Source organism: Schistocerca nitens, chromosome 9 (assembly GCF_023898315.1).
Source record: "Schistocerca nitens isolate TAMUIC-IGC-003100 chromosome 9, iqSchNite1.1, whole genome shotgun sequence".
Classification (NCBI taxonomy): domain Eukaryota; kingdom Metazoa; phylum Arthropoda; class Insecta; order Orthoptera; family Acrididae; genus Schistocerca; species Schistocerca nitens.
In genome coordinates, this window is record NC_064622.1 from 272,506,007 (window position 1) to 272,578,095 (window position 72,089).

The window sequence follows — 72,089 nt, forward strand, 5'->3', positions numbered from 1 at the left end:
CAGAGTGCTGTTTAACACGCGTTTGTTAATGTTTCGCATGTGGGAAATTTTCTTCTATTCTTACCAGAAGGTACCGTCAGTTACAGCACCTTAGGAAACATAGTTCTGTTTCTGCTACTGTTTCTGCCATTGTTTCCAGTGACGAGTATGCAGCCGGCCGGGGTGGCCGAGCCGTTCTAGGTGCTACAGTTTGGAACCGCGCGACCGCTAAGGTCGCAGTTTCGAATCCTGCCTCGGGCATGGATGTGTGTGATGTCCTTAGGTTAGTTAGGTTTAAGTAGTTCTAAGTTCTAGGGAACTGATGACCTCAGCAGTTAAGTCCCATAGTGCTCAGAGCCATTTGTACCAATTTTTTTGAGGAGTATGCAAATGTTGAGTGTGAACTATCACTTTGCACCCGTGTTAAATGTTCAGAGATCTACATATCTATCCCACATGTTAATTCACATAATCTTTACAAGTTAACTGAGGTATACATGCTCTGCTGAAGCAGTCTGAGATTTTGTTGGGTGTCTTATTTTTCCTGTAGTGTAGTGTTTGCCATATGTATTCCCTGCTTTCTAGTAATGTTTCCTATTCTGTAGATTATTTTATTGTCATACATGGATTTCGATCACCAGTTTTAAACCTTCTTTGTTGCTTCAGTGTGCGTCGTGTGTTCGATAACACTGGAGTAACAAAGTAAGTTTAAAGCAGATAATCGAAATCCGTGTGAAGGTAAACAGAACACTGGCGAGAAAAAATATTTTGCTCAGTTTTGAGTATTCATAGGTGCGTTTTGCATTTTATTACAACCGGCTACGATCATTATAACTAATTCCATGGTAAAAATTACATGGGCAAGTAAAACAAGAAACCAAGAAGCAACAAAAAAAAATAAACGAAGGGCTGTGTCCTTGAAAGAAAGAAAATTTAGAATGTCTCCTAATGGCTCTGGAAATGGTTCACCTGGCAAACGGACGGCGAAGGGCAGGGGAAAAAATTTAATGTTAGACAGAGTTGACATCGCGCAACATTTTATGGAAGATGTTGGGTATGTTAGACAGATATAGATGAAAGATTTATCACAAAATTGGAAAAGGTGGTAAACGTCATCCAAACCTGATGTTACATAGGGAAGTCTCTAGTGCTGGAATACTGTATTAGTCTGTCTACACACACACACACACACACACACACACACACACACACACACACACACGACAGTGGCTCTCAAAGAAAAGTAAAGCAAATTATATTACAGCAAGGAAAGTACAGAAATTTATTTTTGTATATAGCGATGGATTCATTCGGTTACAGTTACATAGACAACAAGGGGTGGATGTATTTGGAAAACATGCAGTTTTATTTGCATGTAGCATTACACAACTAGAGTAATCAGTAGGAATAAGTTAGCACTGTGCTAAAAACATTGCGCTTCCGTATAGTGCATAAAGTTGCCACTAAAAAGTAGCTTAATTAATTAGATGCCAGTAAGTAATTAATTCTATTTGAAAACATAAGTATTTACTACCTTGAATGATTTTCTGTGTTTCGAACATGGCGCTATGATGGTAGTGGAAAGTGCTAAATTTGATTAAATTACGCTACTAATGACAACGGTGAGGCAAGTTTAATCCATGACCACAGGTTTTTTGGAGCAACAATAAACTTCCACATAATAAGTAAATTAGTTAATGCGGCATTTTCTATGTTTGGGGTCGACAGCAATTAAAGCCTCGGTCCCCATTCAATAATGCCACAAATCCAAGTTCTGGATTTCGTCAACGTCATGTGACGAATTTTAACGGCTTTAGTAAGTTTTGGATTTTTAGTCCAAGTTTAACTTGTGCCGTCAGGTTTCCCTATGCGCCATGTAAATACTGATGATTCAACACATGTATTCGTAGAACTACTCATAAAATAATTTCACAGCAACAATAGGCATCGGATATGTTGTCGCACTGTTGCCAACCCATTCAGAAGGCATTCATAGAAATTAACTTATTGTAAGTCTGAGCTACAACGTCAGTTCTCTATGCACTGCCTTTTGATGTCTGTCTGTTTATATACAACCCTACCCTCATCGGTTTTAAACGAAGTAAAAATTTCTATTCACTAATAGACTTGAGCTGTTTGAAGGTTAGTGCTATTTTTATTTATAATTAGTGTTAGCTTAAAAATTTTTCTTTTCATATTAAACTTGTTTGAATGTATATTAATGTGGTAGCAAAAATATTTGAGTCTACTGTTATTTCGCCGATCCTTTCTGCCACCTTAATTGCGAAGGAGATCGTGAACTACTGAGAGTTGATGTGTAAAGTCTAATCTTAAAGGAATTTTCGTAATGATTCCAAAACTGGTCCCATGTTTTGCGAGTCTGTAATATTTCCAAAGTAATGGCGAATTTGAACTTATGATTTATATTTTAGTAACATTAATTCACTGATGTGATACGGTTCCAGTGGTATGTGTGAAACATGATACTTCCTGCTCCATCTTCGAATTAATAAACGCTACTTTTCAAAACAGTCTTTTAACTGAATTCTGGAATTGCGTCGCTTCTTCCTTTGTTAATTCGTGATAAAGTTTTAGAATTAGCCAATGAGTAGGTCCCGCATGAAACTTGTTATTCTGTTATGGTCTTTAGTTGTTGTAGATCACTTCGTCGCAGCAAAATATGGAGTAACGAATGAAACAGGTTTGAATATTCGAAATCTTAATCAGGAATCCTAAAACATAGTTTCAGAAGGGTTGGTAGTGTATCTATAGAATCAGCAAGCAATCCGCAATGTTTTGCTGTTGAAATAAATGCGTCTTACGTATATGAAGAAAGTTCACGCGATATAAATTTACGTTAGGGTCAAAGAGTTTGTTGCTAGATGTCGCGATCGACTTTGCTTCTACACTACTGACCATTAAAATTGCTACACCAAGAAGAAATGCAGATGATAAACGGGTATTCATTGGACAAATATATTGACGTTTGATTGCATTTTCACGCAATTTGAGTGCGTAGATCTTGAGAACTCAGTACCCAGAACAACCACCTCTGGCCGTAATAACGGCCTTGATACGCCCGGGCATTGAGTCAAACAGAGCTTGGATGGCGTGTACAGGAACAGCTGCCCATGCAGCTTCAACACGATACCACAGCTCATCAAGAGTAGTGACTGGCGTATTGTGATCTTACAGATCCTCAGTTTTCTTCTCCGTTTTTCTGGATATTATTCTTGTCAACAGCTTGGATACTTCAGCTTTTGAGCTGACTGTGCGACAGTTCCCGCATTTGTCGGTTCTTGCAGTCTTCTGAATTGTGTAGATGATGTTTTTTCTGAACGTGTGATGGTATATGACCAGTCAAATGCGATCTACACACCAACATGAGTAGTAGTTTCGTTGACGTTTGCTCTATCGATTTTAGAACTTTCGATAGGATGTTTTCTATACCTTCTTTATTTGGCCTTAAGTCTTCCAAAGCTCTTTTTATCCTGATTCTAATACGGGATCCCCTTTCTCTTCTCTATCATCTCTTGTTTCTTCTTCTGTGACGTCATCAGACAATTCGTCCCCATCATACAAGCTTTCAGTGCACTCTTTCCCCCTGTCTGCTCTCTCCCCTGCATTTAACAGTGAAATTCTCGTTGCTCTTAATGTTACCGCCCGCGCTTTTAATTTCACCAAGAGTTATTTAGAATTTTCCAAATGCTGAGTCAGTCTTTCGACAGTCATTTCGTTCTCGGTTTCCTTACATTTGACGTGCACCCATTTTGCCTTTGCCGGCCGCGGTGGTGTTGCGGTTCTAGGCGCTCAGTCCGGAACCGCGCGCCTGCTACGGTCGCAGGTTCGAATCCTGCTTCGGGCACGGATGTATGTGATGTCCTTAGGTTGGTTAGGTTTAACTAGTTCTAAGTTCTAGGGGACTAATGACCTCAGAAGTTGAGTCCCATAGTGCTCAGAGCCAGCCATTTTGCCTTTGCTTTCCTGCATTTCCTATTTATTTCATTCCTACGTGACTTGAATTTCTGTATTCCTGAATTTTCCTGAACATTTTTTTACTTCTTTTGTCGATCAACTCTATGGCGTTTGTTACCCTGGTCTCTTCTCAATTATCCTGCTTATAGGTATGCTTGTCTTTTCAATTCCTGTGATTGCCCTTCTTAGAGATGCCCAACCCTCTTCAGCTGAACGAAGTACTGAGCTATTCGCTATCGTAGTATCAGAGAACGTCAAGCGCATCTCTTCTTTCCTTAGTGTTTGCGTACCAAAGTTCTTTACGCAGTGGTTCTTCCTGACTAGACTCTTGTACTTCATTCTACTCTTCATCAGTATTGAATTGTGGTTTCAGTCTGTATATTGTCCTGGGTACGCGTTACAATCCAATATCTGATTTTGGAATCTCTGTCTGACTATTGTGTAACCCAGCTGGATGATTTCCATGTCTTCCGTCTTTTCCAAATATACCTCCACCTCTTGTGAGTCTTGAACAGAATATTCGCTATAACCATCTGAAATTTATTGCAGAATACGTCTTTCTCGTCTCTCTTCCCTACTACCAAGCTCATGTTCTCCCGCCCCCTAACCATTTCTTCTATTCGTTCCCCTATAGCCGCATTCCAGACCCCCATGATAATTAAACTTTCATCTCCCTCTACATACTGAATTACCCATTCAACATCTTCAGCTTGCGATGTCGACATGTATACCTGAATTATTGTTCTTTGTGGTGTCTGGTTGCCGATTCTGATCAGGGAACCCTATCAGTGAACTGTGCACAGTAACTCACTCTCTGCTCTACTTTCCTATTCTAAATGAATCCTACATAATTTATGCCATTTTCTGCTGCTGTTGATATTACCCTATTTTCATCTGTCCAGATATCCTTGTCTTCTTTCCATTTCACATCATTGAACCCCACTATATCTACACTGAGCCTTAGGATTCCCCTTTTGAGATTTTCTAGCTTTCCTGCCTGGTTCAAACTTCAATTCCACGCCTCGAAGTGTAAAACGTTATGATTTCGTTGGTTAGTCAATCTTTTTCATCTCCCCCTCGGCAGGCCTCTCCCAGAGATACAAATAGGGGCTAGCTTGGAATCTTTTGCCTAAGGACAGATCATCATGATAGTTTTTCAGTTACAGACCACATGTCCTGTGGGTAAGCATTATGTTCATTATGCGTCTTTCATGCAGTGATTTTCATTGCCTTCTGCATCCTCATGAAGTTGATTCTACTGCCTTTTAGGGGCGGTTTCCCAGCCAAAGGGCAAGTGAGTGTATTGAATCTCTGACCACTCCTCTGCCCTGTTTGACAAAGCTATTAGCAGAACGAGGGTGACTTTTTAAGCCGGATGTCTTCGGCCGCCATTGCTGATGATTTTTATTCAAAATTTAAGCAGCAGCGAGTTTCGAACCTGGGGACCAGGATGTTTTCATTACTACACGAAGACGCTACAACTGACCTTCGGTGCAGCTGTAGCCACATTTAAACAGAGTTCCTGCGCAGGAAAGTGGAAATTTTATCAAATTCCTTGTGCAATTACTTACGAGTTAACGACGCCGACAGTCTCCAAACACAATAGTATCGTTTATGACTCATCTGATAACGCTACTGCACCTATTTGTTAAAGTGGTTCTGTATACTGAAAACATCAGAGCTCCTATTCCGCTTTCTTGTGCACACTTGTTGTTGCTTTCGTTTCTGTGGTACGTTCGCCAAGCAGCCCATCATCCTGGGATCTAGTGAAAAATTCATCTTTCCAGTCAGATACCTGAAAAGATTTCATACGATAGTATATTCGTTATTGTTTCGTCACTAGACATTACACGTCAATGGTGATTTGAAGTGATGCACGAACAGAGCGCCGCTGCTAGTGGAGCAACGCTACACCAGCGCCGTCTGGAGCCAGTGTGGGAAGCCGCTGTTTGCTACAGATAGGTTATCACAGAGAGAGGAACACCGGCCCCAGAAGGCAGAGCCGAATGATCGAGCAGGGACCAGTGATAGAAGCACTTTCGGTGTAGTTCGCACAGAATAACGTGGCCAACAGATCCCCAGTTGGTAGGGCAGTCGTGGGGAGAGTGGGAGTGTTGGGGATTGTGGGCGGGCCATCAGCACACTGTAGCGGAAATACCGAGCCCTTGACTGCCATTCTCAACTGAATCTTATGCAAGTGCAATCTCTCGATGGCCACACTTGCATGTATACCACGCAAGAAGATCCACTGTCACCTCTTGTCACCTTTGCTTTGGTTAGTATCTAAAAGGAATCTTGCTGAAAATGCAATAAAAGTAGCGACAGATTTTCGCCTGACTTGTTAACCAACTGTAACTTTCATAAAAGCATCAAAACTGGTGAATTTAGTGTAAAACGTATATTTCTCTTGTTTCCATGGTAGAATTTGCTTCTTTTTCCAAAACACAGCGGACTTCGTACAAAGTCATCTCACTAACATATTGTGCAAATAATTCTAAAGCAGTGATGTATTAGGCTTATTAAGTGAGGAACTGGGAGCAAGTAAGGTCAGTAGTTCACGTAATAGCACATTCTCAATACAAAATTAACACTGTAATGGCTTCACTTAAGTTGTTCCAAAACCCACTGCTTTTCTTATTTCACTAGCTATCGATGGGCCTAAAAAATTACATTCTTTCAATGAAAAAGTCTGTACTAAGAGGAAAGACACGACAGATAATGAAGCTACACGTAATGTGCACATGGAAAAAAATAGTCTCCCCTTTGAGAGCTATCATTGCCAAAATCTCGTTACGATATCTCAAACCGTTTGGTTGAGGAACGTTTCGATATTTCATTCTGGCTTTATTGCTGGTGCCTGTGATCACTTTTTCGAGATTGGTGACACATGGAGACCTTGTAAGTGGGCTGTTTAGGTTTTTATGTTGGTAACACCATGTAGGGCTCTGTATGAAAATCACTGACTGTGCTGTGTCGAGTCTGTGGCTGGTTGGCATTGTTGAAATATTCGCTATTGTTGTGTTGGGCAGTTGGATGTGAACAGTGCATACCGTTGCGCAGTTGGAGGTGAGCCGCCAGCAGTGGTGGATGTAGGGAGAGAGATGTTAAGAGCGGACGATCTGGACGTGTCCGCCAGGAAGAGTAAATTTGTAATACTGGATATCATGAACTGATATACACTCCTGGAAATTGAAATACGAACACCGTGAATTCATTGTCCCAGGAAGGGGAAACTTTATTGACACATTCCTGGGGTCAGATACATCACATGATCACACTGACAGAACCACAGGCACATAGACACAGGCAACAGAGCATGCACAATGTCGGCACTAGTACAGTGAATATCCACCTTTCGCAGCAATGCAGGCTGCTATTCTCCCATGGAAACGATCGTAGAGATGCTGGATGTAGTCCTGTGGAACGGCTTGCCATGCCATATCCACCTGGCGCCTCAGTTGGACCAGCGTTCGTGCTGGACGTGCAGACCGCGTGAGACGACGCTTCATCCAGTCCCAAAGATGCTCAATGGGGGACAGATCCGGAGATCTTGCTGGCCAGGGTAGTTGACTTACACCTTCTAGACCACGTTGGGTGGCACGGGATACATGCGGACGTGCATTGTCCTGTTGGAACAGCAAGTTCCCTTGCCGGTCTAGGAATGGTAGAACGATGGGTTCTATGACGGTTTGGATGTACCGTGCACTATTCAGTGTCCCCTCGACGATCACCAGTGGTGTACGACAAGTGTAGGAGATCGCTCCCCACACCATGATGCCGGGTGATGGCCCTGTGTGCCTCGGTCGTATGCAGTCCTGATTGTGGCGCTCACCTGCACGGCGCCAAACACGCATACGACCATCATTGGCACCAAGGCAGAAGCGACTCTCATCGCTGAAGACGACACGTCTCCATTCGTCCCTCCATTCACGCCTGTCGCGACACCACTGGAGGCGGGCTGCACGATGTTGGGGCGTGAGCGGAAGACGGCCTAACGGTGTGCGGGACCGTAGCCCAGCTTCATGGAGACGGTTGCGAATGGTCCTCGCCGATACCCCAGGAGCAACAGTGTCCCTAATTTGCTGGGAAGTGGCGGTGCGGTCCCCTACGGCACTGCGTAGGATCCTACGGTCTTGGCGTGCATCCGTGCGTCGCTGCGGTCCGGTCCCAGGTCGACTGGCACGTGCACCTTCCGCCGACCACTGGCGACAACATCGATGTACTGTGGAGACCTCACGCCCCACGTGTTGAGCAATTCGGCGGTACGTCCACCCGGCCTCCCGCATGCCCACTATACGCCCTCGCTCAAAGTCCGTCAACTGCACATACGGTTCACGTCCATGCTGTCGCGGCATGGTACCAGTGTTAAAGACTGCGATGGAGCTCGTATGCCACGGCAAACTGGCTGACACTGACGGCGGCGGTGCACAAATGCTGCGCAGCTAGCGCCATTCGACGGCCAACACCGCGGTTCCTGGTGTGTCCGCTGTGCCGTGCGTGTGATCATTGCTTGTACAGCCCTCTCGCAGTGTCCGGAGCAAGTATGGTGGGTCTGACACACCGGTGTCAATGTGTTCTTTTTTCCATTTCCAGGAGTGTATATACTATGACTTTTGAACACTATTAAGGTAAATACATTTTTTGTTCTCTAGCAAAATCTTTCATTTGCTAACTATGGCTATCAGTAGTTAGTGCCTTCATTAGTTAGAATCTTTTATTTAGCTGGCAGTAGTGGCGCTCGCTGTATTGCTAGTAGTTCGAGTAACGAAGATTTTTGTGAGGTAAGTGATTCATGAAAGGTATAGGTTATTGTTAGTCAGGGCCATTCTTTTTGAAAGTCAGATTACGTTGCGTTAAAAATAGTGTGTGTCAGAGTAATGTCTGAGTACGTTCAGTTTTGCTCAGCTGTTTGAAAATCAAATAACGTAGAGGTTTATCAGCACTGTAATTCATTAATTTTTCTAAGGGGACGTTGCAACCTCTAACAAAGTTCAAACAAAAATTTAATATGTCAGCCAAATTTCAAATGCAGCAACATATTATGTAATATGCACCAAACGCAATATCGTAGTGAAAGGCATTTTTGATTGCAAACTTTTCCCAATTTCTCGCAGTGTCTTTCTTACATGCTAATATCACAGTAACTATAACCATTAACGAAATAATAGACATGCCTCCATGGAGCTGACATATATAGCTACAAGCAACACAAAAATGATTTTTTTATGAAATAGTTTCTGTAAAATCTTTCGAGAAAGATTGCAGGGTGTGCGTCTCGATTCTGTCAGCACAGTGCGTCGCTAACTGGCCGAATGCGATCATAGTGTTGGGCTCCCCTTGCGGACAAACCAATGAACTCGCCTAGCGCTTCGAACGATCTTTGATCACTGCGTACCGCCCACGGTATCCGGTACCCTGTGTCCTTTGTGGACTCTATACAATGGCTGGTAGATGGCTGTGAAGAAGAACTTGTTTCTTGATGAAAACAAGTATTGAACATCCGGTACACTTCCTGCAGTATGCAGTGCAAGAACTGGGGTTAGACGTGCTCGTCTATCTTAGTGTGTGTGTGCGTGTGTGTGCGTGTGTGTGTGTGTGTGTGTGTGTGTGTGTGTGTGTGTCTAAGTACCTGTTTTGCATGCCGTTCTAGCTATTCTCTGGTGCATGTTGCAAGCTTGCATTTGGCATGGACTGGACAGTGTTGTATTTGCAGAAAGTAGAAGGCAGAACAATCACTCTGTATGAGATCGACTGTATTAATTTACACACTTTGCGCAGAAGCCTTCACCTGGATTGCGTATCTACATTGTGGTGATCAGTGAATTAAATTGCCTGTGTCCTATGGTTGTGTATGTATCTGAACAACCGACTGTGCGACATATGATCGGCTTAGTGGCAATTGCGATTAATCCACAAGGTATAATTCAACGGAACTGATACTGACCTTCCTGTTACTCTATTGACTAATTTTATTTGGTTCTCTATCACTTGAATTCACTGTAACAGTGTAAAATTGTTTTCTACTTTTGATATTTTAATTATTGCTGATGTAATGTAACCACCTTTATTGTGACAAAAATTCCTTTAAAGGTCAAATATTTGAAAGGTAAATTTATGACATAGGGGGACACATCACAAAGCCCACAGCAAAAATAAAATATTTTTCTGATAAACTCAGTGATATGATGAAAATTTATCTGTAGTGTCGTAAAAATCCTTTTCTACTCGGAATGTTGAGATTATTATAACGAGACGTCGCAGGTGAAAAACACTAAGCTTGGTGACGCCAGACAGTATAGTTATGGTTAATGCAGAATGTTAGCTTTGGATTAATATACTAATGACGATCGGTCTTCGTTATAATTATAAACTGCAGGCTTGAATGATATACTGATACGTTTCGAATTGGAAACAATAGTGGACTTATAATGCGACCACTTCCGACCAATTTATCAGGATAAAAAATAAATAAAAGATGTTTGATTAGTGGAGTACGGTACAAAATATACCTCTACTAAATAGAACATAATGCATTTTAAGTGTCTAATTACTATTTAATCATAAAATAGCGCTAAAAATATATACCGGATCTTCTTGCGTAGTAGCCCGAAGATAAAGAAGTAGTAGTTAGAGTTTTAGATCGTTTTCACATTTTTTTTGAGACATTAGAAAACTAAATTCCCGTAGATAGTAGAATATGCACAAGAAATAAAGTTTTTGGAGTGCAATTAAGTCTTCGTCGTTGAGTCATAATGACTTGCTACACTGACTATTACATATAGCGTGTACAAAAAAGCACTTTACAACTTTGACAATTCGTATGAACTTATTGATACGATTTACAGATGTAGCACTGGTGTAGTCTTGAAAGGAAATAGGTCAAGTTTTGATTGTTTTGTAAGACGTTCGGGAATTCCTAAACGTTCGCTTTCCACGTTAAGTGAATCGGCCGAGGTGCGCCAATTGCATGATAGCCACATTCACTGGATCTGACACCTCTTGACTTCTCCTTTTTTGGAATCATCAAGGGTACCGTGTTTGTTTCACCTCTACTGGGTTCTCTGGCACAGCTCAGAGCTAAAATCTACTTCACAAATGGCCAAGTCACGTCTGACGCGCTGCGGCGATTTTTGCGATAAATCGACTTCAGATGGAGTGTGTGCCACACTATCAGCGGAAGCCACTTTTAATCTGTTTAGGTATGTGATAAAAAAACTTGATGTATTTTGCTATAAAATGATAACGGATCCGTGGCTGTAGGTTCAATGAAAAAATCCATATGCCTTTTCAAATTTTACCCTATATATGTACAGTGGAATTCTCTTTCTGTTATGTTTGTTTGTAATAGTATAAATTTGCTACTTGATTTTAATATTTTTTTATCATTAGAGTTTTTTACGTTTTGCGGTTTCGCAATCACTCTGAATTTAAATTACAAGCTGTTGTCTGTTGCATTTTACTTCTACTGAAGAAGCGAACTGTTGTCAATAAATTCTAGTTGTTTTGACTGTCGAAGAGATTGATTCAAAATTGAAAATATTTTGAATGAAATTTTGTAAACTAAGTTTTTCTGTATTTTAAGAAATGTTCGAATGTATGTATGTATGATTTCTCACATCTCAATCCAATTCTACCACTCTTGCTACCACCATTAGGGTTTCGACGCAGAACAACAAATGATTTTATTCTTACACTCCAGGCAGAAAAGTAAATTGCATACAAATATCAACTGTAAATATAATTTCCCCAAAACATAATTCACAAGTTTGCGCCCCGACTCTGACGAAAAACCCCAAAGTAGAGAGAACATATTTTATACAAGTGTACCGCTGAATACGTGCCTGATCGAAAATATCGATCTTGTCTTTTATCTGCGGCGGTGCTACCGTCATAGCTGGCCCCCAACAAAAGACCGCAAAATGAACACGTGTGCCACAAAAAGTACGGTGTACTGAAACGGGCAGTTTGTGTCGACTGGGGAAAATAAGTAGAGGCCTAAATCAGACGTAGCTATACCGCAAAATTGCGGGAGGGCTTAATAGACCGCCCCTCCCAGCATAAAAAGTTCGCCTCATTTACCAGCAGCAGAACATAAAGCCACTATCTGGCGATGGCCGTTTTCACCGGGGCTCCATCACGCAACGCCGCACCCACACGTTACAGTAAGCACGGCGCAGGTCTGCCGCTTGCAACAGCGTTAACTGCACAAAGGCCGGCAGCTGGGACGTTAACAATAGGCGCCTGATGACGGGTCGTCTGGCGAACGATACGCCGGCACTTGCATGCGATATCACGCCGAAGAGTCCCCATTCTTTAGAGCGCCGTTATCATCATTCCCAGTTTACACGGTATTACCCTACTGTCAGGATCACAATACGTTAATTATTTCACCTTTTATAGCACTGCGTCAGCACCAAAAATTGGGTCTAACGGAAAATCTCCAACACCTGACAGTATCCTGAGTTACTACGTCGGTTACTTCATGTAGTTTGCTGAAAATGATCAGAACGATAATTTTTTCCCTCGGTAATTCTTTGTAAATCAACAATTTATTTCAGTACAGCTGCACAGCATCACGAGAAAGGGAAGCACTCTGAAGGAAAGGAGGAGCAAACGAAAGGGAACTTAACGGTTTGAGAGGGTAAGTGATATTATTAGGGTGATTACAAAATCGAGCCAAATTTACAAAGAGCACGGTGACCCCACTTAGCACTATGATGTTGCACCACCTCTGCCCCCGGATGCGCGCGTTGGTTCAATTGAGAAGTGTGTAATAGAGATGATGTATTACCTACTAAGACAAGATGACCCAGAACTGATGCAACTGGTCGTTGACATCCTCGAGGCTGGCTCTTGGCACTCTGAAGTACACCACTGGCCATTAAAATTGCTACACCAAGAAGAAATGCAGATAATAAACGGGTATTAATTGGACAAATATATTATACTAAAACTGACATGTGATTACATTTTCACGCAGTTTGGGTGCATACATCCTGAGAAATCAGTACCCAGAACAACCACCTATGGCCGTAATAACGGCCTTTATACGCCTGGACATTGAGTCAAACAGAGCTTGGATGGCGTGTACAGGTACAGCTGCCCATGCAGCTTCAACACGATACCACAGTTCATCAAGAGTAGTGAATGGCGTATTGTGACGAGCCAGTTGCTCGGCCACCAGGCCACCATTGACAAGACGTTTACAATTGGTGAGAGATCTGGAGAACGTGCTGGCCAGAGCAGCACTCTAACATTTTCTGTATCCAGAAAGGCCCGTACAGGACCTGCAACATGCGGTCGTGCATTATCCTGCTGAAATGTAAGGTTTCGCATGGATCGAATGAAGGGTAGAGACACGGGTCGTAACACATCTGAAATGTATCGTCCACTGTTCAAACTGCCGTCAATGCGAACAAGAGGTGACCGAGACGTGTAACCAATGGCACCCCATACCATCACGCCGGGTGATACGCCAGTATGGCAATGACGAATACACGCTTCCAATGTGCGTTCACTGCGATGTCGCCAAACACGTATGCGACCATCATGACGCTGTCAACAGAACCTGGATTCATCCGAAAAAATGACGTTTTGCCATTCGTGCACCCAGATTCGTCGTTGAGTACACCATCGCAGGCGCTCCTGTCTGTGATGCAGCGTCAAGGGTAACCGCAACCATGGTCTCCCAGCTGATAGTCTATGCTGCTGCAAACGTCGTCGAGATGTTCGTGCAGATGGTTGTTGTCTTGCAAACGTCCTCATCTGTTGACTCAGGGATCGAGAGGTGGCTGCACGATCCGTTACAGCCATGCGGATAAGATGCCTCTCATCTCGACTGCTAGTGATACCAGGCCGTTGAGTCCCAGCACAGTGTTCCGTATTACCCTCCTGAACCCACCGATTCCAAATTCTGCTAACAGTCATTGGATCTCGACCAACGCGAGCAGCAATGTCGCGATACGATAAACCGCAATCGCGATAGGCTACAATCCGACATTTATCAAAGTCGGAAACGTGATGGTTATCATTTCTCCCCCTGACACGAGGCATCACAACAACATTTCACCAGGCAACGCCGGTCGACTGCTGCTTGTGTATGAGAAATCGGTTGGAAACTTTCCTCATGTCAGCACGTTGTAGGTGTCACCGCCGGCGCCAACCTTGTGTGAATGCTCTGAAAAGGTAATCGTTTGCATATCACAGCATCTTCTTCCTGTCGTTTAAATTTCGCGTCTGTAGCACGTCATCTTCATGGTGTAGCAATTTTAATGGCCAGTAATGTAGTTGACATTTGAACTGGTCCCACACATATTCCATCGGGGCCAGGCTTGCGGTCTTGCTGGTCACAGCAGGACCTAAACATCATACAGACAGTTCATATAGACACGTCCCACGCGTGAACGAGCACTGCCCTCTTCAAAATAGGCACCACGATACTGTCACAGGATAGGTAACACGTGAGTAGAAGTGTAAGCAGGATGTCTGTGAGGTACCGTTCTGCCGTCAGAGACCCTTCAATCACTACCAGCCGCGACGTGAAGTCATACCCGATGACTACCTGCACAATGACGCCAGAAATCACAAAGCTGTGAGTCCCAAAAAATTAGAATAATGTGACATCTCCCCAGGTTGCAGCTATATTCGTCGACGGTGGTCATATGAGGCAGTGCAGAACGGCGATTCATCCCTCTGCACAGTGCGACGCCATTCAACAGCAACCCATGCTTCCCCATATCGATACCACTCCAAATGCAGTCGTTTCTAATGTACTGTTAACGGCAGTCCACGTCTGTACCCTCATCCGGCTGCTAGTAGTCTTTAGCTAATAGTGTAAGATGACAGCAAAACCTGCAGCGAGTTCATTACTTTTTCTGCAATATAAGGTGCAGATGTCAAGCGTCCACAATATGCTTGGTGTACAATACGGCGATCCTCCTTTGTGTTGGTCAGATACAGTAGACTGAAACCTTGGCGACGACTATGGCTACCCACACGTTCCCATGTAGTCGAACATTGGGCCAGTGGCACACCAGAATGCCAAAGAGATCTTGATATTGCACCATTCGATCAGTCAGCCAAATGGGGACACAGAATGAGGTTCCGTTCAAAAGCTGTCACGTGCTGATAACGCTGTCTCAGACGAGTACATGGCATCCCCGTGTCCTTCAGTGACCACTTAACATCTGACACTGTTCGCGTCCCATTGTACATATCCCCCTATATAGGCCTGGCAACAACACAAATACACTCTGGTGGCCGTTACACCGGTTACAGAAAATTGCAAATTTAAATCTCTCAACATACTCGCCGATGGTGGGTACGTGTACGGAGTTCCATCATCAGGACATATCTTCTGGATGCTTCACGTTTTTCGTCATGCAATGTATGATAATTGTCCACCTTCATAGCCGAGAGGTCACCGTAGACAGCTACCATACGGAGGACATGGGTTCGATTCCCAGTACTGCCTAGGATTTTTCTTTGGTGTGAGGACCGGTACGTAGTGCACTCTTCCTCGTGATGCAAATTGAGGAGCTACTTGGCCGAATAGTAATGGCTCCACAGTCTGGAAAGTCTGCAAAACAGCCAGAAAGGCGGTGTGCTTACCCGATGCCCCTTCCCCCCTCCCCCCACCGCATGCATCACTCGCATGGCACCACATGACAAGACCGCTGACCGCTGGTAACCATCCCTTGAGTCTTCAGTGCCTGGAGGTCGTTAGTTCATGATAATTTCTGCTGACCAAAATTGTAATAACGCCAAACGTTAATTACTTTATCACAGTATGCAACATATTTTATCTTTCAACGCATTGCTTGCTTATGCCTATGCTTTTTTTCCAATTCGCATCTTCTGCTCTAAGGAGCAGATTTGACTGGCCCACATACAGTCCACTGAAGCGTCGCGGTTCTGTCTGATCAATTGTCCCAGCAGGCTGAGAGTGGAGCAGAGTAAATTTTAAGAGGGAGTATGTGAGGGGGTACTTCCACACTTAAGGTTACAGCATTCGCCTGTTAGTCTGATGAACTAGGTGTTCTAGGAAAAGCAAATAAATATATCTATTTCTCAGAAAATTTCGATTGTGCTTTTTCCTATATATATTTTTTTTTTCTTTTAAGGGAAAGTTCTTTCACTGTGTACCCAAAGATATATCAAGTTATTTGCAACTACCTCGTGACGTATGAAGATGGTGAATGATGCTCTGATCTCTGATACTACATCCACTATGTCGACTCTTTCTTTTGGGGGTAACACCCATCTCACAAGACTTCGCGCAAACGTGGCGTCATTTTGAGGCACAAGCTGTATCTAAGACGGAAAGAGTTTTCTGTTGACTTTCATCAACGTATTGTTCACAGCATGTGAGGCGAATATGACGTTCAAAACAATGAAATTGGCCTCAGTTAGAGACAACTGGAGCCGGCCGCGGTGGTCTCGCGGTTCTAGGCGCGCAGTCCGGAACCGTGGGACTGCTACGGTCGCAGGTTCGAACCCTGCCTCGGGCATGGATGTGTGTGATCTCCTTAGGTTAGTTAGGTTTAAGTAGTTCTAAGTTCTAGGGGACTGATAACCACAGCAGTTGAGTCCCATAGTGCTCAGAGCCATTTGAACCATTTTTAGAGACAACTGGAGTTAATGCATTTTCTTTACTGGATGCCTTAGCCCAGGCGTTACGTTGTTTATAAATTTGTCAAGTTCCGCATTCATGTGGAATGGGCTGTGGATAAGGGAGGGATTAAAATGTTTGCAAAAATTAATTCCGGAACTTAATGAAAATGTCGTACTTCATATTCTTAATTAGCATCGAATGTGAGACGACTTGCTGAAGCCACTCAACGTATATACTGAACATTGTGCTTCCCTCCTATGCTCTGGGCCCAGGTTCGATTCCTGGCCGGGTTGGAGATTTTCTCCGCTCGTGGACTGAGTGTTGTGTTGTCCGAATCATCATTTCATCCTCATCATCGGTCGCTAATCACGTAATGTGGCGCCGACTGAAAGAGGACTTGCACTTGGTGGCCGAACCCGAATGGGAACTCCCGGCCAACAATGCCATACGATCATTTCTTTCACCGAGCTCCAGTCATAACACCCGAGCTGGAACGATAAATACGCTGCCTGTTCAGCCGTTATCAGCGTTCCTTCGCCGCCGGTCAGTCTCTGCGTCAGTCATTGGTCGAATGTGCGATCAAGCAGCTGCAGTCTCATCTAGCAGCGTTATCAACCAGGCGGAGCCGTTGGTCCACCAGCATTCGGTTAGCCCTGTGCTTCTGAACTTGAAACTGGATTTGCTGCTGTGAGGTAACCCAATGGGTGCCGTCGCCTGACACTCCACCTAGTCTCTGACAGTCATTGGTTCGATATGGGTCGTCTGCACGCCACCGCCAGCAGCCTTGGGCCGCGTGCAATGTGCGCCAATCCAGCAAAAGCGTTGCAGCCAGCGGCTGCTACACTGCTCCAGAATTATCGCCTGGTCCTGTCTTTCTGAACCCTTGTGAAGATTCCCAGAATATCACGCATGTCTCCAGCTGCTTTTTGTATTGTGCGAGATGATGTGGTAGTGATTCCATGGGTGGTTCGTACACCAGCTTTTCCATTTATCGCCAGAAATGACTCAGCGAGGGTGGCCGAGCGATTCTAGGCGCTACAATCTGAAACCGCGTGACCACTACGGTCGCAGGTTCGAATCCTGCCTCGGGCATGGATGTGTGTGATGTCCTTAGGTTAGTTAGGTTTAAGTAGTTCTAAGTTCTAGGTGATTGATGACCTTAGAAGTTAAGTCCCATAGCCATTTGAACCCAGAAATGAAAATCCAGCAATTCCAGATTCAGTGAGCAAGGGGGCCATATTATTGGGCGTCCACGTCCTATCCATTTGTTGCCAAAGCTGTCATTCAAGTGCCCACCCACCCTATTTTCGAAGTGTGCTGGAGCGCCATCCTGCTGGAATCACGTTGCATGAGGTATGGGAAAGGTACCTCGTCCAACAACCCGGGTAAGACCTCTCGCAGAAATTAAAGTAATGGGGATCATCAACATGCACGAGGATGAGGTGCTGATCTGTGACATAGTCATAAATGAGACCTGCCCATACGTTGAAAGCGAAGCGACATTGGTGTCCCAGATGTGCAGCCCGTAAGGATTTTCTCCCACCCAAAACATGGCGATTAAGGTATTGAACATGCCTTTTCTGTTAGAAGTGCACTCGTCAGAAAACCAGATAAATCGTAAGACGATCTTGTCTCCTATGTTCGAACAACCATCAAAAAGAATTGACGAGGAGACTCATCCCGAGTTATCGCATGAGCCTTCTGGAGCCTGTAGGGATGGAGGTGCTCATTGGGCCGAAAGCGCCTTACTGCCATGGGGTTCACACCCTAGTGTGTTCTGCAAGTCGGCTGCTCGTAGAAGGCTGCTCTGCAAAACGCTGACGTGCGACTTCTACAAACTGTGGTGTACGACGTGTCCTATGGCTGCCGGTGTGGTGGCCATTGAAACCTAAGCTGCCCATTCCACGGAAAAGCCTCTCCAGTCTTACAAACACGGTGTGGGATGGGTGACGCCTGTCGGGGTAACGTTCTGCATAGCCAACAAGCGTCTCTTGCATTCCTTTGGTCTTCCCCATAGACGAGAAGCATTTCGGTGTACTCCGGGGTTGTATAAAAGACCGATATTGTTCATTCCCGTTTTGCAATGGCAACTCGAATGACTGAAAACTACGTACAGTATGAAACTACGGAACACAACACAGTATGGTATTCTACTCTATCTACATAAGACTGTGGAGTGCTGTGGTTTCGTTGCGAAGTGCCAACCTTGCCTTGGCACACCATTCTTTGGACGCCACAGTCTCGTTTACTAAGTTCCTAGCTTGTGTGGTACAACCTGCCTACATTTCAGGGACACTTGCACGCAAAATAAGCGTTTTCAAAGTCACTTTCATTAGCAAAATGTGCTCCCAAGATATCCATCAACCAACCACCACGTCTCGTAACGTAGTTTTTTTTATACACTTTAAATAGATACAGGGTGGTCCATTTATCGTGACCGGGCCAAATATCTCACGAAACAAGCGTAAAACGAAAAAACTACAAAGAACGAAACCTGTCTAGCTTGAAGGGAGAAACCAGATGGCCAGCTAGATGGCGCTGCCATAGGTCAAACGGATATCAACTGCGTTTTTTAAAAATAGGAACCCGCATTTTTATTGCATATTCGTGTAGTACGTAAAGAAATATGAATGTTTTAGTTGGACCACTGTTTTCGCTTTGTGATAGATAGCGTTGTAATAGTCACAAACATACGGTTCACAATTTTAGACGAACAGTTGGTAACAGGCAGATTTTGTTAAACTAAAATACAGAACGTAGGTACGTTTGAACATTTTATTTCTGTTGTTCAAATGTGATACATTTACCTTTGCGAACTTACATTTCTGAGAACGCATGCTGTTACAGCGCGATTACCTGTAAATACCACATTAATGCAATAAATGCTCAAAATGATGTCCGTCAACCTCAATGCATTTGGCAATACGTGTAACGACATTCCTCTCAACAGCGAGTAGTTCGCCTTCCGTAATGTTGGCACATGCATTGACAATGCGCTGACGCATGTTGTCAGGCGTTGTCGGTGGAGCCGAGCGGGATTAGCCGAGCGGTCTAGGGCGCTGCAGTCATGGACTGTATGGCTGGTCCCGGCGGAGGTTCGAGTCCTCCCTCGGGCATGGGTGTCTTTGTTTGTCCTTAGGATAATTTAGGTTAAGTAGTGTGTAAGCTTAGGGACTGATGACCTTAGCAGTTAAGTTCCATAATATTTCACACACTTTGAACATTTTTTTAGCACGCGAGCTATGTACCGGACATCCATCATGTTGGAAGTACATCGCCATTCTGTCATGCAGTGAGTAACATCGGTAGAACATTACGTAGGGAATCAGCACACATTGCACCATTTAGATTGCCATCGATAAAATGGGGGGCCAGTTATCCTTCGCCCATAATGCCGCACCATACAATAACCCGCCAAGGTCTCTGATGTTCCACTTGTCGCACCCATCGTGGATTTTCCGTTGCCCAATAGTGCATATCATGCCGGTTTACGTTACCGCTGTTGGTGAATGACGCTTCGTCGCTAAATAGAACGTGTGCAAAAAACCTGTCATCGTCCCGTAATTTCTCTTGCGCCCAGTGGCAGAACTGTACACGACGTTCAAAGTCGTCGCCATGCATTTCCTAGTACATAGAAATATGGTACGGGCGCAATCGATGTTGTTGTAGCATTCTCAACACCGACGTTTTTGAGATTCCCGATTCTCGCGCAATTTGTCTGCTACTGATGTGCGGATTAGCCGCGACAGCAGCTAAAACACCTACTTGGGCATCATCATTTGTTGCAGGTCGTGGTTGACGTTTCACATGTGGCTGAACACTTCCTGTTTCCTTAAATATCGTAACTATCCGGCGAACGGTCCGGACACTTGGATGATGTCGTCCAGGATACCGAGCAGCATACATAGCACACGGCCTTTGGGCATTTTGATCACAATAGATATACCTCAACGCGATATCGACCTTTTCCGCCATTGGTAAACGGTCCATTTTAACACGGGTAATGTATCACGAAGCAAATGCCGTTCGCACTGGCGGAATGTTACGTGATACCACGTATTTATACGTTTATCACTATTACAGTGCCATCTGTCACATAGTGAAAAAGTGGTCCAACTAAAACATTCATATTTCTTTACGTATTACACGAATACGTAATAAAAAATGGGGGTTCCTGTTTAAGAAAACGCAGTTGATATCCGTTTGACCTATGGCAGCGCCATCTGGTTTCCCCCTTCAAGCTAGACAAGTTTCGTACTTTGTAGTTTTTTCGTTTGATGCTTATTTCGTGAGATATTTGGCCCGGTCACTATCAATGGACCACCCTATATATTAAAGAAAATTCTGTCACAAAAGTCGTGAGGAAGTTTTATCTGTTCAATGAAGGAAATCTCTCTTGTTGACTTTCCAGTGACAATTACGCCTCGCTAAGTTTGCTGTCCTGTGTGTAGCGTGTGGGAAAGCGTCCAGATTACAATTGCAGCTGTTGCGAAAGTTATGTCGGGAAGAGGGTAAATTAGCCGACAGGTGGACCTCGGGACATGTCGACACGGGCTGACACTCGCCATTGCGTTCTAAAAAGAGTGAGAGCTATGTTTCCAGATACCTGTCAACACGATGGACGCACCCGGCGGGCAGCTCTGACCGCTCAGAGAGCTCGAGTTCTGTTTGGACAAATAGTCAGAGGTCAGGCAGACCGTCCCTGCCTACGGCGTATCGCCAGTACAAAGTCACAGTCAAATACCACGAGCTGCACAGACCTATAGTCTAACTCACATTAGTTGCTATTGGAAGTTTCGGCAAAACAGGGGAGAGAAGCGGAGTAGGTGGTGGAACTGGGGGTGAAATAATATTCTCGGAGGTTCTTGCTGGGCTGTGAAATTGTGCCTCACGCAACGGCAATAAATGTCACTTGTCCCTTGCTCAAGCAATTTAGGCTTCTACGCCTACTTTCAGGAGGAAAGTGGGGTTTGCGTCCTTCACTTCGTATGATGGTGAATTCAGTATTTACTGGCAAGGGGCAGACTATCTCTTCCCTCCTGCAGTTCATGGACGCACAAAAATCATAAATCCTCCCATTCCACAACTACGATGCAACAAACTTAGTGATACATTTTCCGTAAGAAAAAATCTAGGTTGCTAATGACACCAGAAGCTTCTGCCACCTAGACTGCGTTTCTTACGAAACACAAAAATCATACTTACAACAGAGCTACCCTAGTACCTTATTAGTCCAAATTCTCCTTCCTCCTCGCTCTGCCAATCTTCCCCTACCACTCGCTCTTTCTTTCTCCTTGTTCTTCCTCCCAAAGAATTGGTGCGGATCTCCACAAACATCCAGCTGCAGCCTCGATCGAGAGGGTCCAAGAGGACTAAGCAACTGGTCTTCCAACAATGAGACGCTGGTAGCCTTATAGCTTCTCCGTTCAAATGTGTCCATTGGTGGGGTTTCTCACTACTTGGTTCAGTGGTGGCAAGAGGCGGTCACATAGTGCCTAAAGCAGCTGCGCTGTACACTTGGTACCGGATAGTCGGAAAACATGGTATCCCTACGCGTTGGTTGTTGTTATGTTCTTCAGTCAGAAACTGGTTTGATGCAGCTCTCTATGCTACTCTATCCTGTTCAAGCTTGTTCATCTCCCAGTATCTACTGCAACCTACATCCTTCTGAATCTGTTTAGTGAATTCATCTCTTAGTCTCCCTCTACGATTTTTACCCTCCACGCTGCCCTCCAATGCTAAATTGGTGATCCCTTGATGCCTCAGAATACGTCCTACACGTAACGGCCACAAATTTCGCTATTTTTCTCACACTCAGAATTACTTAGCAGCTTTCCTGCTCACTTTTGCAATATGACTAAAGTGTGGGACTGCCTGATCTCGGCATAAACAATTTTGTATTACCTTCAAGTGGCGAATTAAAGTCTGGTGCTGTAAAGACAGCCATTTATAGGGTTTTGTTGCTTAGTCTGTAAAAACGGAACCCTTATAATATCACTTTTTTGTCTGTTTGTCTGTCTGTCCGAATGTTCAAACATTTGTCAGGAACGAGAAGACGTATGACGTTGGCATTTACACTCCTGGAAATGGAAAAAAGAACACATTGACACCGGTGTGTCAGACCCACCATACTTGCTCCGGACACTGCGAGAGGGCTGTACAAGCAATGATCACACGCACGGCACAGCGGACACACCAGGAACCGCGGTGTTGGCCGTCGAATGGCGCTAGCTGCGCAGCATTTGTGCACCGCCGCCGTCAGTGTCAGCGAGTTTGCCGTGGCATACGGAGCTCCATCGCAGTCTTTAACACTGGTAGCATGCCGCGACGGCGTGGACGTGAACCGTATGTGCAGTTGACGGACTTTGAGCGAGGGTGTATAGTGGGCATGCGGGAGGCCGGGTGGACGTACCGCCAAATTGCTCAACACGTGGGGCGTGAGGTCTCCACAGTACATCGATGTTGTCGCCAGTGGTCGGCGGAAGGTGCACGTGCCCGTCGACCTGGGACCGGACCGCAGCGACGCACGGATGCACGCCAAGACCGTAGGATCCTACGCAGTGCCGTAGGGGACCGCACCGCCACTTCCCAGCAAATTAGGGACACTGTTGCTCCTGGGGTATCGGCGAGTACCATTCGCAACCGTCTCCATGAAGCTGGGCTACGGTCCCGCACACCGTTAGGCCGTCTTCCGCTCACGCCCCAACATCGTGCAGCCCGCCTCCAGTGGTGTCGCGACAGGCGTGAATGGAGGGACGAATGGAGACGTGTCGTCTTCAGCGATGAGAGTCGCTTCTGCCTTGGTGCCAATGATGGTCGTATGCGTGTTTGGCGCCGTGCAGGTGAGCGCCACAATCAGGACTGCATACGACCGAGGCACACAGGGCCAACACCCGGCATCATGGTGTGGGGAGCGATCTCCTACACTGGCCGTACACCACTGGTGATCGTCGAGGGGACACTGAATAGTGCACGGTACATCCAAACCGTCATCGAACCCATCGTTCTACCATTCCTAGACCGGCAAGGGAACTTGCTGTTCCAACAGGACAATGCACGTCTGCATGTATCCCGTGCCACCCAACGTGCTCTAGAAGGTGTAAGTCAACTACCCTGGCCAGCAAGATCTCCGGATCTGTCTCCCATTGAGCATGTTTGGGACTGGATGAAGCGTCGTCTCACGCGGTCTGCACGTCCGGCACGAACGCTGGTCCAACTGAGGCGCCAGGTGGAAATGGCATGGCAAGCCGTTCCACAGGACTACATCCAGCATCTCTACGATCGTCTCCATGGGAGAATAGCAGCCTGCATTGCTGCGAAAGGTGGATATACACTGTGCTAGTGCCGACATTGTGCATGCTCTGTTGCCTGTGTCTATGTGCCTGTGGTTCTGTCAGTGTGATCATGTGATGTATCTGACCCCAGGAATGTGTCAATAAAGTTTCCCCTTCCTGGGACAATGAATTCACGGTGTTCTTATTTCAATTTCCGGGAGTGTATATCACATACTGGGGCCTATACTGCTTTGTTGGAGTAAAAATGTTAAGCCTCTGAGTCAATGGAATGAAAAGATAGTGCCATTTATAACAGATATTTTTTGATACTCTCAAACTCATCCTTTAAAATCTATTGAGTACTTCCCCTACACATAGAATCGTGAAATTTGGCCAGAAAGGAGGTTCCACAATCCATGTAGAGGATAAAAATCGGAAAACTGTTAATTTATAAGAGACACGAATAAAATTTCTTTTGCCATTTCAAACTTGAAACTAAAACATTCCAGAAAATCTTAGAATCCATGGGAGCGATAACTTTTCAGTATCAATGTCGATAACAGAAAAAAAATTGTCGAGATCCTGGATTCCCAGAATGGATGAGCTGTCTACATACGCAATTAACTTTGTACGGAGTCCTAAGTACACGAGTGCTACTCACAACTTGGCAATTTTTAACTATTGAATGGGCGACGTGTAAAATATCCGTTCAATTTCCATTATACTCCTAATCTCTGTGTTTACTTTCTGTTATTTTAAAGAGACGGGGCAGATGTAGTGTCTCGCATTCATCTTGAAAACGTAATGCGTCTGATGTTGTCTAGCGAAATAAATACTGGACGTCCAAATCACATGCCGCTCTGTGCATTTGAGTGGAATGATCTTCACTGGTTGGACTGACCCACAGTCAGATCGCTCTTCATGCGCTCATATCCATTTAGTAAAAGGTGTCGCGCAACAGATAACTAATAAGACAGGTATGGCCCTATGAAACATTAGATGTAACTATTGCACCTTGCAAAAGATAACAAACAGGGTAGTCATTTAACTAGGAATGAAACAATGGTCTACGTTAATCCATAGTTCCTACAAAGTTCCCTGCTGTGATGTGCATGAACAAGTATTTATTACACCATCTATTCGATCTTAATAAATGCATAGAATACGAAAGTTGACAATTATTGATATGAGGCACTGCTAACCGAACGCTTGAATGTCCCAACAGTGACTGGATAGTTTAGGTTGAGATAGAACCTTAATCTACGAATGGGTTATGGGGTGACAAATTCTCAGTGAACACACAACGACTGCCTGAAACCATCAGAGGAATGGGTAACTACCTCATGCAAATAACACCACTAGTGGAGTCATGAATGAGTCTTCAGGCACTCGAGACCAGCATTACGTTCGCAGAAGATAATCGATCCTTACAATGCGCGTACAAACGCTCGGTAATTCTCATATCCTGCTCTCCAAGCTGCAAATTTTGTCACCATACTATGCGCCCAATAGTGTGGATAATTGCGAGCACCGCAATTTGCTACAGACCGCACCACATCATCTACCGATTGCGAGAACAGCCCTTCTCTGCATCTGGAGACGTTATCGTCTCCTCCGTGCCCCCAGACAAAGTATACTGTCTCATGTCTGCAGCCAAAGTGTTGCATGGGGGCTTAATTAAAATAGAATGCAAATAATTTAAATTTTTTGATTCAGTAGCTGTCTGTTCGGTTACGAAGTCTCGTAACGGTTGGCCCTGACTAGTATTATTACGCTATCTGACTGCAAAGAACAACAACAAAGAATGAAATGGAAATTTTCATTAACACAATTAATTAATTAAGTCCCCAGCAACTATAAAACCTACGAAACCAAAGCACAAGTGTAACTGTTCTGTGTGTGGAAGTATGACTCAACGTACGCATCTGGCACGGTTCTTCTTCAACAACACAAGAAATTTTAAATATCATTTATACTGAATTAATTAAAGAAAATAGAAATACCATAATTACTCAAGAAAACCAGAATTACACTCTAATACAAGAACACAAGCCAGATGCTTTGTTGACTGAACCTGTAATGACGCATTATTCAGGACATTGAAATAATGAGAAAGAAAAGAAAAGTAGTTTGTTACCTTAATTTATATTGATGAAAAGCACTCTAGACATTACAATCTCTCCACACTGACTCGCTACTATCAAATCTCAACAAGAACTTTTCAGTATCACATCTCAGCAAGCACTGCCTACTAGCTCATCTCAACAAACACTCCTCACTACGACATCTCAACACTGACTACCACGAGTTCTCCCAAAGCACTGCCCACTACGAGTTCTCAATAATCACTGCCAGTGGAGGCGGCGGAACAATACTCTCTAGCGCGATCTCTGACGCTGTGGCTCAGTGTAGCCACCTTTCAGTGTACTCAACGAACATGCAGTTCTTTCTCCTTTCTACGAGTTGGTAGATGAAAACGGTTCTGCGAAATGCTGACCAATGATACTTTCGATAACAAGACACTATTCTCCCCTCATATCAAATGTTTTACAACGTAAACAATTCGTTTCGCTCCCATGTATACAGCTCTCAAACTTCCACACTTGAGCTAAGGTTGGTCCTTCCGCCAATATGCCAGCCCCCACGTCCGCACTCCCGGAGTCTGGCGACCTTCCACTCACTGCCATTTTTTAAAAGATTAATCTATGAGGAACCCTCTTAAAACATTTTAGGCACATGGATATTCATTCCACGTAAGTGGATGCCAGAACGTCAGACCGTCGCTTTACAAAGACAAAAGAATTTGTGGCCACAAACGAGATCCGTCGCTTCTCACGGAACACAGACGTCTCAGTCTGCTGCTGACTTCCTCCTGCACAGCATTCTCGGAAGGTCACTCGTTGGCACAAGATGAAGCTCCTTTGGAATAGAGGGTTATTCGGAAAGTAAGGAACGATCGGTCGCGAAATGGAAACCACAGTGAAAATCCGATGAAGTTTTGCACAGGTGTGTTGGGCAGTGTCTCTAGTATGCCCGTCGATCGCGTTACGTCGTTCTTTTTAGTTATGAGCACACAGGGAGCACATAAAGATACCTAGAACAATAGTGTCTCCCCCCAAGTACGAGGGTCTGGTGAGAAATTTCGCCTGAAGCTATGCGGCCAACATTAGATAACCGTCATGCGTATTCTTCTTCAAAGCAAATCTCGGCCGCATTATGCAGGGGCAATGAAGATTCTTCTGCATGTTTTCAATTGGAAATGTTTGATTACCCTCAATACAGCCCGTAAATGCCTCCCTCTGAGTTTCATCTTTGCTCACATGAACCGCTGGCCATGATCACAACATTTTGGCACAGACAACGAGCTGTAGGCCAGTGTAGCGAACTGGCGGAAAGCACTGGCGGCTGCCTTCTATAACGAGGGTATTGGAAAGTTGGTACAAATGGTTCAAATGGCTCTGAGCACTATGGGACTCAACATCTTAGGTCATAAGTCCCCTAGAACTTAGAACTACTTAAACCTAACTAACCTAAGGACATCACACACACCCATGCCCGAGGCAGGATTCGAACCTGCGACCGTAGCAGTCCCGCGGTTCCGGACTGCAGCGCCAGAACCGCTAGACCACAGCGGCCGGCAAAGTTGGTACAACGCTACGACAAACGTCTAAGTCGGATCGGCGACTATGGAGATTAGTAGCTGGAAGTTGTAGCCAACTGATGCAAATAAAACAAATTTGATTTTCACTGTGGTTTCCATTTTGCGACCTATCGTTCCTTACTTTCCGAATTGGCCATATGACGCTGCTTCTAAAAACTAAGATTGTAAACAAGGCAGGTGTTGGTCACAAAACGTTATACAACTTCTGTGTACGTAGGCCTGTGCTACAAAATTTTCTGTCATGTCTGAGTACGGGTAACAAAAGAAACTGTTGATAAAACCAGTAGTATTCCTGGTTTATTTTCTGTAGGTTCGTCTCTGCTATATAGATGAACGAGGCATTCACTTAGGAGGCTGGAATGTGGGTGGGGGAAAGGGGGGGGGGAGGATGCCAGTTATGGTTGGAAAAGTATTACATTTAAAAAAACTACTTTTTCTGTCCGTTTTCATTTTTACAAATTTTTCCCTCTGAGCACCGTCCTATGGAAACATTACTTTTTGATCCGGTTCGTTCGCACAGCAGTGCGTTTTCAATAGAGGATTAAAATACACTCATCAAAATAGCTTTGCATCATCTCGGTTCCGAGAGTTCCGGAACGTGTACAGAAAAGTGGAATAGAGACATGAAAACCACACAATGCATGTGGTACCACCATACAGCGAGACCTTTAGAGGTGGTGGTCTAGATTGCTGTACACACCGGTACCTCTGATACCCAATAGCACGTCCTCTTGCATTGATGCATGCCTGTATTCGTAGTGGCATACTGTCCACAAGTTCTTCAAGGCAGTGTTGGTACAGATTGTTCCAATCCTCAACGGCGATTCGGTGTAGATCCCTAAGAATGGTTGGTGGGTCTCACCGTCCACAAACAGACCTTTTCAATCCATCCGAAGCATGTTAGATAGGGTTCATGTCTGGAGAACATGCTCTAGTCGAGTGATGTCTTTATCTTGAAGGAAGTCATTCACAAGATGTGCACGATGGGGGCGCGAATTGTCGTCCTTGGATAGACCAATGCCTCGCCAATATGCTGCCGATATGGCTACACTATCGGTCGGATGGCATTCACGTATCGTACAGCCGTTACGGTGTCTTCCATGATCACCAGCGGCGTACGTCGGCCCCACATAATGCTACCCCCAAAACATCAGGGAACCTCCACCTTGCTGCTCTCGCTGGACAGTGCGTCGAAGGAGTTCAGCCTGACCGGGTTGCCTCCAAACACGTCTCCGACGATTGTCTGCTTGAAGGCATATGCGACACTCATTAGCGAAGAGAACGTGATGCCAATCCTGAGCAGTCCGTCCGACATGTTGTTGGACCCATCCGTACCGTGATGAATGATGTGGTTGCATAGATGGACCTCGCCATGGACGTCGGGAGTGAAGTTGCGCATAATGCAGCGTATTGCGCACAGTTTGAGTCGTAACATGACGTCCTGTGGCTGCACGAAAAGCATTATTCAACATGGTGGCTTTGCTGTCAGGGTTCCTGCGACCAATAATCCGTAGATAGCGGTCATCTACGGCAGTAGTAGCCCTTGGACGGCCTGAGCGAGGCATGTCATCTTTGTTCCTATGTGCCTGTATCTCCTCCATCTCCGAACAACATCGCTTTGGTTCAGTCCGGGACGCCTGGACACTTCCCTTGTTGAAAGCCCTTCCTGGCACGAAGTAACAATGCGAACGCGGTGTAATCGCGGTATTGACCGTCTGGGCATGGTTGAACTACAGACAACAAGAGCCGTTTACCTCCTTCCTGGTGGAATGACTGGAACTGATCGGCTGTGGGACACCCGTCTAACAGGCGCTGCTCATGCATGGTTGTTTACATCTTTGGATGGGTTTAATGACACCTCTAAACAGTCAAAGGGCCTGTGTCTGTGATACAATATCCACAGTCAACATCTACCTTCAGGAGTAGTGGGAACCGGGGTGATGCAAAACATTTTTTGATGTGTGTATATCTACATCTACATCAATAAGTTAAGAAACAATGTTTACGAAAGGTTACGTACACATATGAACGTCTTTTCTTTAGTTCGTGGTTGCTAAGAATTCTTTCAGCCTGTTTGTGATGAAGTCGTAATAACACCTCAAAATGTAAGCTAGTTCAACAATACAGTAGTGATCTTCCGGCTCTAGCACAATCGTTGCACACAGTGACACTGGATAAGCGTAATGTTTTGTCATACTGGGACAACGCATATTATGCAATGTGAGTCTTCAGTGATGAGTCCTGCTTCGAACACATCCCCGTTGACCAGCGAAGTCGTGTTTGGAGACACCTGGACCGCGGTGGGTCGCCCGCCGTACGGCGTAACATCCAGGACTGATGGTCTGGGGTGCCATTCCATTTCACAGTAGGACATCTTTAGTTGTCATCCGCAGCACCCTTACAGCAGCGCGATACTTCGACGATATTCTAAGCCCAGTTTTGTTGGCCTTCATGGGCATCCATCCTGGAATTACATTTCTGCAAGGTAATGCGTACCCGTAAAGGGCGAGAGTAAAAATTGCTTTTCATCATGCTTGTCTCACTCTACCTTGGCCAGCAAAGTCGCCGGATCCCTCCCCCCCCCCCCCCCCAATTTAAAACATCTGGAGCATTATGGGTAAGGCCTTCTAATCAACTCGGGATTTTGACGATCTAAAGCGCTAGATGGACAGAATTTGGCACGGTAGCCCTCAGGACATCAAACAACTTTATCAGTCAATGCCAAGCCGAACAACTGCTTGAATAAGGGCCAGAGGTGGACCAACGCGTTATTGACTTGCTAAATTTGCTAAGATCTTTCGAATAAATATCCCATCTTTTTCTGAGATAGTAATCTTTCGTCTCTCTGTGCATGTTGATCACATCTACCGAAGTCCGTTTCATTTGGATAATTCATTCGCTTTTGTCTTGGAGAGTATATGTAATAATATACTTCACGGCAAAGCTACAAAGTTACAAATTACCAAGGACAAGTAAATTTATTGCTATTTTGTAACACCAGTCCGCTACACTGGCAAGCCCAGAATCAATGGGCTCTATTGCTCTCTGCCTTACAAGCAGGGCGCGAAAAGTGATAGATTTCCTCAGGGAAATGTGGGTGCAGAGGGCAAGTAGCACGGTCGCTGCCTTCGAAAAACTTTTCTCTGCTAGCCAAGCCCAAGGAAGTTGGTAATAACTGCTAAGCTTATTTTTTATATAGTACTGAATTTTTTATTAAACACATTGTCTATTGATCATACAGTCCTATTAAAAGTGCATTATATCAGTGTAAATATGAATTTTAATTTTTTATTATGTCAGTCTATTTTATTTACGTCCGTTACAGAAAATCAATCAGTTTTGAATTCATACATTTTTTCAACAAGCTAGCGCCCCCATTTTAATATTACCACGCCGCCACCCCCGCCCGCCCCCGCCTCCCCTAGGGGGCCCCTCACCACGGGTTGATAGTCGCTGTATTACTCCGTTAGTGTAAATGTCAAATAATATGAAGGCAGGAAAATTAGAGTTCAAAGTCTCATCGACATTGACGTCATTAGAGGTGGAGCACAAGCTTGGAATATTTCAAGGATGGAAGAAGAAATCAGCCGTTCCTTTTCAAAGCAACCATTCTGGCATCTGCGTGGAGAAATCGCGGACAACCTCAATCTGGATGGCCGGACGCGGATTTGAACCGTCGGCCTTCAGAATGCGAGTCCAGTGTGCTAACCACGGCGCCACCTCGCTTGGTAAATAATACCATGTTTTTTGAAATGGGAATATCACACTTGAAATGGTCGAGGGACGACTATAGGAAGAAAGTGAATTTCTGGGAGTATCCCGAGGAGTGGAGTGCTTCTGTCGAGGAACCTGCATACAAAACTCCACTGTATCTTGTTATAGAGTTTTATTCCAGCTACTTTCGTGTACTAATCAAGCACATGTGATGGAAGACGTCAAAGTAATTCGCTGCTGTGATCGTAACAGGCTGATTAAGCCCATAATAAACTGGAGCAGATATTCAAGAAAGTGAAGTGGGAATAGTTGGAAGATAGCCGTTGTTCTCGGAAAAGACTGTTGTATAAATGTAATGAACTACTAAATGAGTCATTGGGCACTATGGGATGGCAGAACCTGAGAGGCCACTCAGCCGCGTACTTGGGAAGTTAGTCCACGCGTAGCACGAAAGTTGCATGATGAGTATACTGGCGGAGAAAACAACGGCAACGCCAAGAAGGACATAAACTAAAGCTGTTACGCTTCTTTCCATGTCTAAAGGATGATATCCATTCAAATTTCTCTCCAGCCGCAAAAGAGTGGCGCTGCAAACTAGGTTTGGTTTGTATATGCGCTGTAACGGTCGTGAATGTTTGAGATTGGACGTCGCGAGTTAATACGAGGGCTACTGAGAAAGTAGGGAACGTTTTGGCATTAAAAACAACTAAGTACAAGAAATACATTTTATTATAAACATCTGAAAGAGCGACTGACAAGCTACTTTTCCACTTAGTCACCAAATAAAAAAATGGTTCAAATGGCTCTGAGCACTATGGGACTTAACTTCTGAGGTCTTCAGTCCCCTAGAACTTAGAACTACTTAAACCTAACTAACCTAAGGACATCACACATATCCATGCCCGAAACAGGATTCGAACCTGCGACCGTAGCGGTCGCGCATTTCCAGACTATAGCGCCTAGAACCGCTCGGCCACTAAGGTCGGCCAGTCACCAAACACATTGAGGCACTTATCATAGCGCTGGACAAGCTTTGAACGACCTTCGTCGTAAAATTCTGCCGCCTGAGACTGCAGCCAGTGAGTCACACCCACCTGGAGTTCAGCGTCGTCATCAAAGCGCTGCGTTGCAAGCCAGTTCTTCATCTTGGGAATCAAGTGGAAGTCGATTGGTGCAAGATCGGGGCTGTAGGGCGGATGAGGGAAAATTTCCTTTTTAAATGAATTAAGGAGTTCTTTAGTGCGTTTTGCCGTGTGAGGTCGGGCATTGTCGTGCAAAAACAAAATTTTCGACGTCAGCTTTCCTCCGAGTTTGTTTTGAACTGCTCTTCTAAGGCTGTGCAAAGTTTGACAGTACCGGGCAGAATTTATGGTTGCTCCACGTCCGTGAAAATCAATAAGAAGCACACCTTGCCTATCCCAAAACTATGTCGCCATCAACTTCCTTTGCTGACAAGGTTTTCAAACATTTTCTTAGTTTTTGGGTGGACCTTGTGTGCCCCCACTCCATGGACTGTAATTTTGTCTCGCAACTTACGTGTTTCACCCAAGTCTCTTCACCGTTTACGATTCGATCCAGTAATGAATCACCATGTTTGTGGTAGGCCTCCAGAAATGTCAACGTTGCCCCCATTCGCTGTTCTTTATGGCGTTCTGTAAGCATTTTGGACACTCATCGTACACAAAACTTGTGGTAGCCTAGCTTTTGAGTAACAATTTCAAACAACAAAGTCCATGACACTTGTGGAAAAGAAAGCGAAAGCTCCGTTATTGTAAAGCGACGGTTTTCTCGAATCGTTTCATCGACTTTAGCGAGAAAATCGTCAGTCACAATGCTCAGTGGTGTCAAGCGAGATCTCATTGGATGGCAGGTTGGAGGTCTTTTGTATTTTCTGAGAAAGCCGGTTCTGGTTCGTTGCCAGTGTTCATTGTGTGCTCGTTAGGAGACCAGTTAAGATTTTGCAGCCAAACCCTGCATGCCTGACACAGTGGACCAACTCCTTGAGTTACAGTCTTGGGTGTGATTTTCTATTACAGCAGAAGCACTCTCTTAGCTATCCCATGTATCCTGACAGCAAATTTCTACATCAGTTTGCTGATTCGACCTATTACGCTACCATTCATGAACAGCATTCCAGGGGCCGTTATCAAACAGAATAACGCTCGCCCACTTACCACTGTTGTAATCCAACATGTTCTTCAGTGTGTTGAAATGTTGCCTTAGCCTTCTCTGAGCTGTGCACGGCTCGTGTTCATGCTCAGACAAGTGTCCCAACATTGCGCCTAGCTTGCTTACAAAACCCCCGTTTTGTGTTAGAGGTTTAGCTGTTGAGCAAGCGTCCCTGTCATGGGGTACCGGAACGTGGTCTGCTGCGAGACCTAAGTGCCCTGCTAATACAGCCAACGTCACGTCCCGCGGGTAGCAACTAAGCCTGGTGCCACCAGTAGTCTGCGGTTAGGGCACCGGCTGCGTGTGTGCCGTATCTGTCTGGGGTCTTGCCTCACTACTCTATCTCTGAGTCCTAAACCTTGCAAGCTGCTTAAGATTGTGTAGCTTTCGTCTTAGGCCGGGAGTGCTAAGTATGTGGGCCCGCTTCTGGCTATTTAATGTGGACACTCACGTTCTCGCGAATTCTTTCGCACCAATGCAGAGTTAATCAAATGCGCAGCAATTTCCTTTCATCTCGGACTCCTCTAGTTTACCAATTTGTGCTCGCAGAGGCGCTAAATCCCAAACTCGTGGAACACGGCGGATGTTATCCCCCTGTTGAAAAATGGCAGTAGAAGTGAATGTGGGAACTATGTAGGCATTAATCTGCTGAACATAGCCTAAAAGATCTACTAAAAATCTCGATCAATAGAATGACAGTTGTAGTTGAGGCACTTCTCCAAGAGGATCAAAGTGGAGTTAAAAAAGGACGCTCGTCCAGTAACAATATATTTACAATAGAACGACTCCTAAAAAAAGCATAGGGAATTTAAGGGGGGTAGGACGTCAAACGGGCTGACTTGGAGCAGCAGAAGCACCACAGGACATTTTAATTTCCATTGTCTATACTTTTACAAGTAAATTCATAAAACTTGGTTAGCATGACCAGGAAGGATTCAGGATTCACACTCGTAGCAGCGGAAGTTCAAAAACATAACAAAATAATTTCTTTACATGCGAAATTTCATCATTTTTTCAGTTACTATTGGCTGCATTTCTTGCTATAGCTACACTTTTCTTCATAAGTAAGAGAGACTGCTCGATGAATTTTGCACAGCATACAAACCATACTTACAGATGTCTGAAACTCTAGAATCTACATAATTTATGAAAAAATGAATGAGCTGTTACGTTTTAAACTTTATGTTTAGAAAAAAATCAAATTTTGTAGTTAATTATCTCAATTTTTACCACCGTTTTCAATAGATTTGGAAAATTCTAGAGTTTCATACACCTGTAAGTATGGTTTGTATGCTGTGCAAAATTCATCAAAGAATCTCTCTTACTTGTGAAGAAAAGTGTATCTATAGCAACAAATGCAGCCAACAGTAAGTGAAAAAATGATGAAATTTCATACAAAAAAATTATTTTGTTATGTTTTTGCACTTCCACTGGTATGAGTGTGAATCCTGAATCATTCTTGGTCATGCTGACAAAGTGTTATGAATTTATTTGTAAAAGTATAGACAGTAGAAAATAAAATGTGCTGTGGTGCCTCTCCTGCTCCAAGTCGGTACGTTTGACGTCCTACCCCCCTTAAGCTCGAAAGCCTCATAGCGTGTGGGTGGTTTTTGATTGAATTGATCCATAGATACTGTGAGACCAAAGAAAAAGGACCAACCATGAAGGATTCATGCGAATGGGGCGGAAATCGGTAGACATGATGATGATTTATTCTAGAGAAAGGGCCTCAGGATCTGAGCAAGTCAATGACGCGTTGGTCCATCTCTAACCCTTATGCAAGTAGTAATTCAGCTTGGCGCTGATTGACAGTTATTGCATATCGTCCTGCAAAAAGGCAAGCAGTAGAAACTCTCGCCGTGTGCGGGCGGACATTATCTTGCGGAAATATACGGCCATGGTGGCTTGCCAAGAGAGGCAACAAACCGAGCTGTAGACTATTGCCGACATACTGCTATGCTACAAGGCTGCCGCAGAGGACAACCAAAGTGGTCCTGCTATGAAAAGAAATGGCTCTGCGGATCATCACTCCTGGTTGTGGGGCAGCATGGCGGGTGACGGTTGTGTTGGTACCCCACCGCTGTCCGCCTCGAATACCATTGCCTAAAGGAGAACTGTCTTCAGTTATAAGTCCTGCTTCGAAATGAGCCTATCATCGCTAAAACTATCAATATTATTCCCTTTCGGGGAAAGTAGGACAAACATTTAATCTTGACATTTAAACTCTTGTCGGGTTTGACCCCAAAGGTAACAAAATAACTCCGACATATATATTGATAGTACTGCTTCACTTCTATATGAATGACGAAAATAGATTAGAGTTTTATTTTGTCTGACACCTAATGTCCAAATCCTTAAATTACTATAATAAATGAGAATTCCTTCGTTCTGGGACGTAGTAGTTACCTCACTAATACCTCCCAAGCCTCAACCTTCGATCTGATGGAAATACCAACCAGCGACTTGTACCATAATATTAGCTGTGGACGCTAGCCTTGCAGCATGGATTCCGTAAGGACGTCATTCACATATTGCATGCAACGTCAAAATTTGCAGGTAAAGACTGAGATGGTGCAGTGGTAACACGCTGGACTCCCGAGTACTGCCGTTAACATCTCCGTCCGGCAAAGTATATAAAGGTTTTGCGCGATGTCCCTGGCTACCATGACCCAAATGCCGATTCATTTCCCAATCCTATGCAATCTAGTCGTGTGTTCCGTCTCTAACGATCTCAACCTCAACAGCAGGTTAAACCGTAATCTTCCTTCACTCATAAAACATGCAGATTAGTACATTGTATTGTTTATATGTGTTATCCTTTACGTATTATAAAAAAGGTTTTACGTATGCATGTCCCACTTCTCCTCTTAAATCACTGGATCGATTTCAACCAAACTTAGTGTACGTATTCCTTATTGTCAGACAACGATCGTTGTGGGGTTAAAAGCGACTTGCCTATCATAGTTCACGTGATATGACGTCATAAATAATAAGCTACGTTAATAGTTGCTGACCGCGTAGAGTGGCCACGCGGTTTGAGGCGCCATGCCCCGGATTGCGCGGCTCCTCCCGCCGGAGGTTAGAGTCCTCCCTCGGGCATGGGGAACTCACAGACACACACAATAATTTCTCCATCATGCTTGATGTTTAAATTCATTATTTCTCTCTTACTAACTGTACTCACAACATATTTCGCTAACAGCATCCACATATGCTGTTGAAAGTACCTACACAAATATATCACTGTAGAATACATAGTTGAAAAGAGATGACACCATGCGTGAAGAACTGCCGCATCATGTATGAAGTTTTAACTGATCCTCTACTCCTAAAACTTTCCTACAGTGGAGTCAGCCAAAGGAAATCACTAGCAAAATGGTTCAAATGGCTCTGAGCACTATGCGACTCAACTTCTGAGGTCATCAGTCGCCTAGAACTTAGAACTAATTAAACCTAACTAACCTAAGGACATCACACACATCCATGCCCGAGGCAGGATTCGAACCTGCGACCGTAGCGGTCACGCGGTTCCAGACTGAAGCGCCTTTAACCGCACGGCCACACCGGCAGGCAAATCACTAGCACCTGGCAGGGCTTTTGACTGCTTTCAACTGTGAAACGCAGACTGCTGTAGGCGGAAACAGCCTCCTACGGAGCTGTGAAGAGGCGTTGCCATAGAGAAGTTTCAAAAATCGCGCGGTAGACGCGCGAAGCAGCTGCGCCCATCGTACAGAAACTACACTCCTGGAAATGGAAAAAAGAACACATTGACACCGGTGTGTCAGACCCTCCATACTAGCTCCGGACACTGCGAGAGGGCTGTACAAGCAATGATCACACGCACGGCACAGCGGACACACCAGGAACCGCGGTGTTGGCCGTCGAATGGCGCTAGCTGCGCAGCATTTGTGCACCGCCGCCGTCAGTGTCAGCCAGTTTGCCGTGGCATACGGAGCTCCATCGCAGTCTTTAACACTGGTAGCATGCCGCGACAGCGTGGACGTGAACTGTATGTGCAGTTGACGGACTTTGAGCGAGGGCGTATAGTGGGCATGCGGGAGGCCGGGTGGACGTACCGCCGAATTGCTCAACACGTGGGGCGTGAGGTCTCCACAGTACATCGATGTTGTCGCCAGTGGTCGGCGGAAGGTGCACGTGCCCGTCGACCTGGGACCGGACCGCAGCGACGCACGGATGCACGCCAAGACCGTAGGATCCTACGCAGTGCCGTAGGGGACCGCACCACCACTTCCCAGCAAATTAGGGACACTGTTGCTCCTGGGGTATCGGCGAGGACCATTCGCAACCGTCTCCATGAAGCTGGGCTACGGTCCCGCACACCGTTAGGCCGTCTTCCGCTCACGCCCCAACATCGTGCAGCCCGCCTCCAGTGGTGTCGCGACAGGCGTGAATGGAGGGACGAATGGAGACGTGTCGTCTTCAGCGATGAGAGTCGCTTCTGCCTTGGTGCCAATGATGGTCGTATGCGTGTTTGGCGCCGTGCAGGTGAGCGCCACAATCAGGACTGCATACGACCGAGGCACACAGGGCCAACACCCGGCATGATGGTGTGGGGAGCGATCTCCTACACTGGCCGTACACCACTGGTGATCGTCGAGGGGACACTGAATAGTGCACGGTGCATCCAAACCGTCATCGAACCCATCGTTCTACCATTCCTAGACCGGCAAGGGAACTTGCTGTTCCAACAGGACAATGCACGTCCGCATGTATCCCGTGCCACCCAACGTGCTCTAGAAGGTGTAAGTCAACTACCCTGGTCAGCAAGGTCTCCGGATCTGTCCCCCATTGAGCATGTTTGGGACTGGATGAAGCGTCGTCTCACGCGGTCTGCACGTCCAGCACGAACGCTGTTCCAACTGAGGCGCCAGGTGGAAATGGCATGGCAAGCCGTTCCACAGGACTACATCCAGCATCTCTACGATCGTCTCCATGGGAGAATAGCAGCCTGCATTGCTGCGAAAGGTGGATATACACTGTGCTAGTGCCGACATTGTGCTTGCTCTGTTGCCTGTGTCTATGTGCCTGTGGTTCTGTCAGTGTGATCATGTGATGTATCTGACCCCAGGAATGTGTCAATAAAGTTTCCCCTTCCTGGGACAATGAATTCACGGTGTTCTTATTTCAATTTCCAGGAGTGTATTTGTGATACTGCGCTTGTACATATGTGCGATATGCATATTTCTCTGTACGATTGTCACATAGCTTCAAAGGTGTTTCCACGAATATATGGGACTGAAATTTTTTCGCTATTACGCTACAAACACAGTTCTCTTTTGCACTAGAAAATGGAAAAAATAAATATCCGGACAGTGCCAAGTTTGTCAGCCATATCTTTTTCAAATTAGTGTTAATAGTGTTAACTTTACTTTTCTCTATGCTTACTCTTTGATACATCTGCACTCACTTGGGTTACGAAATATGTAGCGAAACTGACATAAAACTTCATCTATGATTCTTATGCATCCACCACAAACGGCATGGAATGTGTAATATCCGAAATGATAGAGCTTCAGCTGTGTCATCTTTAGTGCATTGGAGGAGGTATTGACGGGACGAAATGGGGGGGAAGGGACTGGGGCGCGATACGTATGAAAATTTTCACACATCGTTGAGCATGAGGTGTCGGCTGTGTGTGAAGACACACTTTCCCGCCATCCTGGTTCTCGCCTGAACCATCTCATCATATGAGTCAGTCGTTGGTATTCCCACGAGTACTGCAACATTAATTAGGACGAATGTCGCAGCCGAGGCTTGGCGTCACAGAATTCTGCGGCAGAGGGCCACTGCGGCAGAGCCGTGTCTGTGAAATGCACGCTACTGCTTCGCGGCGACCACGCGACACAGCCCTCCTTCACGTCACGTTAGTCATATATGTACCTTGTATCCCATGTGCAGGGGTCCCACGCGCGTCGGAGTAACGAAAGAGATACATATCATCTAAGATGAAATGAACCAACATTACGAAAATTGTCGAATTACGTTTCTAAACCAACAATATTGAATTTCAAACGTTGTGTGAAAATACCATCGGTAATGCTGGAATTCAATACGGGGTTGGCCCAAACTTTAGCCTTGATGACAGCTTCCACTGTCGCAGGCATATGTTCAATCAGGTGCTGGAAGGTTGCATCATGGGGAATGGCAGCCCATTCTTCACGGAGTGCTGTATTGAGGCCGGCCGCGGTGGTCTCGCGGTTCTAGGCGCTCAGTCCGGAACCGCGCGACTGCTACGGTCGCAGGTTCGAATCCTGCTTCGGGCATGGGTGTGTGTGATGTCCTTAGGTTAGTTAGGTTTAAGTAGTTCTAAGTTCTAGGGGACTAATGACCACAGCAGTTGAGTCCCATAGTGCTCAGAGCCATTTGAACCATTTTGCTGTATTGAGGAAAGTTATCGATATCGATCGACCTTCCAAAACATCCAAAAGGTGTTCTGTAGGATTCAGGTCAGAGGACTACAGGGATGTTATTGTCATGTAACCACTCCGCCACAGGCCGTGCATTATGAACAGGTGCTCGATCGTATTGAAAAATGCAATCGCCATCCCCAAATTGCTCTTCAACAGTGGGAAGCAAGAAGCAGCTTAAAACATCAATGTAGGCCTGTGCTGTGATAGTGCCACGCAAAACAACATAGGGTGCAAACGCCCTCTGTGAAAAACACGACCTCATCATAACACCACCACCTCTGAATTTTACTGTTGGCACTACACACGCTGGCAGATGACGTTCACCGGGCATTCGCCATACCCACACCCTGCCATCGGAGCACCACACTGTGTACCGTGATTCGTCACCCCATACAACGTTCCTCCACTGTTCAACAGTCCAATGTTTACGCTCCTTACACCAAGCGAGGCGTCGTTTGGCATTTGCCGGCGTGATGTGTGGCTTATGAGCAGCCGCTCGACCATGAAATCCAAGTTTTCTCAAGTACCACCTAACTGTCATACTACTTACAGTGGATCCTGCTGCAGACGGCGGCTGGTACGCTTTTGTGCTGCACATGTCCCTTCAAGTTTCAACTTTACTATCACATCGGAAACAGTGGACCTACGGATGTTTAGGAGTGTGGAAATCTCGCGTACAGACGTATGACACAAGTGACACCCTGCGACGGGGCGGGGTCGGTCTTCTGTGTTGCTGTTAACGCTCTTGTTCAGTCCACCTAAGTAGATAGGATTCTTGCCGATGTCCCTTCACTCTGTGGTAGCAGATACGTGCTAGGTAGTGTAAAGCAGCGTTGATGAAACCACCACTACCTAATACCTACCACACAGAGGCCGCATAACTCTAGTTGGAAGTCAGTTCCCGAAAGTTCATGATTAAAAAATCGGGGGTTCGGGATATTCAATCTACTTGCAGAAAATCATTTAAAATTAGATTAACTCTGTTTTTTATTTATACTGAAATACATGAAATGGCTATGAAGTCCGTATTTAATATGGTGAAACTTTATCATTGAAAGTTCACTGTCTGTATCTATATATTCACTTGAAAAGCAGCCAGAATTTTAGCAAGTCCGACCCGACTAAATTTTCAAGCTCTACCAGTCACAGACCCACAACTATTCGCGAGTTAAACATTCGGTCGTTTCAGTGGTCTTCTTCGTAAGAAGTGCACGCCAGAATATTCCGTACGGAGCACTGAACACGCCACGCGGAGTTGTCACTACGACCAGAAAGTTCACACGCTCATATCTCTCTATTTAACTTAGAAACACAAAACTTTCATTAAAATTTTCGCAACTCCAGTTACGTCCGTCACGATATGTTCGAACTGAAATTAGCTCCCTTTTTCCTCATCTTACAGAGTATTTTTAAGGAGCGATCTAACATCGTGCTATCCGTCGGCCTGCTAGCATGTGACTCTCTCAAGGTACTCTCCTCTCTGCACACTCCTCTGTTCGTGCGGGAAAAGCATGATTCTGACTGGCTGTTGATCCAAACGACCAATCAGAACGTTCCTTCCTGATCATTCTCGTGGAAAATCTTGCCTTATCCAATCACTAATTTGATAGTAATTAATGTCAGCAAAACTTCAATTACTTGTACTGCGTTTAATCAAAATAAGCAAAGTGCGAAATATTCTTCAAATTGATATATAAATTTATTCCGCCTCTAACTTCCACTGTGGCTACTTTTATACAAAAGGAAGCACACACCAACGTGTGTCACCTGAATCGTGGTTGCAACATAACTTTCCCACCGTTCTTTGTACAACGTTTTACATGAAATGAAACATTAAATTTTTACGTCTGTCCCACATACACTCTCTTAATCATTCTTACAGACTCGCACAACAAAATATAACCAAATAATAATTCTGACCGGTTTTTGTATTACGTAATCCAAGGTGACTAAAGTTTTCAAAAGAAAATTCTAATTAATTGATTTTTATGCACTGGCAACTTTGTAATGCCATCAGATGATAATGAAAGTCAATTTTTTATTGTTCCTAGCTTGGTTTTAAAAAACAATCATAGGTTTTAGGAATTTTAGGTAATTCCCTTAACTCAGGAACTAAAATAACGAAAATCTGAAAACCTGACACCATCATTCCATCAATAACAAAAGACCAAATTTGAACAAAATCAGATAATAACTAATATGGATTATTTAGATTCGTAGAGGGTATGAGTCTTCATATCGACTGAATGTTACGCTATGCAGTTCTCACGGCAGGCAGCATCAGCTGTGCTGTGAGAAGAGCGAAAGAAACATAGCCACCCTGCAGACACCGTACTGGACGACCGCTTGCCTTACTGCAACGAATGTTATATCGTAATAACTTGCTGCGTTACAACCCAATCACCTGACCACGTTCGAAGTTCGTGAGTTCCGCGAAGCGCCCCATTCTGCTCTCTTGCGATGCCTAATGACTACTGAGGTCGTTGATATGGAGTACCTTGCAGTAGGTGGCAGCAAAAGCACCTAATATGAAAAACGTATGTTTATGGGGGTGTCCGGACACTATTTATCACATACTGAACTCTCCAGTGGGTTAGGAGGAGTTGTCCAATAGAAACTATTTAACACGTTCTGGTACGCTGTTATACAGGGTAAACGAGAACTACACTAACGAGCTTTCAGATAATGTTCAGGTGTATCTTCGGAGTATTTTGGTACAAGCAACTTGCGGCCTCCGGCGGTTCGTAACAAAGTAAAAATGCAGTTATGATTAGTTCGTTTTGTTACCACAGTCTCCCTTGGTTTTGTGAAACTACAGTGAAGAAGTCTGTAATTTGCAATAACGAAAACAACACACAACAGAAAGTAAGTCAACATCCATTAAGCAAAACACGTATGATTTCAATACAGTGCATTCATTTCGTTCTGTTGGTGAAAAGTACAGCATGAACCAAATCCAGAACTGCATTCAGTGAACCTACACAAGAGGTGCATACCAGCCAAGTTTCCATTAGTACGTATCTATAATTCTGATGTCCATCACTGTTCACCCGCACCTACGGAATTGAGAACAAAACCCCAGACACAAACGCACAGTCCCCCCAGGGGGTCCACAACTCTTTTGTGGATACGTGCGTAGCGAGCACGGGACCCCGAGCTAATGTGGCCTTCCTTCCTTTCCAGGCTGCATACCTTCCCTTTCCGCATCGTTCCCCATCCCCCATCTTCGCTCCCCCCCTCACCTCCGCCTCTTTCCTTCCCTTTCTCCCCCTCTGGGAGTATATTTTGTGCCTACGTCCGGAGACGGACGCTCGAAACTGTAACAAATTCTTTGCTTTCTCCGCTTGCAACTCTCCGTCCTTCCTATGTCCTTCTCTTTTCCTTACCTCTTCTCTTTGCCCTTTTCTCCGCTGCGGCGTTTGAGACCTCTCTTTCTTCCTTTTTTCCCTTTCTCTTTTTTCCTCCCTGTGCGTGTCTGAAGGCCGACCCATGCATTTCCATGCGTAGCCGGTGACGGGGTAACGCGTAATTCCCCGCCCCGGGTAGACAGGTAGGACATGTACGTACCCCCTGGTAACAGCCAGGCCCAGGGAGGGGTGATTACCCGAGCTGATACCTTCCGAAAGTGCCGATTGGTCCCTCCGTCCGTTTCTCGGGAGGTGTGACCTGAGGTGTGAACAATCACCTAAGACAGGAGTGCCCTCAGAGAGGGCCCCCACAAGGAAGGAGCGCGCCATCGGAGACGCCGGTAATCATGGGGGATACTTTCGCAATGATTACCTCTTCTTCTATTATGTCTGCTCCCAAGCGTAAGTTCAATGAGTCTCAGCCACAGACAGTCCTTACATCGTTGCAACAGTTCCTTGTTGTTTCTCGATCTGACGAAGGTCACGACTTCTCCACGGTCAAACCTCTCATTATTCAGAAAGGTGTCGACGCAATTGCAGGTCCTGCAAAGTCTTGTTCCAGATTACGAAATGGCACGTTGTTGTTAGAAACAGTCAGTGCTCTCCAGGCACAAAAATTGCTGCGTTCTTCACTGCTACAGACCTTCCCTGTCCGGGTGGAACCGCACCGCACTTTAAATTCATCATGTGGGGTCGTCTATACACGCTCCCTCGATGGATTGTCCGACAAGGAAATTCAACACTATCTGTCTGACCAGGGCGTAACGGCTGTTCATAGTCATGAAAAGGGTTGACACGAACATCATTCCAACCCGTACTGTCTTCTTGACATTTGACAAAGTTCAACTCCCATCGAAAATCAAAGCGGGCTATGAGATAATTTCTGTTCGCCCTTACGTCCCAAACCCTATGCGTTGCTATCAGTGTCAGTGGTTCAATCACACCAGCCAGTCCCGTTCCAATCCGGCCAAATGTGTTACGTGTGGCAAGGATGCCCATGAGGGTGCTTTTCCACCTCCATTCCCTCGTTGCATCAACTGTATGGGTGACCACGCTGCTTCCTCTCGAGATTGCCCCATTTTTAAAGACGAAAAGCTCATTCAGGTAATCAGAGTGAAGGAAAAGGTGTCGACCTTTGCTGCTCGAAAATTCGCCAGTCGAAATCCCACCGTGCCTCAGGCAGGAAAATACAGCACTGTCCTTGCCTCTCATCGGCCAACATAGGAGGTGGCCACGCAGACTTGTTATCTCACCTTTAGTGCCACGGTCGTCAGATCGGCCAGCGCAAAGATCGCCCATTCAACTTCCCCACTTTCGCCTGCTCACTCTATGGCTCACCTTTCATTGGGTTCTGCTAAATCTCGAGCCCAAAAGTCAGACACCAAGACTTCGAAAAAAGAGCATACTCGTGAAGATTTTTTACATAGTCCAACTTCACAACCATCGGTTCCTCCTTCATATAAACATCATGTTTCCAAGAAGGCTACTAAGAAACCTAGTTCGTCTCCTTCTCCGCCAAGGCATGTCTCATCTACAGCGCCACCTGGCGGTAATCGCGCTCGGCCGTCTTCTGTGTCGCCGTGGCGCACTGCTGGCGGCCGATCAACCGGCCGATCGCTGGTGGCAGGAGCTGCTCCTGATCAACCTGTGGACCAGGATCTTCTGCCTTCGGCTGACTGCCATTCCATGCTGTCGGTCGCAAGCTCTGAGCAGTTGTTGAGTTGACGGCAACCTTGGTCACATTCCTCCATTTTCTGTTCACCCTCTGTCCATTATCCACTGGAATATCCGCGGCATTCGAGCCAATCGGGATGAATTGTCGATCCTCTTACGATCCTACTCGCCTGTCATCTTCTGTCTTCAGGAAACAAAGCTGCGTCCCCATGACCGCCTTGTTCTCCCCCATTTTCAGTCAGTCCGATTTGATCTCCCCTCTGTTGAAGGCACTCCAGCTCATGGAGGACTTACGATTCTTCTCCATGATATTCTCCATTATCACCCAATCCCCTTAAACGCTTCCTTCCAAGCTGTCGCTGTCCGTCTTTCCCTTTCTGGATAAACATTCTCTCTTTGTAATGTATACATTCCATCGTCCACACCAATGGCACGAGCTGAGCTCCTTCATCTTCTTGGTCAGCTTCCACCCCCCTATTTGCTGGTTGGGGACTTCAATGCCCACCACCCGCTTTGGGGATCTCCACATCGTTGTCCACGTGGCTCACTATTGCTAGACGTCTTCCACCAAGCGGATCTAGTTTGCCTCAACACTGGAGACCCTACATTTTTGTCCGCCTCCACGACAAATTTCTCTCATTTGGACCTTTCGGTCGGTACTGTTCTGCTAGCTCGGCGCTTCGAATGGTTCGCCCTTGATGATACACACTCGAGTGACCACTTTCCATATGTCCGTAAACTGCAGCCTCAACTTCCATATATGCGCCCGCGACACTGGAAGTTTGCCCACGCCGATTGGACACTTTTTTCGTCTCTAGCGACATTCGATGACCGTCACTTTCCTACCGTCGACGATGAGGTCACACATATTACAGACGTTATTCTTACATTTGCGGAACGTTCAATAGCACGCACCTCCGAATTGCCCCGGCGCGCCCCAGTTCCTTGGTAGAATTAGGCATGCCGTGACGCAATACGTGAGCGGCGACGTGCTCTTCGCGTTTTCCGCCACCATCCTACTTTGGCCAACTGTATCCGCTATAAGCAGTTCCGTGCGCGATGCCGCCGCGTCATCCGCGATAGCAAGAAGGCAAGCTGGAAATTCTTTACTAGCTCATTTAACACCTTCACTCCCTCCTCGGAAGTTTGGAGTCGGAATCGACGGTTATCTGGCGCGCCTAGTTTCTCCCCGGTCTCTGGGATCACTGTCGCGCATGATACGTTAGTGGACCCCGTCGCAATTTCTAACTCATTGGGTCAACACTTTGCTGAGATTTCGAACTCTTCAAATTACCCGCCAGCGTTTCTCCCGAAGAAACGTGCAGCGGAAGTGCAACCTCTTGCTTTGTCCTTCCAAAATCGCGAAAGCTATAATACTGATTTCTCCATGCGGGAACTCCAACATGCACTCTCTTCTTCTCGCTCCTCCGCCCCAGGACCAGATGGCATCCACATCCAAATGTTGCTGCATTTATCAACCCATAGTCTGCGTTACCTCCTTCGCCTTTATAATCGAATTTGGACCGACAGTATTTTTCCCAGACGATGGCGGGAAGCTATCCTCGTTCCTGTTCCGAAACCTGGAAAGGACAAACATCTCCCCTGTAGCTATCGTCCCATTTCTCTCACGATGAGTGTATGTAAGGTTTTGGAGCGTATGGTGAATTGCCGTTTACCTTGGTGGCTGGAGTCCCGCAGTCTTTTAACACCTGCCCAATGCGGTTTCCGAAAGCATCGTTCTGCAGTTGACCATCTTGTTGCTCTTTCCACCTATATCATGAACAATTTTCTCCGGAAACGCCAAACAGTAGCAATATTTTTTGATCAGGAGAGAGCATAAGATACCTGTTGGAGGACAGGCATCCTCCGCACACTGTTCTCTTGGGGCTTTCGAGGTCGGCTGCCCCTTTTTCTTCGCGAATTTATTGCAGAGCGCACATTTAGAGTGCGGGTGAACACTACTCTCTCTCTCTCTCTCTCCCGTACTTTCTCCCAAGAAAACGGGGTACCCCACGGCTCCGTGCTGAGTGTTGTACTGTTTGCCATTGCCATAAATCCAATTATGGGCTGTCTCCTTCCCGATGTCTCAGGCTCCCTCTTTGTGGACGATTTTGCGATCTACTACAGCTCTCAACGGACCAGCCTTCTTGAATGACGTCTTCAAGGATGTCTCGATCGCCTCCACTCTTGGAGCATCGAAACCGACTTCCGCTTTTCTCCCAGTAAGACCGTTTGTGTTAATTTTTGGCGTCGTAAGGAGTTTCCTCCACCCTCCTTATATCTAGGACCTGTCAACCTTCCGTTTTCGGACGTCGCTGAATTCTTGGGTCTTATGTTTGACAGAAAACTGTGCTGGTCCTCCCACGTTTCCTATCTTTCGGCTCGCTGTCTGCGATCCCTCGACACCCTCCATGTCCTGAATGGTACCTCCTGGGGAGCGGACCGAGTGATACTTCTCCGCCTCAATCGCGCCTTAGTGCGCTCGAAATTGGACTATGGAAGCATAGTTTGCTCCTCTGCTCGGCCGTCTATTCTTCGGCGTCTCGGCTCTATCCACCACCGTGGATTACGTTTAGTGTCTGCAGCTTTTTAGACCAGCCCTGTGGAAGGCCTTTATGCTGAGACTGCTGAACCTCTGCTGTCCAATCGGCGAGCAGTCCTTCTGAGTCGTTATGCTAGCCATCTGTCTTCCATGCCTGCTAATCCGGCCAATGACATTTTTTTCGACGCCTCCTTGGATTTAGGGTATGCAGGCCGCCCTTCCTCCCTACTACCACTGGGAGTCCGCTTCCGTCAACTGCTCCATTCTCTTTCCTTCCGCTTTCCTAAAACTTTCTTGACAACTTGGGGTACAGCACCGCCTTGGCTCCGTCCCCGGATCTGCCTGCTCCGTGACCTTTGTCAGTTTCCCAAGGATGGTACCCCCTTCACTTGTTTATCGTCGGGCATTTGCTGCTCTATGTGCACAAATGAAGGACGCCACATTTATTTACACTGATGGCTCGAAAACATCGTTACGTGTAGAGAGTGCCTATATTGTTGGCGACACCCCAAATCGATTTCGGCTTCCCGACCAGTGTTCGGTTTATACTGCGGAGCTTGACGCTGTTCTCCAAGCTGTCCAATACATCCGCCGCCATCAGCGGATACAGTATGTTATCTGTTCAGATTCTCTCAGCTCTCTCCTCAGTCTCCAAGCTCTCTACCCTGTCCACCCTCTGGTCCACCGGATTCAGGACTGCCTGCGCCTGCTCTGCCCCTTATTTACTCCGTAACGCGCCCGTCTACAGCTGTCGCCTGATATATCTTCCATTTTAGCAAATGACACGCGCTCAGCCGATCGCGTTCTCGAGTTTATTAGTGCTAGTGATATGACGTCAGTCATTTGAAGCTCTTTTTGGGGACAACCAACCCCTTTCTGTTGTGGATTTTTAAGCTTTCCTTCTGCTTTTAGTTTCTCCAATTTTTTGAGTTTCGTTCCCATTGCTGCTGGTTTCCATTTTCGTTTTTTACCGTTTCCTAAGTCACAGACCGGGCGCTAATGACCATATCAGTTTTGCGCCCCAAAACAAAAAAAAAATAAGAGACACATCTAGAGTTACGCTCTGCCAAAACTGCTGGGATACTACATAAACGACATAGCAAATGGTAGGTTTGCGGGCATTATTGTTGGGTATAGCAGGGAGAGAAATGTAAATAAATGTGTAAGAGAGAATGTGGGATGCCAAGACTTCTCGCATAACTTCAGCGCTTTTGTGCAAACAAAGCAATTACCTTTTAAAAAAATGGTTCAAATGGTTCTAAGCGCTATGGGACTTAACATCTGAGGTCATCAATCCCCTACACTTAGAACTAATTAAACCTAACTAACCTAAGGACATCACACACATCCATGCCCGAGGCAGGATTCGAATCTGCGACCGTACAAGCAGCGCGGTTCCGGACTGAAGAAGTACTTTTAATGCAAGTACAGTTTTTATGTGCAAACATAAATAATATATATAATTATTGTTACTTTGTACTCACTACAAGGTTGTGTGTTCGTGACACGGTTAGTGTGGGACGGCCCGCAATGCGTGGTAACTGAACAAAACTTCTCAAGGCAAGATCGTTATGAAAGCCTTGTATTGGGTAACCGATTTCGACAGAGCTATACTGTCGTGAAGAATATGCTGTAAAAACCCAAAATCATAACGTTCGGCGGTGACACCATAGCTCTGTCCAAACCTGTCATCCAATAAAACGCACTTTTAGCAATCTTGGCTTGCGAAGTTTCATTTAGTTACCGCCAATAGATCAAAGACAAGAATTTCCTATCGTTAATGATAAATGTGGAAATTGTTTGTTACTAACACATGTGTTTTATATAAGTTCAACAAAGTACTGATTCGAGGTCTGATATATTACTGTTTTGCAATTTTTTATTTTACCTTTTTGTTTAGGATATTGCATTCTCGACCGCTGCTTGATAAACCTGTATTGTTTTGTTTATTTTTACTACAACACCCAAATGTTTGTTACTTATCAAAAATTTTCGAATAAATCTTGAATTCAGCTTTGACAGCTTCAGTTTCGCTATAACTACTGTTTAAGTACCAAAAAAGAGTACAACTACGTAGAACAAAAATGTTCAGTAGGTTACCCAATCTCTTACATATCTTCACTCAGTTTCCAAACGATTAATTGCTTCTGGTTTTTAGTGAACTCTACTAAGATACTAACCGCATACGCAAAGAATTCGATCGTTGTTAGGTAATGGCCAATAAGTATGCAACACACCTATCGAGCATGTAACATGGCTGCGACCTTAACTGACAAGATTCTAAGGAAAATACCATAGTCAACGCTTACTTATGCTAGTCTGCGGTAGCCTACGCTAGTTTTACAACTATGTGCACTGCACTTACCGCCAACATTTGCATTGTTCTCATGTAATACAGATGCGAACCTAATTTGGGCAAGAAATGGAAGCGCAGTAACTGTGACTAGCCGACGGAGACCCTGGACCCTTTGTATCAAAATATTCAGAATATATTGCTCAAAAACCTCTGAAAGCTTGTCGGTGGAGTTCCGATTCACCCTGTATGAATGACACCCCATACATCTGATCCTTTTGCTTATTGAAATTAACCTCTTGAAGTATTTGTAAAGTTTTTTCTATCCCAGTGTTATAATCATGCTTTTCACTATTTATGGAGAAAAGAGAATTATGGGTAGCGACACAGGCCATTTACATACTGGAGCAGTTGTACAAATACCAAGTTTTTTTTAAAAGGTCTCTGGAGGGAGTTCTACAACGGACACAGCTATAAATCTTCAAACATATTTATCTATTCTGAAACTACCAACACCATAAGATGAGATTTCCGCTAAGATGTATTGAGCGACAGATTTCCTTCCGCGGCCAGAGTTTATTGCAATCTGAGGGAACATTGTTGTTGCTGTTGTTGTTGTTGTTGTTGTGATCTTCAGTCCTGAGACTGGTTTGATGCAGCTCTCCATGCTACTCTATCCTGTGCAAGCTTCTTCATCTCCCAGTACCTACTGCAACCTACATCCCTCTGAACCTGCTTAGTGTATTCATCTCTTGGTCTCCCTCTACGTTTTTTACCCTCCGCGCTGCCCTCAAATACTAAATTTTTGATCCCTTGATGCCTCAGAACATGTCCTACCAATTGATCTCTTCTTCTAGTCAAGTTGTTCCACAATTTTCTCTTCTCCCCAATTCAGTACCTACTCATTCACCCCTCTAATTTTCAGCATTCTTCTGTAGCACCACATTTCGAAAGCTTCTATTCTATTCTTGTCTAAACTATTTATCGTCCACGTTTCACTTCCATACATGGCTACACTCCATACAAATACTTTCAGAAACGACTTCCTGACACTTAAATCTATACTGGATGTTAACAAATTTCTCTTCTTTAGAAACGCTTTCCTTGCCATTGCCAGTCTACATTTTATATCCTCTCTACTTCGACCATCATTAGTTATTTTGCTCCTCAAATAGCAAAACTCCTTTACTACTTTAAGTGTCTCATTTCCTATTCCCTCAGCATCACCCGACTTAATTCGACTACATTCCATTATCCTCGTTTTGATTTTGTTGATGATCATCATATATCCTCCTTTCAAGACCCTATCCATTCCGTTCAACTGCTCTTCCAAGTCCTTTGCTACCTCTGACAGAATTACAATGTCATCGGCGAACCTCAAAGTTTTTATTTCTTCTCCATGGTTTTTAGTAGCTACACTGAATTTTTCTTTTGTTTCCTTCACTGCATGCTCAATATACAGATTGAATTACATCAGGGAGTGGCTACAACCCTGTCTCACTCCCTTCTCAACCACTGCTTCCCTTTCATGCCCCTCGACTCTTGTAACTGCCATCTGGTTTCTGTACAAATTGTAAATAACCTTTCGCTCCCTGTATTTCATCCTTGCCACCTTCAGAATTTGAAACGGAGTATTCCAGTCAACATTGACAAAAGCTTTCTCTAAGTCTACAAATGCTAGGGACGGAGGGTTGCCTTTCTTTAATCTAGCTTCTAATATAAGCCGTAGGGTCAGTATTGCCTCACGTGTTCCAACATTTCTACGGAATCCAAACTGATCATTCCGAGGTCAGGTTCTACTAGTTTTTCCATTCGTCTGTAAAGAATTCACGTTAGTATTTTGCAGCTGTGACTTATTAACCTGATAGTTCGGTAATTTTCACATCTGTCAACACCTGCTTTCTTTGGGATTGGAATTATTATATTCTTATTGAAGTCAGGGTATTTCGCCTGTCTCGTACATCTTGCTCTCCAGATGGTAGAGTTTTGTCAGGACTGGCTCTCCCAAGGCTGTCAGTAGTTCTAATGGAATGTTGTCTACTCCTGGGGCCTTGTTTCGACTTAGATCTTTCAGTGCTCTGTCAAACTCTTCCCGCAGTATAATATCTCCCATTTCATCTTCTTCTACATCCTCTTCCATTTCCATAATATTGTCCTCAAGTACATCGCCCTTGTATAGACCCTGTATATACTCCTTGCACCTTTCTGCTTTCCCTTATTTGCTTAGAATTGGGATTCTATCTGAGCTCTTGATATTCATACAAGTGTTTCTCTTTTCCCCAAAGGTCTCTTTAATTTTCCTGTAGGCAGTATCTATCTTACCCCTATTGAGATAAGCCTCTACATTCTTACACTTTTCCTCTAGCCATCCCTGCTTAGCCATTTTGCACTTCCTGTCGATCTCATTTTTGAGATGTTTGTATTCCTTTCTGCCTGCTTCATTTACTGCATTTTATATTTTCTCCTTTTATCATCCCTCAAAGCCTCAAAGCCACCCATTCTTCTTCTACTGTATTTCTTTCCCCCATTCCTGTCAATTGTTCCCTTATGCTCTCCCTGAAACTCTGTACAACCTCTGGTTTAGTTAGTTTATCCAGGTCCCATCTCCTTAAATTCCCACCTTTTTGCAGTTTCTTCAGTTTTAATCTATAGTTCATAACCAATAGATTGTGGTCAGAGTCCACATCTGCCCCTGGAAATGTCTTACAATCTAAAACCTGGTTCCTAAATCTCTGTCTTACCATTATATAATCTATCTGAAACCTGTCAGTATCTCCAGGCTTCTTCCATGTATACAATCTTCTTTTAGGATTCTTGAACCAAGTGTTAGCTATGATTAAGTTGTACTCTGTGCAAAATTCTACCAGGCGGCTTCCTCTATCATTTCTTACCCCCCATCCATATTCACCTACTACGTATCCTTCTCTCCCTTTTCCTACTGCCTAATTTCAGTCACCCATGATTATTAAATTTTCGTCTCCCTTCACTATCTGAATAATTTCTTTTATTTCATCATACATTTCTTCAGTTTCTTCGTCATCTGCAGAGCTAGTTGGCATGTAAACTTGTACTAGTGTAGTAGGCATGGGCTTCGTGTCTATCTTGGCCACAATAATGCATCCACTATGCTGTTTGTAGTAGCTTACCCGCACTCCTATTTTTTTAATCATTATTAAACTTATTCCTGCATTACCCCTATTTTATTTTGTATTATTAACTCTGTATTCGCCTGACCAAACGTCTTGTTCCTCCTGCATACGAACTTCACTAATTCCCACTATATCTAACTTTAACCTATCCATTTCACTTTTTAAAGTTTCTAACCTACCTGCCCGATTAAGGGATCTGACATTACCCCTATTTTATTTTGTATTTATAACCGTGTATTCGCCTGACCAAACGTCTTGTTCCTCTTGCCACCGGACTTCACTAATTCCCACTATATCTAACTTTAACCTATCGATTTCCCTTTTTAAGTTTTCTAACCTACCTGCCCGATTAAGGGATCTGAAATTCCACTGTCCGATCCGTAGAACGCCAGTTTTCTTTCTCCTGACTCTTAAGTAGTCCCCGCCCGGAGATCCAAGTGGGGGACTATTTTACCTCCGGAATATTTTACCCAAGAGGACGCCATCATCATTTAACCATACAGTAAATCTGCATGCCCTCGGGAAAAATTACGACTGTAGTTTCCCCTTGCTTTCAGCCGTTCGCAGCACCAGCACAGCAAGGCCGTTTTGAGGGAACATACAAACCGGAAAACTTATAGAAGACGCGAGATACAACAACTTCTTGTACGAGAAGCTGTATAGAGGTCAATAGCATTTTGAAGAAAGCCAAACCAATGGTGGAAATAGCCACTAAACTCCTTCATGCGATACATAAAAATTGAAATGAAAAAACTTTGATGACTGCTGTGTTTCTCACAAGGTACCCATGGAGGTTGTACTGTATATGAAACAAATGGGTATCCCTTACTCTTTCCTCCATTGTTTTCTGTAGTTTCTTGTGCACTGCTCAATGCTTCCTTTGCTACATAATGCAGTTCCGTAAAACATTCTCGCGATATATGAAAGTACATGTAAAAAACTGTACCAATGTGTTTCTAGTTTTTAACACAATCTGTAGTAATGTCTAAAAATTTCTCTCTTCATATTGATATCATTTTTAGAGATCCGCACAGGAAAAATGACACTCATACAGAGTTACTGTGTGGCCCTTCTGTCTGTCAAGCAGTTAAGACTCCTTTTTCTCAGGAACAGTGTAAGGCATCAAGTTGACACTTATGCCACGTACTGAGGTCTACGGTTCCTGGGTGGTGTGAAAATTGAAGCTTCCAAATCAATGCAGTCAGAAGGTACGGCCATTTACGTCACATATTTCTGTACTCGCAAACTTATCAAAACCTATAGGATATTTCCATTGCGCCGAATCATGAAATTTGACAAAAATCAAGGTTTTATACGGCAGGTAAACTAAAAAGATCCTAAATCGTTGATCTGTAATCATACCGAATTAAAAAAGATCTTTTTGCCGCTTGTTGTCTGTCAGTCTGTCTGTCTCTATCTATCTTAAAACCCCTTCTTCCCAGGAACGGATAGAAGTATCAATTTGAAATTTATTTCACATACCAAGGTCTACGCTCCCTTGGCAGTGCAAAAAACGTGAGCTTGTAAGTCAGTCCACTCAAAAGATACAGATATTTAAGTCACCCATTTTGTTACTGGCAAACTCACTCATCAAAACCTATAGATGAACTGTCTATAATTAGTTAGTTAGTTAGTTACATGTTCCATAGATTATTTGAACTATTCTTTTGTCGAAATAAGGGAAAACGAATCAGTTTATAGGATATGCATATATGACTAGTATTAACATTAATGAACACATTAATCTGAGACCTATTCATGGAATTACGCTTAATTTTTTCTGTTTTTTTTTGTTTTACTATCAATTTTTAAGTAGAATAGTAGTTGTCCAGGAGAATTCATTTTAAATTCAATTTGAAACATGCTTCGCTATGTATCAAACATTGTGATATTGGGCATATGGTCAAAAATTTTTGTTGCTCCATATTGAAGTCCTTTCTGAGCCATTGACAGCTTTAACAATGGCTAACGTACGCCATTTTCCCCTCTAGTGTTCAAGGTATGTATATCACTGTTCTTCTCAAATTGTGATGGAGCATTTATGGCGAATTTCATCAGTGAATATATGTATCGTGACCGGTGCACTTAAAATGCCCAGCTGATTGAAGAGGTACCTACATGACGTCCGTGGGTGAACACTAAATATTATTCTTACTGATCGCTTTTGTGCAATCAGTACTTTCTTTCTAAGTGGTAAGGTATCCCAGAATTTACTCCGCTCGATATTATTGAGTGGAATGCGAAATATTTCAAGTAGTTGATACGTTTGCTTCCAAGATGAACAGTTACACGAAGAGCAAAAGTAGCCCAACTTAATTATTTGAGGAGCTCAGAAAAATATGTCTTCCTTTTCAGGTTTTCATCAATACGTTCACTCAAAAAGTTTGAGCATTCTACGCTATTCACGGGCTACATCAGTTGTTGGTATTGCCCTGGTTTTCGTACCGAAGTGAATGTATGTTTTTTCAAAATTTAGGGAGCGTCCATTTTCAGAGAATCACTTAATAATTCTTGTGATAAAATGGTTTACTAACTGCTTTCTCTCTAATGGAATTTATTACAACACCAATATCGTCTGCAAAGGGTACCAATTCTGCTTGTAGAGTGTTAAGCGGAAGATCATTCACGTATATAAGGAATAGTAGTAGACCCAAAATTTGACTCTGTGATTTTCCCCAGTCACTTAAATTTTCTACTTTTCCGACATTGAATCATTCATAACAACCTTTCGTATTCTGTTTAAGTATGATTCAAGTCAGTTGTGCATAAAGCCATATACCAAACAAAACTTCAGTTTTTATAAGAGTAGCGCGATCTATAAATCAACGCCTTGGAAAGATCACAAAACATACCAGCTGGCGATATATTAATTATGGCTTGTACTATTTGATGAGTGAATAGCATTCTCAGTCCAGCAACCATTCTGGAAACCAAATTGTTTCCACTTAAGTATGAGAGTACTCTTGAGCACACTACCTCTTCGAATATTTTGGAAAAAATATCAGTAAGCAAATTGGACGATAATTACATTTCAAGCTTTTTGGTCGGAACACGGATTTTTCGGTGTTCTTTTTAACCTAGCCATCACCTGTCTGCGATATGAACAGTCACGAGAAACAAGAAGTGGTTTGGATTCCAAATGAAATTGTTAAGTGGCCTAGGGACACACAAGTCGCCGAAATGGCATCCAATAGACTAGCGCCAGGCCATTTATCCGTAGGAAATTATTGTTGTTATTGTTATTATTATTTATACACATAACTAAGTTTGTACGAAACCTTCAGAGCGCGAATTCCATTCGCAGTTGACCGGTTATTATTTCCTTTGAATTCCTTTCCTTTATGTAAGGTAATAATAGCTGATATAGATCTAGGCCAATGTAGACGTAAGTTCTTTTCAGTCAAATTCCATCGAGCTGGGAACAGACGGAATCTCAACTGACAATACACACAGTATGTTTCAGATAAGTTGTTTGATACTTAACTTAAAAAATAATCAGTGAAAACAATATTTAATGAGGTAGGCAAACGTAAGAAATATTACTCTCTCTCTGTAGAGTTATGAACACAGCTTATTAAGTTATTGGCTAGAGAGTTACAGCAACGAGTGATAATTTTTTTAATAGAACGTTTTTGTTTCACTCCTGCAGCTGATATATTTGAACTAACAGTGTAGAAACCGGTTGAAATCAAATTCCTATCATTTTAATTACGGAGTTGAAAGTTTTAGGGCTGGATGCACGTGCAGCAGTATACAAAGGTGCTGGTGTCGTGGAATGACAGGCTTCCTCGATGCGCTGTTTGAAGTTATCTGAGGTTGTGTATTCGGTGAGATAAAAACTATTATTTGGGTATAGCCACAAAAAGAAATCTACTGCTGTTAAATCTGGTGACCATGCTTCCCATTCATGGCGACCTAGACCATCTTTCAGAAAATCTGTTGTTAACTTCTTGCACAGCATCACTCGTGGAATGGGTTGCGCGATCATTGTGCTGCATACACATATGGTCTCTCAGGTATAGTCTGGCAATTTAAAGGATAGCACCGAAACTGCCGACACAAAAGCTCGATAAATCTCACCTGTCAGACTACCCGCGAGTAGTGCCGTCCGAAGATTTTATCTGCAAGGTTTCCACACAACACGTAAATACACTCCTGGAAATTGAAATAAGAACACCGTGAATTCATTGTCCCAGGAAGGGGAAACTTTAACACATTCCTGGGGTCAGATACATCACATGATCACACTGACAGAACCACAGGCACATAGACACAGGCAACAGAGCATGCACAATGTCGGCACTAGTACAGTGTATATCCACCTTTCGCAGCAATGCAGGCTGCTATTCTCCCATGGAGACGATCGTAGAGATGCTGGATGTAGTCCTGTGGAACGGCTTGCCATGCCATTTCCACCTGGCGCCTCAGTTGGACCAGCGTTCGTGCTGGACGTGCAGACCGCGTGAGACGACGCTTCATCCAGTCTCAAACATGCTGAATGGGGGACAGATCCGGAGATCTTGCTGGCCAGGGTAGTTGACTTACACCTTCTAGAGCACGTTGGGTGGCACGGGATACATGCGGACGTGCATTGTCCTGTTGGAACAGCAAGTTCCCTTGCCGGTCTAGGAATGGTAGAACGATGGGTTCGATGACGGTTTGGATGTACCGTGCACTATTCAGTGTCCCCTCGACGATCACCAGTGGTGTACGGCCAGTGTAGGAGATCGCTCCCCACACCATGATGCCGCGTGTTGGCCCTGTGTGCCTCGGTCGTATGCAGTCCTGATTGTGGCGCTCACCTGCACGGCGCCAAACACGCATACGACCATCATTGGCACCAAGGCAGAAGCGACTCTCATCGCTGAAGACGACACGTCTCCATTCGTCCCTCCATTCACGCCTGTCGCGACACCACTGGAGGCGGGCTGCACGATGTTGGGGCGTGAGCGGAAGACGGCCTAACGGTGTGCGGGACCGTAGCCCAGCTTCATGGAGACGGTTGCGAATGGTCCTCGCCGATACCCCAGGAGCAACAGTGTCCCTAATTTGCTGGGAAGTGGCGGTGCGGTCCCCTACGGCACTGCGTAGGATCCTACGGTCTTGGCGTGCGTGCATCCGTGCATCGCTGCGGTCCGGTCCCAGGTCGACGGGCACGTGCACCTTCCGCCGACCACTGGCGACAACATCGATGTACTGTGGAGACCTCACGCCCCACGTGTTGAGCAATTCGGCGGTACGTCCACCCGGCCTCCCGCATGCCCACTATACGCCCTCGCTCAAAGTCCGTCAACTGCACATACGGTTCACGTCCACGCTGTCGCGGCATGCTACCAGTGTTAAAGACTGCGATGGAGCTCCGTATGCCACGGCAAACTGGCTGACACTGACGGCGGCGGTGCACAAATGCTGCGCAGCTAGCGCCATTCGACGGCCAACACCGCGGTTCCTGGTGTGTCCGCTGTGCCGTGCGTGTGATCATTGCTTGTACAGCCCTCTCGCAGTGTCCGGAGCAAGTATGGTGGGTCTGACACACCGGTGTCAATGTGTCTTTTTTCCATTTCCAGGAGTGTAGATCGCCTCTAATGACGATGATCATGAGGTACCCAAGTAGGATTATCTCTGACCCAGTAACGCATATTATGATGGTTCACTGTACGATAATTTGTGAACGTGGATTTCTCGAAGAATTTTGTTATGCGTCCAAAGGGAAGTAATTCCCGGCGCGTTCGCCGAAAGTAACTCTACGATTTAAATTGTTGGCACGGAGCTACTGTATCAGTGACAGGTGGTACTTGTGAAACTTCTGACCATGTACTATTCGCCATACAGATTTAAGATGATACCAGTGACTGCAGCAGCTTTTCGCACGCTGATACGCAGTTCGTGGTGTACTACAGCTAAAACAAACCACTCCACTACTTGCCGTTCATCGACTGTTACCGACGCGCCTTCTCAAGCTGCTTGCTTCTCGAAGTCGTTGTTCAGCACAATCGAACGTAATGGCTGATAGGCCATCGACCAAAATATCTCACAGTATAATGCATCGCTGCTTTATTGACATCGTGTCAGCAGTGCATATCATCAGTAACGTATCAACGTACTCGTTGGATGCTTATGCCACATTTATTCCACTTCACTGTCGGCAAGAGACCGAAGCTCGTTTGATTTTGTACTCCGACCTACCTATGGCAATGTAAGGATACATTTTTCAGTGTAACGAAACTAACTTGAAGGAGCGTATCGGAGGATCAGCTTTGAACTTCTCGAACACTGTTACCAAAAATTGATAGACATTTGATTTAAATTGATTTGATTGATATTGAAGGTGGAGAGGGGAGGAAAGGAAAGGATAAGGCACCAATCACCGCTTTCAGCTGCGTTGGCACATTACGCAGAATCGACAGCGATTACTGAAAATGTGTACCAGACCGGGATTCGAACCTGGGATCTCCTGCTTACTAGGCAGGTGCGGTAACCACTGCGTCACCTGGTACACAGTGTTATCGCAACTGCACGGACTATCTCGTCTCTCCTCAAGGCCGATCCACACTCCCATCGAGCGGCACCTATCCGTAGCCTCTGTCCGTTTCCTCCATATTCGCTCTTCCGAGATTACCTCAGGAGGTCGGATGTATTTGTGTATCCGCACTGAAGAAGATGGATTCATTGCCCAGCTAGGACTATCAGATTATATGAATGTGTCGTGTCTGTTCTCTCAGACATGTCAGAAAGAAGACACCACACAGAATCCGCGCAATCTTCCAGTGCAGCTGACGGCAGTGATCCCTCCCCTCCACTTTCCTTTCTTCCCCTCTCCGCCTTCAGTTTACATATAATGTATAACAGCTGTGGAGAATGTTTCAACCACATCAACAGCATCCATGACAAAATCAGATTCACGATGGAAGTAGAGACAAATGGTGCCTTGCCATTTCTAGACGTCCTCGTCCGCCGGAAAGAAAATGTGTCTCAGCCACAATATTTATCGAAAACCCACTAACGTAGACCGATATCTGCATGCTACCAGCTATCACCACCCTTCGCGAAAACGTTCTGTTCTGAGGACATCAGTGCATCGAGCGAAAGCCGTTTCAGACGCTGAAAGCCTTCCGAAGGAACTGAGCCACTTGAGGAAAGTCGTCAAAGAAAACGGCTACAAAAACTGCCAGATTTCGCAAGCCATCTTGCCCGGAAAAACATAAGCAGAAAACCTCCGAGGAGCGCACGAAGTAGCTTACGTTCTTCCCATTCTGTGACTCAATAACAGGAAAGATTACCCGGATTCTAAAGAAGCACAAAATCCATACTTTTTAAGGGCACCGGGTACAATTCGACAGCTAATGAGGCCTGTGAAGGATGATGATCGACTCACAACGCCGGGAGCGTATAAAATACCGTGTGGGTGCGGACAGTTCTATATCGGATGGACTACGTACTACTGAACAGCGCCGTGTGGAGAACGAGAGCTGTTTTCACCTACAGTATCCTGAGAAATCAGCGGTGGCTGAACGTGCTTTAAAAAAACGGACACCATTTTGCTTTTGCCGAGACATCTTTTATTACTCGGACTACTAACTTTTGAGTTAAGAACTTTTGACAACATGCTCAATAAAGACGACGGTCTGCAACTAAGCACAGCTTGGAACCCTGCCATCGGAAAGTAGAAGCTGGCGAGGCAAGCGCGCAATCAAAACATTACCATTAATGGCGCTGGAGCGAGCACCAGTGACGTCACTGAAGACAGCGCGGGTATATAAGGACTGCAGCAGCAATCATTCGATAGTCACCACTTCACAACGTCCCAGGAGAACTCGGCCGAAGGCTCGTGGATTTTAAACCACTCTTCGGGGGTGGAAGCCTGAAAAAATTTAAGCTGTATTTTAAATTGTTTTAAGAAATAAAGAAACGTTACATTATGATAAAATTGTTAAGTTCACCTCTCGATCTCAGGAACGCCACTCCTAAAATCGTTACAAAAGAAAAAATTCTGAAAATATGCTTCCCACATACAGATTATAAATTGCACTGGAGCCGCGATGCAGCAACATTATCTGAAAATCTTCACACTTCTCAAATAAATCCTTCGCAAATCAGATTTCCGAAAAGCATCATCCTCTCCATTCACGTCTCTGTTTTCCGCTAGTTATTTCCAGACCACTCAGCAGCGTAACTAACGCCCCACTCCCTCACTTTTTCGCTGAATAATACTGGCAACAATGATGCCACTGACAACCAAAGATCACATTGATTGTACTCAGAATCTCTGTGGCGTAATATATCAACTATTGAAGAATTCTGTTTGTAAAATATCTAACGTAAAAATACGAAGTATAACACATACAATAAAAAGAGAGCTAACATCACTTTCGTTGAATACAAAAAAAGTATGCTATTAATCGTACAATAATCATACAATGTTCATTAATCTGTGTGCTCGCGGAGTACGCTGAAAATAATAATTCTTCCACTTTCTGACACCGAGTGAAAATATGGCGCTGTAGGCAGTCATAGTGTGAAATGTTTCCTGTTCTGACGGGGTTAAGAAGGTTGAAGTTTTCCGTACGGAACACAATGGTTATTGAGAAGAAGTACCGTCCACTGCTGGTAACGTTGTTTTATCCGAACGGCAGCAACAGCCAGTGCTGCATTGTGGGAATATCGCCGACAGAAAGGGCTGCGAAGAGACCCTCTGTGAATAAATGGGCTGAAGGATATGAACAAGAAATTTGAACAAACAGGTGAATTTGGTGGTGCAGCAGGGAAGGAGAGGCGCCCAGTCCCATGCAGTTGTCGATGAAGTTCCTGTAGATATAGGCAACCGTGCAGCACATGCGGCAAATTATGCAGCCAGGGTTCGAGCTATGTCATGGCAACTTCCTTCCCCTGGTCAACAGATCGAAAGATTTTGCTGCGCATTCTACTCTGGTATCCCTACAACGTTCATAATGTTCACCAAATGAAGCCCAAAGACAGGCTACAACGACGCGACTTTTCCCTTCGTTTTATGGCACACATGGAAGTCGATGACATGTGGCCAGGGAATATTCATTGTATGGGCGAGGCACATTTTACTCTGCACCGTGCCGTGAAGGTACAGAACTGTCGCATGTGGGGTTCTACTCCGCATCATATCGTGCAGGAACAGCCACTGCACTCAGCATATGTGACTGTGTGGTGTAGTTTCACAAGCTCCTTGAGTCTCGGTCCATTTTTATTCAAGGAGGACACCTCGTGGCGCTGTTAGGTGTGCAGTGAAATCTGCACTTTTGCAACACGTAAGTGCAGCTTTTAAAGAATGCAACAGTGTCCACACCGTGTCGACACCAGATGTCGTTTATCAGGTGAAATATCTGCATCATCTCTAGGCAATTTCGAGACGAGTGGCGTTCCAGATCCCCCGGAACTGAAACTGAGTTCTGGTTATGAAGATACCAAAGCTTGTGTCAATCCGGTATGTACCCGGATCCTTCGTGATGTGAAGGATAGCATATGACAAAATATCGCTCTGAAATGACATGAAATGATTGTATGGCATTGTTGGCCGGGAGGCCCCATACGGGGGAGTTCGGCCGACGTATTGCAGGTCCTTTTTAGGTGACGTGACGCCACATCGGCGACTTGCGAGTTAATGATGATGAAAATGATGATGGAGGACACACAACACCTAGTCCCCTGCCAGGAATCGAACTAGGGCCCTGATTACACCTGATACAGAGCGAGCAACTGTCGACAATACCGCGTTTCTGCTGTACCATGCTGCAGAATCGGGAGAGCATACTAAACACATGCTATAACTTGTGACGATATCCTAATAAACGCGCCAGACGCCCCATTATCATATCTTTGAACATTACCCCACTTTCCCTGTACCCACACCAGGTTCTGACTACTTACAGCACCATATTTTCACCTGGTGGTAGAAAGCGGAACTATTAACCCATCCAGGGTACTAAGCGAGCGCACAGATTAATGAAGATACTTAAGATGTTTCAGCGTCCTGCGTTGTACACAGCCCACACTTCAGCGCTCGGAACACCGTCAGTTCATTTGTACAATTGGGAACATTCAACTGGACTTCTTTGGGACCTGTGGTAACAATCAAAGGCACTATCACAGCTGGGGCCTACATGATCATTGTAGCGGACCACCTGCATCCCATCATGGTCGATGTCTTCTCCAACAGCAATATCATCTTCCAGCAGGTTAACTCTCCGAGTCACTAGGCCAGAAGCGCCCCACAGTTGTTCAAGGAGCGTGATGACTCGGCCACGAAATTGGCTTTATCTGAGCTCTATGGAATATTTCTAGCACTCTCTCGGGCGGCAGGTCTTTGGTCACAAACAATCGACCCGTCATTTATGGGAAATTCATGACCTGCGCGTAGACATCTGGAGCCACGTAACTCCGGAAAGATACCAGCGTCTTGTAGAATCCAAACACGCAAAAACACTACTGGCCAATAAAATTGCCACACCAAGAAGAAATGACGATGATAAATGGGTATTCATTGGACACTAGAACTGACACGTGATTACATTTTCACGCAATTTGGGTGCATAGATCCTGAGAAATCAGTACCCAGAACCACCACCTCTGACCGTAATAACGGCCTTGATACGCCCGGGCATTGAGTGAAACAGAGCTTGGATGGCGTGTACAGTTACAGCTGCCCATGCAGCTTCAGCACGATACCACAGTTCATCAAGAGTAGTGACTGGCGTATTGTGACGAGCCAGTTGCTCGGCCACCATTGACCAGACGTTTCCAATTGGTGAGAGATCTGGAGAAAGTGCTGGCCAGGGCAGCAGTCGAACATTTTCTGTATCCAGAAACGCCCGTACAGGACCTGCAACGTGCGGTCGTGCATTATCCTGCTGAAATGTAGAGTTTCGCAGGGATCGAATGACAGGTAGAGCCACGGGTCTTATCTGAAATGTAACGTCCACTGTTCAAAGTGCCGTCAATGCGAACAAGAGATGACGGAGACGTGTAACCAGTGGCACCCCATATTATCACGCCAGGTGATACGCCAGCATGGCGACGACAAAAACACGCTTCCAATGTGCGTTCACCGCGATGTCGCCAAACACGGATGCGACCATCATGATGCTGTGAACAGAACCTGGATTCATCGAAAAAATGACGTTTTCCCATTCGTGCACCCAGGTTCGTCGTTGAGTACACCATCGCAGGCGCTCCTGTCTGTGATGCAGCGTCAAGGGTAACCGCAGCCATGGTCTCAGAGCTGATAGTCCATGCTGCTGCAAACGTTGTCGAACTGTTCGTGCAGAGGGTTGTTGTCTTGCAAACGTCCCCATCTGTTGAGTCAGGGATCGAGACGTGGCTGCACGATCCGTTACAGCCATGCGGTTAAGATGCCTGACATTTCGACTGCTAGTGATACGAGGCCGTTGGGATCCAGCACGGCGTTCCGTATTAACCTCCTGAACCCACCGATTCCATATTCTGCTAACACTCGTTAGATCTCGACCAACGTGAGCAGCAATGTCGCGATACGATAAACCGCAATCGCGATAGGCTACAATCCGACCTTTATCAAAGTCGGAAACGTGATGGTACGCATTTGTCCTCCTTACACGATGCATCACGACAACGTTTCACCAGGCAACGCTGGTCAACTGCTGTTTGTGTATGAGAAATCGGTTGGAAACTTTCCTGATATCAGCACGTTGTAGGTGTCGCCACCGGCGCCAACCTTGTGTGAATGCTCTGAAAAGCTAATCATTTGCATATCACAGCATCTTCTTCCTGTCTGTTAAATTTCGCGTCTGTAGCACATCATCTTCGTGGTGTAGCAAGTTTAATGGCCAGTAGTGTAAGAGTAGCTATAGCACTGCGTTCCAAACGTAGACCAAGGTGCTATTAAGAAGGCTGCCATACAATTTTGGCTCGTCAGTGTTTATACTGCAAGCAGTAGTTCTCCCACGGCACATGTGGAAGGAGGCAAGAGTGGAGGAGGCGATAGAAGACAGAGATGGAGGTCCACGGACAGTCATCCTTGTAACTGCCAATGGAAGACACTTCACCAGACATATGCTGTTGTTCCTATCTCTGGGGGTAGATGGCGTTACGGATGATGTGGGGAACCATCGTAAAAAGTGGATGGTTGCTGTACTTCTTCGACTAATTCTGTGTGCAGCTGCATTACTTCACCATTACTGACATGGACAAATCGACATAGCACATCTTCCGTAGAAGTGAGCAACCAGATTGAATAGCTGTCGCAAAGACATAGTAGCCTACGTTGCGTTAGCAAGTTGTCTATCTCCAATTAATCGCCCTGCGCGCGGAAACTGTTAGCCTTTTTGGGCGGGCGCTTCCACAACGTAGAAACTAGTGAGCGATGCACACCTTGATACTTCTACCCCGTGGAAGACGGTAAATTGGCGGATTACGCATGTCAGGAGTGTGTCCCCAGGTTACGTTAAGATGGACCTTTCTCGATGAAATACGAGGTGAGGCAGAGCGCGGACACCTGAACCGCTACAGAGCCCTACCTGAGCGGCAGCGGCGTCGCCTAGGATACAGGGGATGTCGCCTCGGGCAGCCCTGTGTGTGTGTCCCGAGGCGCCACTCATTAGGTAGCGACGGCGCGCGGCCGCAACCGTATCGCCTGTCACTGACGTCATAAGGCGACCGGCGGGGATTTCGTGTGAAGACCGCGGCGCGCTCCTGCGGTCAGTGTGACGACGACTCGCGCCGTGGACGCCGGGCGGCAGCCGTGTTGTGGTCGAGGAGAGCGCGCGTACACATGGGGGGATCAGGTAAGCGCACCGCACCGGGCGGCACGGCGAGTCCACAACTTCTTGCTGCTAAAGAATGTACCACAAGATTACTGGTGAACTTTTGAGGACGTCACATTGCATTAGCGCCTAGTGCTAATACTAAGTAGTAAACCTACCCAAGGAATATATTTCGATTGTGAACATCTTTGAATATGTCGTAGTGTATACCAAAATAAGAACCCACGTTTTTTTTATGCGTGTCCCTACCGCTGTGAATGAGGAGAAATACACCCTTGAAAAAATGGACTTTAATATTTCTGAAGGAAAACCGTTGAAATGGTAACACGCACAAAGAAAAAACACTTCAAATAAAAATTGTAAGGCAGACCTACCAGGAAGGTCATTTTTTCTTCGGAATGCTCCCGACCCCACTATTTCGTTCTCATTTCGAAATCTGACTAGTCGCGAAACGTATAGCACCAATAACACCAAATTCAGTCGTATATGATGAAGTGGTATTCCAAAGAAACATTTGTCGGAAACAAGCTATAAAAATCTCTGTATCATTGAAGGCGCACTCAGTGTTTGTCCGCTTCAATGCCAATTGCCATTTTGGGTTGTTTGCCTTCACCCACAAATATGTTCTAAAATTATATTCTACATATATTGCTCTACATACATATTCTTTAAATTTGATGAAATATAAAATACCTTCTATTGTAATACGAGAAAGCATACAATTCTTAAGGTAAAAAAAAAGCTGAATGCTCTTTGATTCTGCACAGCATAAAATTAAAAGAAAAAATGTGTATTGTATTATATATGTAGAACATGTCTTAAGAATACATTTAGCTGGAAAAGACTTAATAAACAACGCAGCATGACAACTGGCATTAAAGCGGACACACACATGGTGCTCATACAGATATTTCTAGTTTATTTCTTACAAATGCGGCTTTGGAATATCAGTCCATCATACGTGGCTGTTAGTTAAATGTCGAAATGAAAACAAAAAAGTGTGGGGAGGGGATTAAAAGTATGACTTTTTCGAAGAATTTGGGTGCACCGTTGTAATGTTCATTAAAAACCATAGAACTTTGATTTGAAATGGTTTTTCTTTGTATCTCTTACCGTTTCAACGGCACTCATTCATAAATATTACTCACTTTTTTGAAGGGGGTTACACCCCATTCACAGCGGTATGGGCACGTATAAAGATATATGGGTCTCTTACTTTGGTGCACGTTACATACAAAAGTCGAAATGTATCACTTGGGTAGGTTTACTTGTAAGAAGCGGTATGAAGTCAGACGATCACTTACTAGCGGCAGTATGGAAGGCTCACTAAGAGAGTTTACAGACGAGCCCTCTTCAGTTTTCTTCATGATCTCGTAAGGGTGTTGCAGGGGAGGCCGCGCCGAGAAATAATTATTAAGAAAAAACTTCTATGCGTTGTGCCGTTTCAGAATTAATTACCATTGATCTTAGCCATTCAGGTCGTTGTGCGTGCGAATTCAAGGAGCCTGCCAGAGGCAGTATCACCAAACTTGTTACAGATTCGGTTTCCTCAAACCGAAGAAAAGTAGCTTTTGCTCAACGAACTTAAATTTATCACTTCCGAAAAACGCAAATTTTAAATGGTAATGAGCATTTCAACACGTCGTAACTCAGGAACCCACAGATTTCTGTAAAATACCAGGTTTAAAGCGCGTAAAAGTGCTTGAATATCCGCGTGAACCATACTGCCTGTCTAACTTCAATGCTAAATAATTCGCCGGCCGGAGTGGCCGAGCGGTTCTAGGCTACAGTCTGGAACAGAGCGACCGCTACGGTCGCAGGTTCGAAACCTGCCTCGGGCGTGGATGTGTGTGATGTTCTTAGTTAGGTTTAAGTAGTTCTAAGTTCTAGGGGACTGATGACCTCAGAAGTCCCATAGTGCTCAGAGCCAATTTGCTAAATAATTCGGAAACCGTGCAACGAGTTACTTCACAGTACAATGTCCTCTGCCACACCCTTACAATCTTTTCAGACTGTTTCTGACTACCCTGTATACGGATGTCCCGGGACGAAAGGCTGATATTCATAGATATGACAGGAAAGATCATTTGAAGTAAAAAGTAAAGTAAACATGGCTCCTAAATGCATACCTGAAGAACTATGAGCACGTATTCTTCTTCGCGACTGTGAAAAACATCTCTTCCACTGAACAAGTGCTCGTAGATCTTAAGGTACGCACTTTAGAGTCCAGGTTTACTAGACTTCTTGGTATGAATGATCCTTTCTGTCATATCTCTGAATGATTTTTATCTATAAAGGATGCAGTCGAACTCCGTGACTGTTCCTATACACGCTGAGGAATAGTAAACGCTACTAGTCGCAATAGGTGAGTTTTATTTAACACATGACCGTTTTCGGGCTTATGACCATCTTCAGGTGGTTTAAATTCACTCAAATATTTCCACACTGAATGTTGTAATTCGTACTTTCAATAACAAACAACTTAATGGTGACTATACAGACACAAATGAAACTGGAAGTAGCTAAGCGACATGTGTTGAAAATATTTATATACTTATAGTTGCAACATTACGTTTATCATATTTTTACAGACATTTCAACTTTTCACACGTTAACTATATACTGGTCACCCAGGTAATTATGCGAACTTCCATATTATGCTTTGACACAGTAGTGGCACTTTCGATGTTATTTGACCACAGCCTACGTTTTCCAACGTAAACAAATTGGACGTTGTGAGCGAATGGGCTTGGGTAGATATTAACATGTATCAAAGCATAATGCGGAAGTTCCAAAATCATCTTGATGACTAACATACAGTTGACGCGTGGAAATCAATATGTGCTCGTAAAATGTGATAAATGTAATGTGGAAACGAGGTAGATCCTCAGCTACTTATACGTAATTCTTCAGACTCTTGCGGCGAGGCGTTGTCATATTGAACAGTGGAGTTTCTGCCGATTATTCATGTCTTTCTTGCACAATATTTCACCTGCGCGACTCGCAGTCTTCTCCAGGTGCTGTCTGATACTGATTCTAGTGAGGAACCTGTGTTGTGCTAGGCGCCCCGCCTACGGTCCGTTCAGCGTCAGGCGCTCTGTGCGTGGTATGCGCCGACCAATAGCAGCGACTGTGAGCTGTGCGCGTACTTCGTGGTTGTTATCCAGTGTCAGTCTCGTTGTGTGAAGTTCTGAATGACGTTCAAGTCGTGCTAGACATTTCATCTTACGATTGTCGTCATTTAAGCCCTCCTGTGATCTAGGACGTTCTGTTACTGTGGTGTGCCGTGTCCGGCGTTCTCTCCGAGGTCTGTACCCGCCAGGAGCGGCTGCAGTGTTATTTTCAGGCCGCTGGCGTTCAGATTGCCACTCGACACTCGGTGAAAGCTCTTCAGATATTGGGTCTGTTGTATGAGGTACCGTTTCACTTGCGCCGTATGTTACATATACTGGGGAGTTTTCTGTAACTCCATCTTCATATTTGTGTCCCCTTGGGTATTGGTGTTGCCTCCATTGTGTCTTCAGAAGATAGTGCCGGGTTCCAACTAGAGCTCAGCTGGAATCCAGTATTACCGTTAATGAGATTCTCCATGACCTTAATCTCAATACAGGATATCAAATGAAACATCTTCCAGCTGTCTAATTTCCAAACTTACTTGGCTACCAGTTTCGGTGATTTACTACGCCATCTTCAGGCCGTTGACGGACGTGTAAGAAGATTCCAACCTGGGTTCCGGTCAAAATATGGACAAGCATTCAAATACTGGTATCTCTAGATTTTTGCTACAGCGATCATTTCAACCATAATCTGTCGGTCTGGGGCCTGAAGATAGTATGGTAATTCACCGAAACTGGTAGCCAAACAAATTAAATTCGACGGGTGGAAGGTGTTCGATTTGACATCCTGCAGCGAGCAGTCGAGTCTCCCAATCATCTCTGAAAAGGTGGACATACATAGACTTAATCTCGATAGATTCTTTGATGACGTTGTTCCAGTATCTCTGTGTTAGAATCTTGGCATAATTACAGTTCGCAGAATGACTTATGTATAAGCACAGTAATATTGTCAACCCACGTCACCTAGCCACTACCAATTATTTCAGTTGTGTGTATTAAGTCACCATCAAATTATCTGCTTTTTATTTAAACAGCGAACCCCAACACTGCGTGTGGAAACTGCTCGTGTGTTAAATAAAAATCAGTTTCTGCTGTGACTGGTAGTGGTTACTCTCCTATACTATATCCCTGAAAATTGACTATTCCTCCAGGGACGCATAGTACAGCGTTTCAAGGTCACAAACTGCAAATCAGTTTCCTGTAGCAGTACAGGACACTCCACGAAAAAGGGTTCAAATGTTCAAATGTGTGTGAAATCTTATGGGACTTAACTGCTAAGGTCATCAGTCCCTAAGCTTATACAGAACTTAACCTAAATTATCCTAAGCACAAACACATACACCCATGCCCGAGGGAGGACTCGAACCTCCGAAAAAGGGTAAATAATCGCCTTTAAGAATTTGAAGATTACCGAGCGCCATTAAGCAGGAAACATTTAGAGTACAGAGCAAGGCCGTAGACAATTGAGAGAGCACGTATTGCTGTTGTAATTGACAAGTCGATTGTTCCATTCTGGCTAGTACAGTTTTCCTATTTTTCTTTATATTCGGTTTTTATTTGTATCTAACTGAAACTTTAATTAACATAAAAAAATGGTTCAAATGGCTCTGAGCACTATGGGACTTAACTTCTAAGGTCATCAGTCCCCTAGAACTTAGAACTACTTAAACCTAACTAACCTAAGGACATCACACACATCCATGCCCGAGGCAGGATTCGAACCTGCGACCGTAGCGGTCACGCGGTTCCAGACTGTAACGCCTTTAACCGCTTGGCCACACCGGCCGGCGTTTAATTAACATACTTTTTAATAAAAATAGCATCTTTTAATTTAGAATCACTCATCGCGTGAAAATCTGAATGTTGGCAATGAATTCAAATTTGTACGAATCTGTGAAACATCTAATAGAAAATGAGCTTTTTTATTTCTAGAACTAAACTTTGACTGCTACATAATTTTTCCATTTAATAATAAGTTTCACATTTTTGTACTCACAGTTTCATACAGTTAGTAACAAAATAGTTTCTTTTGAAATATGTTTCAATATGTGTTAATTAAAATTTTAATTCGATAACAAATATAGAACACAAAGTTTAAAAATATTGTAGACTCACAGTTCGAGTCTAGCCAGAAGTAAATACAAGATTTCGCACTACACTCACAACTACCGACAATTCTGTTACAACGCTCAAATCTTTTTGTAACTATTAGCGTTTCTATACCTTAAAATTTTCAAAGGCAGTTTCTCTTGTTTTCTTTATGAGAAGTCCGCCGTATGGCATTAGGTAACTCAGGTCCAGGGACTGGCCTTCAAATCCCATAAACCGAAGGTCCACTTGTTATGTTTTAATAAATCTGTAATGGTTTCACGTGGGATACACGGACAGTGAAAGATAAATATTTTGTGAACAAAAGTCCCCTTATTGGCTATACTTCGATTTTTCTGGGACTTAAGAGCGAAGCCTCCATTGTCGGAGGATTATAAGATTCACACGAAGTTTCTCATTATGACCAGGCGCTGTAGACGCAACTGCATCTCGCAGGGCCTTCTTCACTGGGGGCCCGTGTTGAAATTCCTCAAAAATTTTGTCGTTACATAAATACATTGTTAACAATAATTGTCAAAGCAATATTTATTGGAAGGGTTCTGCGAAAATCTTACACATGTGTAAACAAAATGAAGTGCAAAACGATAGTGCGAGAAATTCGCAGTGAACCAGTGTTAGAGGAGTCCTTATCAAGTGGGCATGATAATAAACTGGACGAGTTCAGAAGCGCGCTGCTAGCATTAGTAGTAGTTCGGTTTAGTCCGAACGAGGGTGTAACAGAAATACTCGGGAAACTTAAATGGGAATCCCTGGAACGTAGATGACGTTGTTCTCATGAAAATCTGTTGTGTAAATTTCGAGAATCTGTATTCGCAGAAGGCCATGCGACCATTGTGCTGCCGCCCGCATACCTCGCGTACGTAACAACAGAAAAACATTACAGAGATTACGGCACGTACAGAGGAATACTAATACTTATTTTTCCCTCGCTCAGTACGCTTATAGAACAGCAAATAAAATCGATTAGAGTGGTTCCATGCACACACTGCCATGCACAGTACTATGGTTTGCTGATTTGCTGACATACTAAATTGGGCACGTATAACATTCAGTTACTTTAAGAATTGCAGCAAGCTTCCACCTTTTTCTGGACTTCATATGTCAGTCTTATTTTAAATGCAGGCGTTGGACTTTAGTGCAAACCAGTCTGTGCAAAATGTCAGCTGGATAATACTGATTAGGGTACCGTTCAAAATAAGCTAACTGTAACCATCAT